The sequence below is a fragment of the Dasypus novemcinctus genome, chromosome 21, assembly GCF_030445035.2.
Source record: "Dasypus novemcinctus isolate mDasNov1 chromosome 21, mDasNov1.1.hap2, whole genome shotgun sequence".
Classification (NCBI taxonomy): domain Eukaryota; kingdom Metazoa; phylum Chordata; class Mammalia; order Cingulata; family Dasypodidae; genus Dasypus; species Dasypus novemcinctus.
Window position 1 is genome coordinate 33,443,119 of NC_080693.1, and position 60,948 is coordinate 33,504,066.

Sequence of the window (60,948 nt, forward strand, 5' to 3'; positions counted from 1 at the left end):
AGACAACTAGGGCGGGGGCAGGGGAAAATGAGTCAATAAATAAATAAATAAATCTTTTAAAAAAAGGGGGGGGGCGATGTTAGGCTGGTCACTATTAAAGGCCCACATTAGATAAGAAACAGCCAATTAGAATGGATAGGACTGTTACAGACAGCAATGAGAAGTGAAGGTTAACTTAAAAAAATTTTTTTGTTGTTTTTGAAGATCACAGATCACAAAAAATGTTACATTAAAGTATATAAGAGGTTCCCATATACGCCACACCCCAACCCCCCCCCCACTCCTCCGACATCAAAAACTTCCGTCATCACTGTGGCACATTCATTGCATTTGGTGAATACATTTTGGAGCACTGTTGCACTGCATGGATTATAGTTTACATTGTAGTTTATACTCTCACCTAGTACTTTCAGTGGGTTATGGCAGGATATATAATGGCCAGCACCTGTTCCTGCAACATCATTTAGGACAACTCCACGTCCCCAAAATGCCCCCACATCACATCTTTTCTTCATTCTCCCTGCCCTCAGCAACTACCGTGGCCACTTTCTCCACATCAATGCTACAGTTTCTTCCATTACTAACCACAATATTTCTATAGTAGAATACCAGTAAGTCCACTCTAATTCATTTTTATTCCTTCATCCTGTGGACCCTGGGATGGTGATGTCCATTCCACCTCTATATCGAGAGGCGGCTTAGATCCCACATGGCTGATGGATGGCTAACACTCTTAAGAGCAAAAGGGAAATATAAAAACATGCACAATAACCAAGTTCACAAGTGGAAATGTGTTTGATGGGAGAGTAATAAAAGACAGGGATGTACATATGTGACTCTCCAGTCTCCAGATTAAAGCTACATACTCACAACTGGGGTAGGTTGAGGGAAGGGACCCAAAATAATGTTTATAAACATTTAAGAAAATTATCAAATTGACAAATGAGGATGCCATTCACATTTCTTCTATAAAGGATTATTTGTTAGTTTAACAATAAAATTTATCTTAAAGAAAACTTTAGGAGAGCAAAGAGGATATAGTGAAATAATCTCGGGGATTCCCAACTACTTTCCAGCATCCAATCTTCTTAGCTTTTGAGTATCTTTAGAAGGTTAATAATAGGAAAAAGCTCTGCAGACTGAGCAGCTCTGCTGAGGTAGGAAATCTTAGCCAAGCCAAACTGAGCTGAAGTCATCAGGTTAAAATGTATTCTTGTCTGTTCTCACTCAGTTCCACAAGTCTTATCTTCTGAAGGAAGAAGATACGTCTTTTGCCTTAGAAAAACAAGAGAAAAATATCCTGATAGCAGACAGCTCCCTGGCATCCGTAAGATTCTCCAGTCACCTTTTTATTTACTTGTAGGCATGTACAACTTCAGAGAAGGGCTTAATGGGGCACAGCTTCAGATCCTTTTCCAAGGAAAGGTGGTGGAAGCCCATCAAAGCCATTCTACTTTGAAGGGAAAAGCACTAGCGCCTTAGTTTGGGTGCCACCAAATGAGGATCTGTGGTGATTTGCTCTGTTAGGCTTGGCCTCTGCACTCTCTAGGAAAAACTCTAAGGTTCTAAACTACAGGGTTCAAGGAGATGGGCAGGGAGAATGGTGTAAAAAGGCAGTCCAAATTTAAGCAACTTCAAAAAAACATTTTCTATGACATCAATGCTTTAGACCTTGTGAAGAAATAATTAACAAGCGAGACCTTTGTGTTAAGTCCTTTGGCTAGCAGTTAGTATATCCTTGAGAATAATCAATGTGTAAGGCTTTAAATAGATTCTAAATAAATCACCTTTAAAATAAGGCAATACCAGTTTTATTTTATAGTTTCTCACCTAATCTTGCAGCAGAAGTTAAATGTTGTTGTGGAATTAGCACAAGATTTGGCATCAAAGAGCCCTCGAGGTTCAAATCCTTGCTTTACCATTTACTCTGATTTTGAGCAAATTACTTATCTCTCTGGGCTTGTTTCATTACCTGTAAATAGGGAGGCTACCTAAGTTGTGTTGAATTTCATGTATGTCCATTAGGCGATTAGGTAGCCAAAAAAAGGTCAGGATCATCAAGGAAGAGGTGGCACTTTAGAAGCCATGCAAGTGGATGTGAGAGAAAAGCTGGGGTAGCCGAGAAAGGGGGGACAGTGTGGTCAGATAAAAGGATGAAGAAGGGAAAGGGAACAACTGCTAATTGGTATAGGTTTTCTTTGGGGATGATGAAAATATTCTGAAATTAGACTGTGGTGATGGTTGCACTATCTATGGGATTAAAAAGAGGATGAGAAACTGTTGTTCTTGCTAAATTCTACAATTTTAGATTCCCATCAATCCTCCTGAAGCTTCCAGTTGATAAGAAGTTCTCTTTCACTTCTCAGACTAAAATATTAGTGGAATATTTATATGATGATTTTTAAATAACAGGTGACAGCTTTTCGGCACTTGTACTGTATTGATTCACTCTGGGTTTTAGGACATCATGAGAAATACTTACCAACATCAAAGATTTCATCATAATCACTATTCCCAAGTTGCCTCAATGATTACTGTCCCAATATTATAACATAAACGACCATGGGCACAATCATTTAGATTTCTAATTTATTATTAAATTACTTAACAAAGCTGCTTCTTACAGTCAGAAAATGTACATTAGATGAGAACAAAAATTAAGTACAAATACAATAAAATTGGTTCCAAGAAGCTATTTTAAAAGCAAAAAATTAGAAAGTGCATTTGGAAAAGAATAGATTTTTAAAAATCTATATTGGCATTTTTCATGAGGAAACATCCTCCATCATGGTAAAGTGATTGGAATAGATTTTCCTCCCTAAGAGTTAAATGGATAGAAATGGATGCAAATACTTTGAAACTAAAGTGAGATTTTAAGTATAAAGAAAATGAAAAAGATCCCTCAGAACATGGCTCAGTTTTGCTTCCACTTCCTGCCCTTAATTTTCACATCCTTAAATTTCACTTGTTCCTTCCTCATTTTCTTTTCCCCTATAAAACCTAAGGTATGCAGGTCTATAAAGGAATAATACTAGTTTATCAAGATCATGATGAAAAGCTCTGCACCTTTTTGGAGACCAGGCTAAACAACCACTAACCCAAAAGGAGACTGGAATACAATCATTGTAATTTTCTGAGTAGTTGTACCCATTTGTTCTTTAGTGCGTGTGCCACAAAATTTAGTATAACACCAGGCATGACCATTTATCCCCATCATCTTAATATTTCAAATTAGAAAACTCAATCAGTTCCTAAAAATCTTATTTGGCTGATGATCAAACATTAGTTATTAGAAACCAAATAGGTTAGTCCAGTTCTTTAAAGCCATTTTCATCAGGTTGAAATTAACAATGAAAGAGAAAGTTAACGGTGGGAATGGAAATCCAATTTGCCTCAATTTCCTAGAGGCTAAAAGTCATCGATTTGCATCAAAAGCCTCAATAAGTATATTTTTCTATTCAGATCAGAAGTACTCAGCATCCAATAGGAAAGACTAAAGCAAATATATTATCTGGTTCCAGGTACAAAATGTGCCCTCATGATGCCTGCTCTATCACTTGTCTCCATTCTCAGGGTTTTACTCCTGTGCCCAATGTGAGTACTGGGCAGTATAGAAAAAGGCATTCTCCATAAAAGTGAATTTTGATACAAAGGGGAGAGGAACAGTGGGAGTACTTGAGCATCATTAATAATAGTAATAAAAAAAGAATGTGGAGATTGCCAGGAAGGATGAACTAAATAAAGCACCTGGACAGGTGGGCTTGAATTTGAGTAACAGATTTACCAAACATCTTTACTAAGGCAAGGTCATCAGTATGTGCAAGACAAAATCTCAGAAATATACCTTTTGGAATTTTCTGTCCTTTTGTTCCAATGGTTTTTCATATTAGTTGGTGAAATGAAAAATTCTGAGTGGTTACTAAAACGATCCACAAAGAAAATCACCGTATAAAACAATCACCAAGGGAGAATAACTTTAAGAGGCAACATTTGGTTGGTACCAGGAACAGAAAATTCTTTCTGATCTCCTGGCTCTGACTATATAAATAAGTAATTTACTGTTGGCCCCTGAGCCTAGCAACTGGTCTATAAGGAGGACATAAAAAAAGGGGTGAAAACCAAGACAGTTAAAAAAAAGAATGCATGAAACTCAGAGAGTTCAAATCAGCTATCATGAGATCCAAATTGAGCCCCTTCCTGTAAATGGCACACCTCTAGAGTTTCTTATGCAAACCAGAAACCCACAAGAAGTAAGGAAGAGCAATGTCCACCTACATTTGTCCCTGGGACACCTCATAATGGGCTACAGCACTGGGAGGTTTGTCAGAACTACCTGACACCCACATCTATACCAAGCCTTTTCAACTTCCTTGGAAGAACTGGTTTCTTTATTTTCATAAAGAAAATAACAAAATTCTATTACTTCATATAAACATAACTCTAATGGAAAGGCTCATCAGCCATCAAAACTATTTGCTTAGTTGCAGCAAGTTAGATCAGCTTGTGTTCTTGTTTTACTCTCAATCAGCTTTAATGAATGCACCAAATAATCAGACCAGTAAAAAAGACTGGTAGTATAATTAAATAAATAACTTTATTTATGATAAGTCAGATTTTATAAATGCTAACTATATAGCAAACCAAAGTCCTATAAATTCTAGCTGAGGCACAACCACCGATAAAGGCCCTTTGAAAAAATCAAAGATGACAAAGTGTCAGGGGTGAGAAGTATTTTGTTATCCCAACAGAGAATTTAGTAAAATGAATATACTTCCCTGATTCTTTACGGTTCACAATGAGAAAACTCAGCTTTCTTTTAAGGGCATCCCCAATCAACTAGTTGATTAATCAACCCATATTTAGAAAAATAAACCTCATAATTAAAAAAAATATATATCAAATGCCCTTCATACCCAGAATGTAAAACATTGACATGAAAAACCTTAGCAGTCTCTGTATTCGCATTGGGTGATAGCTACCCATCAGCCTTATATCAAGTTCATCTGAACAACAGGCTCTACACACCGTGATGTAGTTAAGAACTATATACTAATATCCTTTTACTCCCTGTGGCAGTTGGAAACCTAAACTCTAAATACCATAGTAAATTCCAATGGTGAAGAGTAGCCTTCTTTCTTGGTAAGACGTGTAGATGCTGGAAGTCTTTAAATTATTTGTGGTAGTTCAGTTAGACAAGTTAATGAATTCAGAGAAACTAAATTTTGTCACTGTCCAGGGATGGTAAAACAAGACAGGTGCAGATGGAAACAGATTCTGTCACATGCACATTCCATAGTGAAACCATTCTCTGAATGTTTGGAAAAGCTTAACAGGTTTTGAATGAACAGATTTTCATAGAACACAGAATGCCTAGTACACCAGGCAGTAGTTCTCAAGCTTTTGCTTATAAATCGTGGAGCATTTACAAATGGGATTATCTGGATGGTGGCCAGTTGAATAGGTATCTTTAAAAACTGAGCAGTCTCCTCATTCATTATTGGTGTTAATCCCAACTTGATGAGGAATAGTTTGGGGGCGCTGACAAACATTGACTATTAGTTTCTTTTGACATGGTAGAACTGATATTTTGTTTTCTTACAATAGCATATCCAATGGAAGAAATAAAAAATCAAAACAATGACTGCCTTGTTAAAAAAAATATCCATTATTCTTGATGTTTCTACAGCGATATAATTAACCCCAGTGTGCTCACAATAAAAAGAAAACGTTAAAAAAAAAAGTTTTTTTGCAGTGTTTGTCCTTAGTTTATAGACTACCTCAGCAAGGCTGAGTTTGACCTGTCAGCATCTCAAAGAATCTGTGAAAAATGGAATTTTCTTTGAATACCAAAAGAGTTGGGGACACAAAGTAGAAATCTACAGCACAGATGATCAAGAACTGACTTGTGATTTCTTGTCTCGAGTGGAAAATAAAAGGATAAGAGCTGATCTGGTGGCTGAAAGAAAAACAGCCTTTGGATACAGAGAAACCTGGTTTTCTAAAGAGTCCAGCTGTAAGACCTTAGTTTTCATCAGGCTTCAACACTATCTCTGAAGCACAGAACCTCTGTGTCTGATTGGTTTACTTACCTTCTAGGGAGACAAAAGCAACTGAAAACTTTTTTTTTTAAGCCAAAAACAGGGAGAAATGTGTTAGAAAAAACAGCACAGAAAAACTGTGGCTTCAGCTCAACTTGAACATGTCACAGAATCCATCACTACAAGTCTTAAATTAATCTTGCTGGTCAGGCTAATTATCATGACAATCATCTTCTGCCTTCCTCTTTTCCTTATTCCAGATCAGGGCATGAAAGCAGTGGTTGTCAAGAGTCCCTGGAAATATTCCATCAATGGAAAGCATACAGTAGCAATAGGATGGTACAGATACCAATAACACTACCCAGGATGAGTGAGTCTCGCCGCTTCCTAAGGTTGATCCGCTGTATCAGGCTGTTCACGGCAGGAAAACGATCTTTGGAAAATCTTTATTAAGGTCATATGTGGAAGAAGTCTCTTTAGGGAGAAGTCACAGAAATCACAAAAATAGAGATCAGTGGAATCCAAAAACAGTAAGTGATAAGAAGAAATAAAGGAGAAAAAAACATACTATGTGAGGCTGGAGCAAACACACATGCCAAAAATGGGCTTGCCCTATTGCTCAAGATTCTAAATTCAAGTCTTCCAGTCTTGTGTGTGGAATACAAACAAGAACAAATAATAAAAACATATTAATAGAGAGGGAGAAGAAAATAATTATGATGACAGCTAACATGTACTGAATATGACTGCTGGACTTCAGGCCACGATGGGAGCCAGTGCAGCCAGGAACAGAGTGACCCTGTGGGATTGGAAGACACAGACATGGCCAACCACTACCTTTGCCACCCTGGTCTATCTTTCCCCTTTTCCTTTTTCTAGTCCCCTTTCTACCCTCTTTTAAGAGACGGGAGTTTTGCCTGAAGGGTATTAAATAAATACCTGATCCTCAGCTTCACAGAGTGATAATCCCCCTTGGATTCAGGCAAATTATGGGTACCAACTCTAGGGTCTGTATAATTGCCACTGGTGAATTATTTAAAATTTTTGTTTTATTTCACAGCAGTAGACAGGCAGGAAAATGGGTTGAATGCTCTAGTTTCCTATTTGGGGGAAAATAAAAAAGGATATCAAATTCTTAATTTTAGAAGTTTTATAGCTGTCACAATTGCATTTAACTTATTTCATAGTATCTTCATACTTATACTTGTTTGTATGCTGTAGATCAGAGCACATGCTTGTGCTTCCTATATTATTTTGTATTTCTGGGATAAAACACCTGCAGGTGCATCTTCTTTGTTAATAACTATAATGGTAATAATGACAAAACCCATCTAGGTACTAGAAGAGATGGAATAATTCCCATTTCCTTTGGACCTTTGCTGCTGCTTCTTGTAATGAAATGACACTCACCAAGGACTATATATATTTGTGTACTTATATCTTCTATATATGGTATTAGGACTATGTCTTCTTCTAATACTGAATTATCCGATATCTAAAATAGAGCCTAACATATATATCATAGGCATTAATGTGTTTTTAAAATAAATTAGTGAAAAAAAAAAAACAAAACAGAACAATTTGCAGAAGCAGTTTTAAAAATGTAGAGGAACAGGAAGGAAATACTGGGTAAAAATTTTACAATGTAAAAATCTCCTACAGAGCAAATCATCATTTCTTGCTGAGTAAAAGAAGGATAAACAAATTCCCCTGGTGGGATATAGATTTTTGGTACTAGGAAACCCTGTCTATAACATCTCATTTGTCCAATTTACTTTTAGGGAACCACTTCTTCCCACCCCCCACCCCCCTTCTACAATAATTTAGTTCCATCCATTTAATAGGGTGAGGCTAACCTCAGGTATACATACAAACTCAGTACTGGCCAGTAAGAATATACCCTCTTCTTGGTCACAGTGACTGGGTAAGGAACGGCCATTGACTCAAGCTGGGACAACCATAATCCTCTTTGGTACTTCTGCCACAGCTGTTATTAAAGACACCCTTTTCCCATGAAGATTTCTGAGCTGGCAGCTCAGCCATCTCTATCACCATGAGGAGGAAGCCCACCTAACAACGTGGACAACTCAGAGGAAAGCAGAGATAAGAGATGGGGTAGGCAAGAGAAAGGAAAGGCAGAGTCTTGATAAAAATCTGAGGCCCTGAATCAAGCCACAACTCAAGCCAGATTCTACCTTTGGATTTTACAGTTTATAAACAAATTGATTTCCTCCTTTTTCCCCTTTGTCAGTCTGAATTAGTTTTCTGACACTGCCTCTTAGGGAGCCTAACTCAAGCCTATATTGCTTGATTTTTTTTGAGCACACTCTTGAACAACTGAAATTTTCAAGTGGCTGATTTTTACCAGGTACTATGCTAAGTTCTGCAACCTGCTTTACCCTAAGAGGATTTATGATCTGGTAGGGGGAGTGGAGGGCAAAAAGAGGGGTGGTGACAAATTCTAAAAGAAAATTGGGAAAGGCTTCAGTCAGTGTTTTAAATATTATTTAAACATCTCTATTTCAAAGTTTCAGCTAAATATAAACTCTTTCATAATTACCAAGTAGTTTTTGCTCTTGCTGGTAATCAAGTTCATAGTTTAAGAAACACAGCATGACTTCATGGAAAAAGCAATGAGGACTTAAAATTTGAACCCCCAATTTACTATTTATTAGCTATGGCCCGAGGCCAAGCTACTTCTCTGAGCTCATTTCCTCACTGGGTTTCCTGGAAGTACTTTACTCTAATTTAAATGGGGAAACAGAGGAATTAAAAAGGTAGAGGTCACAGTAAACAAGTAAAGAATATATCCTACAATTCAGCTTGTACATACTGAGTCATAATGAAAATATTCTAATAGCAGTTACAACTCATCTACTTTTATGGCCGTCTCCTTTCTTCCCCTTCCAGCCATCTGTCACTGACTTACTCTCTCAAATGGAAAAATAAAAAAGCAGTACTTATGAAGTTTAAGTAAAATGAATGTATACTGTGGAGTTCTGACATGGATTCAAGAGGTTTTCATATGTAAAGTAATTATGTGAATAATTTAAAGTTCTTATTTATAATTGGTTCTAAATCTACTATTCTGTAACATAGTATTAAACCTCTGGTTTACAATATTTTAGAAAAGGTACTAAATAGCACAAACTTACTCAAACAAAGTAGGAATACAGGGTATATTCCTATTACATACTTTTACTGATGGCCTCCACTGCTACTGATGACTGTGAACTGCCAAAAAAAAAGTGCACAATAAACACACTACTATCCTTCCCGCCCTGAAAACAAAGTAGTTCAAACTTTCGAAAAGGATACTGGCCAAAGTGTTCATTTTGCTCTGAATTGATTTTAACATTCCTCTCTGTGAAGTCATATTTTCTTTTGTTGCCATAGCAATGCTGCAAGGGGGAAAGAGAAGAGAATTAAACTGGCATTTAAGATTATACTACATGGATCCATCATACCCTTAAAAGTAGATTCAATGTGGGATAATCTAAGTTGAGCAACATCATCTTGAAAAGCACTGGGCAGGAAAATGTTAAAAAGAAGAAAAAAAAAGAACAGATTATTTATTTCCCAAGTCACTTTCTCATTTTTCTATTTATCCTTTCTCTACTGGTCCTCAATAACCACTCCATCCCCACTGCTATCCTCTGAAATCCTTTTGTGCAAGGCAGTACACTGCTACCCATGAATGTTTTATCAAAATAACCCATGAAATAATACACTAACAGACAAATTACAGATAATAAAAGCTTCTTAAAATGTTTTTACAAGAGGCCAGCTACTAAATAACCTTAATCAGGAAAAACTGTTGAGAGGGAAATAGGGAATTTTAAAAAAGTGTAAAATATCTCAAAATATTCGTAAATAAACTCCATACAACCACCCTCAATTTAATAAGAGACTATGTTCCAAAATTCCATTTGAGAACAAATTAGGCAGGTTTTGGGACACATACCCAACATTAGGCTGAATTTCCTAGCCAGTTGATGAAGGTCACAGATTAAACATCACCTACTGAAGGGAAGAAGTCACTCTTTGTAGAGTATAATCTCTCCCATGTTGACTACTCTGATGTTCTGTTTATTTATTTATTTATTATCCCCCACCCACCCACCCCGGTTGTCTGCTCTGTGTCCATTCGCTGTGTTCTGTGACCATTTATATCCTTATCAGCAGCACTGGGAACCTGTGTTTCTTTTTGTTACGTCATCTTGCTGCGTCAGCTCTCCGTGTTTGTGGCACCATTCCTGGGCAGCCTGCATTTTCATTTGCGCTGGGCGGCTCTCCTTACAGGGTGCATTCCCTGCGTGTGGGGCTCTCCTACGCGGGGGATGCCCCTGAGTGGCACAGCACTCCTTGCGCGCATCAGCACTGCACATGGGCCGGCTCCATACGGGTCCAGCAGGCCCAGGGTTTGAACTGCGGACCTCCCATGCGGTAGGCGGACACCCTACCCATTGGGCCAAGTCCGTTTCCTGATGTTCTGTTTAAGCATCTGAGTTACTTCCTTCTTGCTCTCCCTTCAGGACTATTAACTCTCTGTAGACTTATCTCCCTGGATATTAAAGTCCTAGTTAGAGGACAGGTCAGCATCCTGATACAGAACACGCAGGGGAGAGCTTCAGATATTGATATTATAAAAGGCAACAGGAAATAAAATACCGTTGAGCAATTGTGACAACGTCAGAAACATTTTAAAAACAATGCTGGGGAGGGTCCCCCTGAGGTCCCAAGTTCTCTTGAGATCTCCTGGCAAGAAAGCCAGGTGGGGGGCTTCATTCTCAAGCAAGGACAACCAGGGAACTGAAGGCAAGGAAGACTAGGTTTTTCTTCAAGCCTGGGTTTCATTGCCTCCTGAGGAGCCCAGACAGTAGAAGACTGTGCATGTACAGGGTTTATAATGATGGACCGATCCTGCTACCAGTCTTTGCAGCTGGGAAAGGCCTGCTATTCACAGCTAGGGAGACCTATGAGCAGCTGGTATGATGCCCAGCCCCTAAGAGGAGAAACTGCCAGGCCATTCACCACCGTCTGGTATGCCACTGCTTAAGAGTCTCTAATAGCCTGATCTATCTGGGGGCTGCATGAACACATTTTTGGACAGGCAAGGCTCAGAGAATAGACCAACATGTATTCTACTGGAGGGAAACGCTAGTGGGAGTACTCTAAGCAAATGCCAAATGACGCAAAAGTGAAATTTCAAGATTTGTGAGGGCTAAGAAGAAAAGAAAGTATGTAAGGAGATATACAGAAGGATATTTATTGAAGTATTGTTTCAAAAAGTAATACAGAGAGAACCAGCAAGATGGTGGTGGAGTAAGGAGCTCCTAGAGTCAGCTTCTGCTACAGGGCAGTTAGCAAACACCCAGAGCTCTCTGGAGCTAGCTGAAGCACCTGTTTGGGGGCTCCAGGAGACCAGAAGAACATCCTGCAACTTCCTTGAAGGAGTGGAAGGAGAAGAGTGCCCATCTGCAGAGAAGACTCGTAAGTAGAGCGCTCCAAGCCACAGAGGCCAGTGCCCATCCTCCACTGGAGGTACAAGCTGTCTTGGGAGCTGTTTTGCAGCTGGAATCGAAAGCTCCACTTTCCCAAAATGGGGAGGGAAGAGACAGTTGGGCACCAATTTCAGCTACTGATAAGAAAATTCAGTGGGCTACAGTATAATCCTGGGAACAGCTAAAGTTTGAACCTGACCAAGTCAGAAAGAGGCTGGAAGCCGCCATCTTAACTCAGTGCCTGGCACGAGGGGAAGTGGGGCGGACTGAAAATCCCACCGGTGGTGGGGACCGGCTTCTTTCCATCCAGATCAGATTGCCGCTCTAGCCTAGGCCCCAGTGCCACCTGTGTCAGTCTCTCCAGGAAATTAACGTCCAACCCACGAAGGCCAGTGACAATCCCACTCTGGCGACATGAGCTGCCCCAGGAGCTATTCTGTGGCTGAAATTGGAAGCTCCATTTCCCAGAAACGGGAGGAGGAGGCAGTTGGCTGCTGATTTCGGCTACTGATTGGTAGACTTGGCTGGCTAAGATATAATCTTGGGAACAGCAGGGGTGTGAATCAGCCCAAGTCAGAAAGAGGCCAGTAGCTGCCATTCTGACTCTGCCCCCAGCCTGAGGGGAAGCTGGGCTGACTGAAACTCTCAGTGTCTGCAGGAACCAGTTTCTTTCATGTAGATCAGCCTGCAGCCTGCCTAGGCTTCGGCCCTGCCTCTGGTGGGGAGGAACCTGAGGAGCCCTGCACCAGCCTATACTGGTAACTGCACATAACTCTGGCTGGAATGGACTGAAAATCAGAAGTCTACCAGGCCAACTGCGGTCACCTTGGACCCACACTGTGTAGATGGCTGCCCACACCTGCAGCTCCATTCCTGCCCCAGGTAGGGGAGAAAGGGATGTGAAGCTTCATCAGTCTCTCTGGGCAACTACAGTCTAGGCCTGCACTTCGATTATTCCACACAGCTGTGACTCTGTCCCTATCCCTGGCAAAGGAGAAAGTTGGAAGAAGCTTCACTGGTCCCTGGTGCAATGAGGGCAGCTTGAGCCCCCACAGCTTACAGCACCAACTACATGCTTGGCTCCTACTGCACAACCAGCAAGGGAGAATGGATAGGAAGCCCTAAACTAAAGAGAAACACTGCACCCAGAATAAATACTCTAGGAAGTCAGATGTGAAGACACCAACAAAAAATTACAATCCACATCAAGAAACCGGAAGCTCTGGCCCAGTTAAAGGAACAAGATAAGTCTCCAGATGACATAAAGGAGTTGAGACAACTAATTATAGATGTTCAAACAAATCTTAATAAATTCAATGAGATGGCTAAAGAGATTAAGGATATTAAGAAGACATTGAATGAGCACAAAGAAGAATTTGAAAGCATACATAGAAAAACAGCAGATCTTATGGGAATGAAAGGGGCAATCAATGAAATTTTAAAAACACTGGAATCATATAATAGCAGATTTGAGGAGGAAGAAGAAAGGATTGGTGAACTTGAAGAAATGGCCTCTGAAAGCAAACATACAAAAGAACAGATGAAGAAAAGAATGGAAAAAATTGAACAAGGTCTCAGGGAACTAAATAACAGCAAAAGGCATGCAAACATACATGTCATGGGTGTCCCAGCAGGAGAAGAGAAAGGAAAAGGGACAGAAAGAATATCTGAAGAAATAATGGTAGAAAATTTCCCAACCCTATTGAAGGACATAGATATCCATGTCCAAGAAGCACAATGTACTCCCATCTGAAAAAATCCAAATAGACTAACTCCAAGACACATACTTGTCAGAATATCAAAGGCCGAAAGACAAAGAGAGAATTCTGAGAGTAGCAAGAGAAGAGCAATGCAATAATCTTATCCAATAAGTTTAAGTGCTGATTTCTCACCAGAAACCATGGAGGCAATAAGACAGTGGTCTGATATATTTAAGATACTACAAAGAGAAAAACTTCAGCTAAGAATCTTATATCCAACAAGACTGTCTTTCAAAAATGAGGGCAAAATTAGAATATTCACAGATAAACAGAAACTGAATTTCTAAGCAAGAGACCAGATTTTCAGGAAATACTAAAGGGTGTGTTAGAGCTTGAAAAGACAGGAGAGAGGGGCCTGGAAGAGAGTCTAGAAATGAAGATTATATTAATAAAAGTAACTAAAAGTGTCAAAAGAGTGATGAAAATAAAATATGACATATAAAACGCAAATAGGAATAAACTTAACCAATGATGTAAAGCACTTGTATTCAGAAAACTGCAACTCAATGCTAAAACAAATCAAAAAAGCCCTAAATAACTGGAAGAACATTCCATGCTCATGGACTGGAAGACTAAATATCATCAAGATGTCAATTCTACTCAAATTGATATACAGATTTAATGCAATAACAATAAAAATTCCACCAATATTAAAGAAAAAATTGAAAACACAATCATTAAATTTATTTGGAAGAGTAAGGGGACCTGAATAGCCAGAAACATCATAAAAATGTTTTTTTTTTTTTTTTTTGGGAGTGAACCCTCATCTCCAGACTTTAAATCATAATACCTACCTATAGTGGTAAAAACAGCATGGTACTAGCCTAAAGACAGACACAGTAGACCAATGGAACCAAATTTATGGTTCAGAAACAGACTCTCACAGGTATGGTCAAGTGATTTTTGACTAGGCTGTCAAAGTCACACAGTTCGAACAGAACAATTCATTCAACAAAAAGGTGCTGTAAGAATTGGACATCCATAGCTGAAAGAAGGAAAGAGGACCCCTATCTCACACCTTATCCAAAAATTAACTCAAAATGAATAAAAAAACTAAAAATAAAAGAACCATAAAACTTCTAGAAGAAATTATAGGAAAATATCTTCAAGACCTGGTGGCACGTGATGGATTCTTAAAGGGGATAAGAGAAGGACTGAGTGGACTACTAATGTTTCATGTATATAGAAGTTTTAATTAGCTTTACTGTAAAGGTACAGAAGTGTACAGAGTGGATGGTAACACACAGTGAGTAACAGCTAGTTTATAAATGGGGATGTGACTGAAAATGGTAGTCTAGTTATATAAATGCCAATTGACAGAATGCTAGAGAATAATCTAGGAAGTGGATAGCACAGTAAACCAAGAGGTGGATGAGAATTGTGGTTAATGGGTACAGATGCAAGAATGTCCTTTGTTAGCTACAACATATGTATAACACTTCTGCAGGGTGTTGGGAATGTGGAGAAGCATGGGAAAAATACAGCTGGAGTGACCTATGCACTGTGGCCAGTAGTAATAATATAATATTCTTGCATCAATGCGAAAGATGTACTGTGTTAATACTGAGGCAGTATGGAAAATGTGAACCAAATGTACACTATGGACATGGTAACAATCAGACGATAGTATTTTATCTGCAGCAAATGACACACCACATTGTGGTGTGTTGATGGAGGGGTGTTGTTTGGGAATTCTGCACATGTGCGTGATTCTTCTATCATAAAAAATATATTTAAAAAATAATAATAGGGTGGGTTGGAGAAAAAGCACACCAAATATAAGATAAGGACTATGATTAGTAGTTAAGATTTTGACAATATTTTTTCATAATTTGTAACAAACGTCTCATGACAATGCAAGGTGTTGGTGGAGGGTTGATGTATGGGACCCCTGTATGATGTTATGCATGTTTGCTTTGTAAATTCACAACTTTTACTATACACTTAATTGTTTATGTATGCTCATATATAAATGATATAAAGATAATAATAATAGGATTGGTTAGGGTAAAAATACTTTGTTTAGTAGTAATATTTTAACAATGCTCTTTAATTATTAGTTAAAAAGGTTTAAAAACAATGCAAGTTATTGGTGGTAGGGTGAGATGTTACATATGTTTGTTTGATGTTATATATGTTTGCTTTGTAAGTTCACAACTATTATACTCTTATTGTTTATGTATGTTTATGTATGAGTGATATATTTCAATAAATTAAAAAAAAAAGTAATACAAAACAAAACCTCAAAACTGTAAACAACACTGGAGTAGTATAGTAGAGTATGGTATAAGCATACTATGAAATAATTTTTGCTTATTAAAAAGAATGTTAGTGTTATTTCTAGTAACCTGGAGGGATGTCTATAATATATTAAATAACTAAGCCACAGAATGTGTAGAGTATGAGTTCTTTTTATTTTAAGAAACAAATGAAGTGTCTTTGTATGTATATGAACAGTGAGAAAGTTATTAGAAAGATGCATGACTATCAGTTAATACAAGTTACTTCAGGGGGTAGGAATGGAGGAACAATCAGGAGATTAATCTTTCTTTTACACATTTTAAAATTATTTCAAATGTTACAATATGAACACTGTACTTTTATATAATAAAAATATCTAATAAAGAAAGTTGAGGAAAAAAAGGAATTCACCTGATTAAGAATTGTTAATTTTCAGCACCAAAGCTACTATTGTGATTCACCTGAGTATACCACTAATGAGTAAGGACTTAGGAAATCTTTTCCCTGATCCTGAAAAAGCTAAAGAATTGAAGGAATCTGGTATTTCTGAAGGCAGAACTGTGGAGCAGGGTTGAAAACAAGGAGATTAGTGGAAATGTGTATGAGGAGTTGCCAGCTTGCTAAATCACCTTCCCAACCTGTTCAGCCCAGTGGCTGCACCAAACCCAGCAGAAGATCTAGCCCAGAGGAAGAGACCTAGAGATACTGACAGTTTGAAATCCCCAGTGAAACAACCAGGTCCCTGAATTATCACCCACTGAGGCCTACCACTCAAAAGTCCCAACACCCATGCAATCAGAAAGAGCTTCTAAACACTGGGTTTTGAAGTCTCACCCTTAAATAGGAGTAGAGTCAAGAATCACCAGACACTAGAGGACAGCCTCTAATATAGAAGGCAGAGAACCAAATCAACCAACCAGCAAACAGAAAAGTAAATCTGAGGAAACAGAGGCAATGCAGGAAGCTCAAGAAACTATAAAATCAAAATGTACTAAATGTCTTTAGAGAGCTAAAATAAGATACCACATCCATGAAATAGAAGATACTACATTTATGAAACATGTACATCCATCCCTTAGGAAAAGAGCTCAAATAAACTAAAAAAAAGACAAGTAGACTTAAAAATGAATAGAATAATTGGAAGGACAAATTGAAGAAACTTTCCAGAAAGTAGAATAAAAATATAAATGGGAACAGAAAAGATAAGAAAGGACCAATTCAAAAGGTCCAATATTAGATCTTTATAAAAATGTGAGAGAGAGAAGAAAATTATAAATAACACAAGAAGACATCCCAGAACTGAAGACAAGTTTCCAGAATTTACGGATTTTAAGATCCCACCCATTTTCTGGGGCCATGGACTGAAAAAATTGCACACACACTAAGTTCATCATGGTGAAATTATAAAAACAAACAAATACAGGGGTAAAAGGGATGACCCAGAAAGTTTCCAGATAGAAAAAGGATACCATACACATCATACTTAAAAAGCAATACTGGAAATAATGCCTTCAGAAATTTCAAAATTATTTCAACCTACAATTCTGTATCTAGCTAAATAATAGTAATAATAATTATAATAGTAATAATCAAGAATATGGGTAGAATAAAGATTTTTCAGACATGGATAGTACAAAAATTTTACTTACTGTTTTTTTTCTCAGGAAGTTACTAAAGGATGTGGTCCAACATAATGAGGTAATAGATCAAGAAAACTGAAGGCCCTGAATCCAGATATAGGTGATCCAATAAAGATTATTTTAGAATAATGGTGTTGTGAAGCACACTATGGGGCTTAGATGTGAACAATATTTATATAGTCATAATACTGTAGATAAAGAAATAACTAAACTGGTAGGAAGGGGAGGGAAATGTACGTTATCTATAGAGGAAAATCAATAATTTCTAAAATGGAGAAATAAAAAAATGGCAGTCTATAGCATGCTACTTACACATGTGGAGGTAAATCCTAGAAGAGCTAAAAGAGTTGGAAATGTTATAGCACTTATCATTATCTGGTATTTTAAATTTGTTTTTCTAACTTTGCCACTCATTCATTCATTCAACAAATATTTATTGGGAGCCCAATATGTACCAGATACCAATCGAGACATTGAGGTTAAAGCAGTAAACAAAAAACAAAACTCCTGCCTTCATAGAACTTACATGTTAGTGAGCAGAAATAGGCCATAAACAAATTTAAAAAGTAAAATATAAAGTACAGCAGATGTTGGTAATACTGTGAAGAAAAACAAAACAGATAATGAAGGTAGAGCGTGCTGGAATGGTAGGGGGCTGAACTTTTCAAAGATGGTCAGGCAAGGTCTTCCTGAGAAAGTGACATCTGAAAAAAGGCCTGAAAAAATGATAGTGATTTGAAACAGAAACGGGAATGTAGGTGGGAGAAGTAGAAAGATTCTGGATGTATTGTGTAGATAGAGTCAAGAAGGTTTGCTGGTAGATTGGATATGCATACAAAAAAAGATCAAGTCAAGGAGGACACCAAGATTTTTAGACAGAGCAACTGGTGTATAAGCTCCATGTTCACTGATACATCCCCAGTTCCTGGCATGTGGTAGGATCTCAATAAATATTAGTTGAATAAATGAATGCGTCCCTCTGGTAAATGGAAAAAGAGTGGGGGAGGGGGCATGAAAGTACTCATTTTTGTTATTAAGAGCATAATATATTGATAAAATAAGGTAAAGAAAAAGTAATCTTTACTCAGGAAATCCAAAATTACAGAACAATGTCAACTTTACAATACAATGAATTTTAGATTAAAAAAAAAAGCACAAAAAGAAGAGTCAAACAACTTCCTCTGCGTCATTAGATCTTATTTTTCAGTTTAGATGTATCTCTATGATGGAATATGATACATTCAAAACGTGGTTGAGGGGAGTGGGTGTAGCTCAGTGGTTGAGTGCCGGCTTCCCACATATGAGGTCCTGGGTTCAGTTCCTAGACCCAGTACCTCCAAAAAAATATATAATAATAATAAAATAAAATAATAAAATGTGGTTGGTTTTAAAATTAAATTACTTTACAAGGTATCTTTAAATAGGTGGTATAGTCTTATATAAAACAACAGAAACCAAACCTAGACAGAGAAATCTTGAAAATCTTTGAATCATATATGCCTCTGTGATTTGAACTGGGACTATCGCCCTTTCCTATGTACTTCAAACTCACAAGTGGATAGAGAAGATTAAAAAATAATTTCTAAAAAGCACTCTGTATTCCTTGGAGAAAGGACTTTATCATCATACATTATGTTGTTATCTTATTGAATATGCATGATTTCCAGTACCACATAAAGTATATCTAGACATACTTTCCTACCTCATTCCATCATATGGAGTCAAACAATTAAATCTAGGCTGCTGTTATTTCAAAGGTCAAATACTGAGGCAAAACACAAGCTCCAAATAATATATAATACTTTTAAAATGGTAAATCATTGATGTGCTTAATGGAACTTCAACTTTCTTACCTATTCTAAAAACTAAACTCAGTGATTTCTTGTTTCAACAATAGATAATACTAGTTACACATTTAAAGTTTAAGGTAAAGTTATGAATATTAAAAATATCAGTTCTTTCCAATAAATTGATGTCAAAGTCTATATTCAGTTATATAAATATTTTTAAAATGTAGCTCTAAAAGGAAAAGGTAATATTTTACATTTGAAATATGTAAAAATAATTATTTCATTAAATATTATATTATTAATAAGTAAACAAAACTAGCTTTATATTTAATGGAATTTCACTTGCAATACCTATCATATTTTGAAACAAAGGGAAATACTGAAATAAAAGACTTTTAATTACAGGTGTTTTGCTTTTAACTAGCAAAATAAAAGGAGCAGTGATTCAATGGTTTTCAAATTTTCCTATCCTTTTAAGTACCCATATTTTCACATCCATATTACCAGCCCTTAAATAGTCCAGGTCTTAACTGAAAAGGCAGCCTGAACGTAGAAGATCAGTAAGAAAGGAGAGGGAAATAAAAGGAAAAAAGAAGGGAAAAGGGTCATAGAGAAACTGGGAAGGAGTCTCAAGGGAGATATTTCAATGAACAGTTAGGCAATTCTGTGAAAATTTATTCACTTGGAGAATCCAGTTTGTGCAATTTAAACAAAATGCCAAGACATGATTAGCTGCATATTGTTATAAAGGATTATAATATATTATTACTAAATAAATGATAGGAACATATTATACCCATTGAATAAAATGAGAATCCACAAATCCATAAATACTGAAATATTTAGGGGTAAAGGTGCATCATGTCTGCAACTTTCAAGTAGTTCAGAAAAAACTGTGAAAAGGCATATGTGGTAAAATATTAAAATCTGAGGAATATGGGTAAAGATTTGAGAATTCTTTTGCAACTTTTCTGAAGTCTGAAAGATGTAAAATTTAAAAAGAAATAAAGTAAAAAGATTAGCATTAATAATTCAGCTACCTTTTACAGATTACTATTAGCACAGTTAATAGGCACTTTAGTCACATTATCTTTCATCTTTACAACAATCTTGCAGGGTAGGTATTATCATCAGTACCATGTTTTTAAACAGATAAGAAAATGAAGGGTCCAAGAAGTTAAATTACCGAAGAACAGAGATTTAATGAATAGCGCAAGCAGGTTTCAAACCAAAGCACACTCAAAAGCTCATAATCTTTTCTACAAGCACTTTAGAGAGAACTCTGATCCTAAAATTTAGGTAGACTTGGATTCAAGGATTTAAATTCTCAATACCATGTGACTGAGCAAATTATTTATTTAATTACTTTTCTTTGGAGATAGGAATAATGGTTGGAACCTATCTCATGCCTTACTTCAGAACAATACCAAAGCTGATGGAAAGAACACAAATGTTTTTTGTTCTCTAAACTGCCTCTATATACTTTGTTCTACCTTTCCTGAAAAACAACGCATTACATGTTGCTGAATTCTAAAGTGTGGAGAGCATACCTAGTTAACTGATGTTTTTTACTGCCATAAAAAAGGTGTTTAAAAATTCATCAAACGTAGAGAATAAGCAGTTCAAACTAACAGATAAATGTTCCTTACTTTAAGCAAGAAAATAAACTATTACATTATTACAGATAATACTAAGTATTACTGCAGCTTTTTCTATAGCTGCTCTAACAGAAACCAAGTCTAAATGGTAGAAATTTACCAAATCACATGTTTAAGATTGTTTTCCATTAAAAAGTAAAAATAAAAAGGTTGAGCCTGAAAATATTAAGTATGAATTAACAGGAAAAATTACCCTAGGTAAAACAGCCCAATTCTAGAAATACATATTTGTGTTTAGATATATTAACATATTTTGGGCTTCGAATATCTTTTACAAGAGAAGGATGAAATAAGAAAATATTACTATCTAGTGAATTCTCATCTGTAAGGAAGATGAATTGTTTTTAATCCTAGTTCATAGGGTTAAACTGAGGTGTTCATTAAATTTATGAAAGAAAACAATAAAGCAAAACAAAGTAAAACAAAATTATTCCTACCTTATTGTCTCTTCTATCAGACGATCTGAGCTACAAATAAAAAGAAAATTTGAATTCTGGAATTATTAGGTTCACATTTAGAAGTTGCGTTTAATTTTTCTACATTTTTAGATAGAAAAATATTTAACTTTTCAGGCATTTATGTACACAGGACACAAAGACTTTCAAAAGCATCTGGAGAAAATTCTGGACTCAAATTTAATTTATTCACATATATAATTTTTGTCCTATTTTTATTTTTTTAGCTTAAATCTTTTTTTTCCACAAAGATATTTGATGATTAAAGTCAGAAAAGTTTTAATGACAGCATAAAGAAATTAAACCTCTTCTTTAATCTAGATGGCTCAGAGTTGCCACCATTATCTATTCAAAACTTAAGAAACACAACTAACTTGTTGAGACAGGGCAGAAAAATACAGTTCTGAAGCCTATAAGTAGTAATTATTTACACCTTAGAGTTCCTTCCTACAGTTAAATCAATTCTTTGCTTACCACACTTCAGAATTCAAGAATCTAAACAAAGACACCAAGTGCACCTTTGATCTGCAAAATCTTCCTCTTTATGTATCACATATTGGAAACAAACAAATAAACACCACTGAGGGGAATTTATAGGTAACTAAATTTGGTAAAGGTGCAGCTTTTCAGCAGAAAGTAGGAAAACAAACTCCCAGGCATTTGTAACTATTTGGCACAACGCAAGGTACACAGCAAGTACTCAAATAAATACTTAAGTATTTATTTTCTAACTAATTCTTTCCAAAAGAATTTCTAAATTCATTCTCTAAACAAAAAATTGAGGTTTCACTATATAAAGTAGTGGACCAGGGTATCTAAGTAATTGTATGAATTAGGCAACAAAGATGAACTTTAAAAATGTCTTAAATTTTTAAAATGTCTTAAATATTTTATATAAATCCTGAAATTAAGACTTTCAAAAACTTGCAAAGATAGTAGAGGGGTTAAGGGCCAAGCTATGTGGCCTATACGATATTAAGCGAGTTACTCGGTGCCTCAGTTTCCTCAGCTATAAAATGGCAATAGTAATAATACCTACTTGTTAGAGGATTAAAGCGTTTATCTATAGTGACTTGAACATACTTGGCACGCAGTAAGCACTAAGTTATGTTGCTAGTTTTTCAATAATTACAGACTGATTCAAAATCTGAGCATAAGGTTAATTAAGAATGCATTTATTCTGTTAACAAATATGTATGGACGTGACCCTGGAGGGTACTAGGTTAGGCAGGGGTTACAAAGATAAGGCACTAACCTCAATAGATCTCTTGCAATGGGGACAGATAACACACATGCCAACAGGTGCCTTAGTAAACCAGTTCCAAGATCACAAAAACTAGTGGTTACCTATACTTGGATTAATACTTCCTTGTTCAGCACAATGGTTTGGACGACTGTCCTCATCAGGGCCTCTTAGTTCATTAGAAAGCATAAAAATAAGATATTTAAAATCCCAGGTAATATAATAGGAATATAAATTTTCCTAATGTCAAACTCAACAAACTAGTTATGTGTTAATAGCCTTAAAGAAGATAAAATAACCAATTAAATAAACTACTAAATTGAATGCAAAAGAGTAGATAATTCATTAATATGCTAACTTTGTTACTATAATGACCAAAATTAAAAACTTTTGCTCTGTGAAAGACTCTGTAAAGGGAATGAAAAGACAAGCTAAGGACTGGGAGAAAATATTTGTAAACCACATATCTGAAATAGGACTAGTCTTTGGAATATAGGAAGAATTCTCAAAACTCAAAAGTTAAAAAAAAATCTGATTTGAAAATAGGCAAAAGACATGAAGAGATATTTCATCAAAGAGGATATATAGATGGCAAATAAGCTCAAGTAAAGATATTCAATATCATTAGCTATTAGGGAAATGTAAATTAAAACCACAATGAGATATCACTACACACATAATCAGAATGACTAAAATAAAAAAAAAAAAGTGACAATACCACATTCTAGTAAGGATGTGGAGAAAATGGATCATTCATACACTGATGGTAGAAATGAAAAATGGTATAGCCACCCTGTAAAACAGTTGGCAACTTCTTAAAACACTAAAGATGTGACTACCACATGACCTAGCAATTACATTTATCCTAGAGAAATGAAAACTTAAGTTGACACAAAACCTGTACACTAATTTTTACAGCAACTTTATTCATCATAGCCCAAAACTGAGAACAACTTTGATGTCCTTTAACGGGTAAATGGGTCCAACAAACTGTGGTACATCCATACCATGGAATACTACCCAGGAATAACCTGGATGGCTCTCCAGAAAATTATGCTGATTGAAAAAAGTCAAATCCAAAAGGTTACATACTGTACAATTCCATGTACATAATAGTTTTGAAATGACAAAATTACAGAAATGGAAAATAGATTAGTGGTTACCAGGGATTAATGAGAGTTGGTGGAGGGTTAAAGGGTGGTAGGTATGGTTATAAAAGGGCAACAAGAGGGATCCCTGTGGTGATGGAAATGCTCTCTATCTTGATTATATCAATGTCAATACCCTGGTTGTGATATACTGTAGTTTCACAAGATGCTACCATTGGGGGAGCCATGGGACCTCTTTCTTAAAACTGCATGTGACTCTATACCTAAAGTTTACCAACTAGAATAGCTAATAAGCTAACCTAGCTACTAGACTTTAGTTAGAAAGTAAATTCAATATATTTTGTATTCAAAGACAATGTTCCTGAAGAAGTGAAGTTGAATTGGCCACTAAGAAACAATTTTCTATTTCATTATATATAAAGAAAATTCCTTGATGTTGTTTGTGACAAACATAACTCTGTTTTATATAACATGCACTTTCCTTAAAAGATATGCCCTCCTAAATGACATTTGACCAATTTAAATCATATTTTAATGTAATAAAAACGTTTTTTATTTACAATAATTAAATTCAAAGCAAACACTCAAGCCTCCATTTGCTTTTTTTTTTTTTTATAAAATCAGATTTTCATAGACTAGAAGTTAAGAAAACCTCTAAGAAAGTAACTTTTCAAATTTTTTCTCAAATTGCCCAAAGTCTCTGAGTCTCTACTAATTTGACTAACTCCTCCAATGAATAAACATCATTCATTTTCAAAAGCATCCTGGGTAGAGTATGTTACAGCTCAGCAACAGAGTGGCTTCATAAAGATGGCATAATCTAGTAAAAATTGAATTTAAAATTGCTTTCCTTTGGGGTATAAAATATATAATCAAGTGAAATTATCCTCCTTAAACAAGTACTTCAAAACAGCCAAGAGGCATTCCACTAAGTCATCTAGACCTGTAATTAAGCAACAAGTTTCTGTTTCTCTCAAGACCTTAAACAAGCTGAAAACAATGAGCTAAATTTCATTACCTATTATTGTGCTGAAGAATAACTAATTCTACTTTTAAATAATTTACTCTTAAAAAATAATTCATTTCCCCCTACACACTGCAAATGGCAAAAATTTTAAGAGTGAAATTGTGACTTGATGTATATATTTTAAAACAATTTGACCTAACACAATGTGAGAACTTAACAAAATCACTTAGACAACAACTAATTTTCTTTTAGAAAAATAGGTGAATAAGTAATAAACAAGTAAGAAAGTAAATAATAAACAAAATTAAAAAATCAGTCCCCTTGTAAACTGTAATTATTGATGAGGTTCTTACCAACCCACCAGAAGAACATTTAGTGCAAGCATTGTGGTGATGCACAGTTGTCTTTCACTTACAGTTAACCATAGAGGCTCCTAAGGTATATGTCTTATTTATCTCTATATAAATACCTCTCAGGAAGGTTAACTAAATAGAATTAACATGCAGTAGGATACATATGTTGTTTGAGTGCTAATATATTTGTATCTTGCAGATAAACATTTGGAAAATACAGAAAAACCCAAGATGAAAATAAAAATCATGTGTAACCTCTCCTCCATTAACATTATGACATATTTCCTTCTGGTCTGGGTAAACCAAGGAATACTTTACTTGCTTTTCTCATGGCTTATTTTATTTACTTCCCCACGCCCCTGCTTGTGCTGTGTCCATTAGCTGCGTGTTCTTCTGTGTCTGCTTGTCTTCTCTTCTCATTCTCTTTAGGAAGTACTGGGAACTGATCCTGTGACCTTCTGATGTGGGACAGAGGCAGTCAATCACTTGAGCCACCTCAGCACCCTGGTTTGTTGTGTCTCTCACTGTCTCTCCTCTGTCTCTTTTTCTTTTGTGTCACCCTGTGCTAGCTCTCTTCGTGGGCCAGCTCACTGTGCAGGCCAGCTTGCTTTCACCAGGAGGCCCTGAGAATCAAACCCAGGAACCATATGGTAGATGGGAAACCAACCATTTGAGTCACATCTGCTTCCCAAAGCCACATCTGCTTCCCTCTCATGGCTTATTCAGCACAGAAATTCTGTTTTATAATCACATGGCGTTACCTGGGGATAGACTCAGATTTCTGCCCAGTACAAGGAGAGGGAAAAAAAAATAGAAAAATAACAGCTAAATTAGCAGTGAGATCTTAGAAAATCACATTCTTCTCATACATCCTCAGATTCCTTATCTATAAAATGAAGATGATGAAAATTACCTACTTAGTCAAGAAATTGGTTTAAGACCATTTAAAAAAAGTCTCCAAGGAAGCAGAGAGTGTCTGCAACTACAAGCAAGACAGTTCCATCCATTTGCCCCATGGGATCTAAGCTCCCTCTCAATCAGAGGCAGCTGGGTATCACCATCCCCAAATCCTCAAGATTGAGGAATGAAAAAACATAAGCGGGGGAAATGCAACTATGGACTAAAGTAGACTCATTACTCTAGCAATAGAAGAACTTACATCATTGATATAAAGGCAGTGGGCACAGAGGTTCTGAGGGGAGAGAGAGGAAGAACAGGTATAACATGGAGGCATTTTTTGGACAATGGAATTGTTCTGCATGATACTGCAATGATGGATACAGGCCACTGTACATTTTGTCAGAACCTATAAAATTGTGCAGGGCAAAGTATAAACTATAATGTAAACTACACTCCATGGTTAGCAGCAATGCTTCAATGTGTATTCATCAATTATAACAAATGTACCACACTAATGAAAGATGTTTATGTGGGAAAGTGTGGGAGGGGGAGAGGGTAGAGTATATGAGAAACACCTATTTTTTTTTTTAAGTAACATTTATAAACTCTAAACGTTTTTTAAGTTTCTTTAAAACTTAAAAAAAATTTTTTTTAAAGTCTCTTAAGTTCTCTTTCAATTCTCCCCACTCAGATGGCTCCCTTGTCTGTTTGCTGATTGTTTTTGCTTGTTGTTTGTACTTGTTGTCTGCTAGTTGTTTTCTTTGCTTGCTGTCTGTTTTTCTTTAGGAGACACTGGAATCTGAACCCGGAACCTCCCACCTAGAAGGCAGGCACTCAACTGCTTGTACCACATCCACTCCCATCTTTTTCAATTTTAAGGCCTAAAAATATGGCTTTTCTTAAAATTTAGATTAAATTATAAAATCAAATAACCAGCAACTAATGATTTAAGAAATTGAGTTGAGATTTTCTTGGGTAAGAGGCTCATAATTCAAGAGTACACTAGGGGGAAGAGGATTTGGCTCAACTGATAGAGGGTTTAAACCCAGGGCCTCTTGACCTGTGTGGTGAGCTAGCCCATGAGCAGTGCTGATGTGCGCAAGGAGTGCTGTGCCATGCAGGGGTGTCCCTCATGTAGGGGAGCCCCACGTGCAAGGAGTGAGCCCTGTAAAGAGAGCCGCCCTGCACAAAAAAAGCACAGCCTGCCCAGGAGTGGCACGACACACACAGAGAGCTGATGCAGCAAGATGACGCAACAAAAAGAGACACAGATTCCCGGTACCACTGACAAGAATGCAAGGGGACACAGAAGAACATACAGTGAATGGACAGAGAGCAGACAACGGGAGGGGAAGGAAGGGAAGAGAAGTAAATAAAATATAAATCTTAAAAAAAGAAAAGAGTACACGAGGGAGGTTTAGGGCTCTGCAAGATTCTATTAAATTGACAAATCTTTAGCTAGGCTGACAAAGAAAAAAAGAGAAACAAATAAGCAAAATCAGAAATAAAAAGGGGGACATTACTACCAATCCTGCCGAAATAAAAAAGGACTATAAGAGGATACTATGAATAAGTGTACACCAATAAAGAGAAAATGTAGATGAAATGGACAACTTCTTAGAAACGTACAAACTACTTACACTGACTCAAGAAGAAATAGAAGATCTCAACAAATCAATTACTAGTAAGGAGATTGAATCAGTAACCAAAAATCTCCCAACAAAGAAAAGCCCAGACCGTATGGCTTTACCAGGGAATTCTACAAACATTCTTTAACTCCAAATTAGCTCAAACTCTTCCAAAAAATTGAAGAGGAGGAAACATTTCCTAACTCAATCACAAGGCCAACATCACCTCATACCAAACTAGATAAAGATATAAGAAAACTACAGACAAATTTCCCTTATGAATATAGATGCAAAAATCCTCAATTAAATACTAGCAAACTGAATCCAACAGCATATTAAAAGAATTATACAACACGATCAAGTAGAATTTATCCCAGGTATGTAAGGGTGGTTCAACATAAGAAAAGCTATTGATGCAATACATCACATCAAGAGAATGAAGGGGGAAAAAAACCACATGATCATCTCAATTGATGCAGAAAAGGCATTTGACAAAAGCCAGCATTCCCTTCTTGATAAAAACACTAATAACACTAAGAATAGAAGAAAAATTCCTCAATATGATAAAGGGCATATATGAAAAGTCCACAGCTATCATCTTGCTTAATGGTGAAAGACTGAAAGCTTTCTCTGTAAGCTCAGGAACAAGACAAGGATGCCCACTACTATTCAACAATGTACTGGAAGTTCTTGCCAAAGGAATTAGGCAAGAAAAAGAAATAAAAGGCATCCAAATGGAAAAAAAAGTAAAACTTTCCTTATTTGCTGATATGATCCTAGATACTAAAATCCTGAAAAATCCACAACAAAGCTCCTAGAGGTACTAAATGAACTCAGCAAAGTGGTGGGATACAAGATGAAATGCAAAAACAGTATGTTTCTATACACTAGTAATGAGTGATCTAATGAGTAAATCAAGAAAATAATTTCATTTAAAATAGCAACCAGAAGAATCAAATACCTAGGAATAAATCTAACCAGGGATATAAAGGACTTGTACACAGAAAACACTGCTAAAAGAAATCAAAGAAGAACTAAATAATTGGAAGGGCATTTGTGTTACTGAACTGGAAGACTAAATATTGTTAAGATATCATTATTACCCAAAGTAATTTATATATTCAATGCAATCCCAATCAAAATCCCAACAACCTTCCTTGTAAGAAATAGAAAAACCAATCATCAAGGGTAAGGGGCCCCAAATAGGTAAGCCAACTTGAAAAACAAGTATGAAGTTGGAGGACTCATAGTTTCCATTCTTAAAACTTATTACAAAGCCGCAGTAATCATAACAGCATGGTACTGGCACAAGGACAGACATAAAGACCAATGGAATAGAACTGAGAGCTCAGAAATCAACCCTCATATTTGTAGCCAACTGATTTTTTATAAGGGGTAAAGACCACTCAATTGGGAAAGAATAGTCTCTTCATCAAATGGTTCTGGGAAAACTGGATCCCCAATTGCAAAAACAAAACAAAACAAAAATAAGGAGGACCCCTACGCACACCATATACAAAAATTAACTAAAATGGATAAAAGACCTAAATATAAGAGCTAGAAACATCAAACACCTAGAAGAAATCATAGGGAAGCATCTTCAGGACTTTGTGTTAGGCAATGATTTCTTAGATTTTATACCCAAAGTACAACCAACAAAAGAAAAAATAAATGGAATCTCATCAAAATTAAAAACTTTCATGCCTCAAAGATTTTATCATGAAAGTAAAACAGTAACCTACACAATAGGAGAAAAATTTCAACTTAACAAAATGACAAACAACCCAATCAATAAATGGGCAAAATACTTGAATAGATAGATACCTCTCCAATGATGATAAACAAATAGTGAAAAAGCAAATGAAAAGATGCTCATCATCATTAGCCACCAAGAAAATGCAAATCAAAAACAAGAGAAATCATTTCACACCCATTAGAATGGCTGCTATTTTTTAAATGGAAAATAAATATTGGAGAGGATGTGATGAAATAGGAACATTCATTGCTGGTGGCAATGTAAAGAGGTGCAGGCACTGTGGAAGACAGTTTGTTGGTTCCTCAGAAAGCTAAGTATAGAAGTACCATAGGCTCTGGCAACTCTTTACTTGGTATATACTCAAAAGAACTGAAAGCAAGGACTTGAACAGACATTTGTACACCAATATTCATAGCATCATTACTCACAATTGCCAAAGGATGGAAACAATGCACGTGTCCATCCACCAATGAGTGGGTAAATAAAATGTGGTTAAACATCCAATGGAATATTATTCAGCCATAAAAAGGAATGAAGTCCTGATACATGCAACAATATGATAAACCTTGAAGATATCATGCTGTGTGAAATAAGCCAGACACAGAAGGACAAATATGTATGATCTCACTGATTTGAAGCCATTAGAACAAGCAAACTCAGAGAGTCAGAATCTAGAGTATAGGTTACCAGAGGACAGGGTGAGAATTAGGAATGGGAATTTAAGGCTTAAAACATACAGGAGTCCTATTTGGAATGATGGAAATGTTTTGGAAATGGATGGTGGTGATGACAGTACATTGTGAATGCAATCAACAGCATTGAAATATATACCTGAATGTCATTAAAAGGGGAATGACCGATTGTATATAGGGTGACAATTTTTTAAAAAATCCATGGAACTGCATTACACAGTGAACCCCTGCCCCCCCCAAAAGAAGAGATAATGTAAACAAAAGCATCCTGTATACTGTATAATACAAGCCTACAGGTGTACAGTTGACCTAAATCATGGCACTTTAATGTCTCATAGCCTTTCTCTCTCTGGAATCCCTCTTCCTGATTCTCAATATAGTAAACTAAACTACTTACATATCAAAGTTCAGTTGAAAAGTCACCTTCTGTGTAGGAGAGAAAATTTTTACTTTGGTAGAGCATCTCCAAATGAAGTTTTACTGTTTAACAAAGCCACATACCAACTGAAGATAGATTTGATTTCACTATTAAACCAACAAACTCTAAGAAAAATGAATTCTGTATAAAGTCTCTTAACTAGGTCATTCTGCTTTGTAAAACTGGACATTATCACATGAAAATTAAAATAAGCAAAGTATTATTCAGGATGGTATTGTAAACTGATAATACTAATTTCAACATGGCAGAAGACAATCATACCACCTGAAACAAATGGGGCTTTCATACAGTAAGTTTAGAATGCCCCATGAAAGGAAAGATATAAAGTGAAATAATCAAATCCTACTTTAAAAAGTACCAGTTCTCATAAACTAGAAATTCAGATCTCTACTATACAAACAACTCCTGATGTAGGTGAGAGATATATCTTAAGATCTTTGCATATTCCCAAGCTTATGGCTACTACTTTTACATATAGTTTTTCCCACAAACTTTCTATTTTTCTGCTTAAGAGTCACTGCTTTCTTGGGATCACTTCACTATCTTTAGCTTTATAATCCTGTTTTCTCTGTGGAGTCTCATTTCACAAAGAAACAGAGTATACGCGCATGTGTATATAAATCATTTCATGGTAGCTACTGAGTAAATAACAAGCAGCAAATAAAAAGTCAGAAGTGAGGGTGAAGTGTAAATGGTTTAGGCTTACTCATTAGCCAAGTGACTCCCTCCTCAACAGCAACTCTATAGTACCTAACATTCAAGATTATATCTCAACAAAACAGTACACATAACCCTTCACACTTCATAATCAAGAAAACTAATGTCAAATCCTTGAATGCCAAGAGTCTACTATGTTACCACATTCACAGATATTAAAATCTGACCATTATTTAATTAGAATCATATAATATTTATTAACCAATCTATATACAACTACACAGGAAACTGGATAAAACAGTTCCTCAGTAAAGGTCACTGAATTATGGTGATCTATGTCTCCTATTTAACAAACATAGTCATGATCTTTTAATACAATTAGAATTTAATTATACTAAGACTACTCTGAAATTAAAGATATTTTTCAAATTTCATTTAGAAATGTAAACTGACAACATATGTAAGGATTGGTGGTCTCTTTCTCCTTTAATATTTGCTTTTCTTATGTTTACACCCTCATTATGTTCTGCGTTATTCAGAAATGCCTCACAGTTTACAAAGTCCTTTGCATGGATTATCTTAGAACCCCTGTGAAATAGATACCATAGGAATTATCATCATGGAGGGGCAGCACAGTATTCAAAAAGAATACAATCAGAGGACCTGGGTTTGACTTCCAGCTTTATTAGTTGTCTGACCTCATGTAGCATAATCAAAATCATGAAACAAACAAAAGTAAAACCATTTTCTAAGTTTAAAAAATGTCTACATAAAATATTTTGGAAACCACAACTCAGGATCCAAATGAGAAGGCTGGTAAATTTAAAAATGCAAAATATCCAAAGACTAAATATAGTCTAAAAAAATGTCATAAGAAAAACTGTCAGCAGATGAAATATAAACATCGAAACAATTTACTCCTTTATGGACTTATTTACACCAAAGTATACAAATACAATACAAATGCAGTAAATATCTGCCTTCTCAGGTAAGAACTTAACTATATGTGCTAAACAGTCAATGAAATTGAAACAAAAGAACAATTCTCAGCTAAAAACTGTAACTGATCCTGTTTATTTAAAGTGTACCTTGGGAAGTGGATGTGGCTCAAGTGACTGGGCTCCCATCTACCATACAGGAGGTCCAGGGTTCAATTCCCAGGGCCTCCTGGTGAAGGTAAGCTGGCCCATGCGGAAAGTTGGCCTTAATGGAGAGCTGGCCCACACAGAGTGCTGGCCAGTGCAGAGAGCTGGTGCAGCAAAAAGATACAACAAAAAGAGACACACAGGAGAGACAATAAGAAACACAGAAGGGAAGCGGTTGTGGTTCAACTGACAGAGCATCCGCCTACCATATGGAGGGTCCAGGGTTCGATACCCAGGACCTCCTGACCTGTGTGGTGAGCTGGATCACACACAGTGCTGCCACGCACAAGGAGTGCAGTGCCATGCAGTGGTGTCCCCCGCGTAGGGGTGTCCCATGCACAAGGAGTGCGCCCTGCAAGGAGAGCCGCCCTGCGTGAAAAAAAGCACAGCCTGCCCAGAAGTGGCGCTGCACACCCAGAAAGCTGACTCAACAAAAAAAGTGACACAGTTTCCCAGTGCCGTGTGACAAGAACGCAAATGGACACCAAAGAATACACAGTGAATGGGCAGAGAGAGCAGAAAACGGGAGGGAAGGGGAGAGAAATAAATTACATAAATCTTAAAAAAAAAAAAAAAAAAAAAAAAAAAGAGATGCAGCAGACCTGGTTGCTGAGGTGGCGCAAGAGGTTGAGTGCCTCTCCAGAAGGTCCCAGGATCGGTTCCCAGAACCACATAAAGAGAAGACAAGTAGACACAGAAGAACACACAGCAAATACACACAGAAAGCAGACAGTGAGCACAAAATAATGGGGGTGGGAGGAGAGAAATAAATCAAAATAAATAAATCTAAAAAAAAAAAGTGTACCTTGCTTTATACAATAGCACTGTTGAAAATTTACATGATATAAATTTAGATTCATAGAGTGTTTTTAATCTTCTAAAATGCCTTACTCATAAGCCACTTATGGTTAAAGTCATGTTATACAAGGGGGGGGACAACGATTACACTATTTTAAAGATGAAAAAATAAGACGGAGAGAGATCAAATCACTTGTTCTAAAGAGAGAGACTACATCTGGTCTTTTGATTGTCAATAACACTATGCCATGATGGCTTCCAAATGAAAATAATTTTTTATGGTTCTATGCTTTATTATTATGTATTAATAATATTTGTTTTTAAAAAGTCAGTTCTTATGTAATGACATGAATACCTGGCATGCAACTATAAAAGGCATATTCTCACATCTATTCCAGGAGTTGGTAAAACAGAATTCTTTAAAAACCAGACTAGTGTTTATACCTAGTACATTATTACACTGTCTGTTGTATTTTAAAGAAGCAAGTCATAGGACAGGTAGTGTAATGTGGAACAAATACAGAAACGGGTTTAGTAAGAGCTCCACTACCATACAGTTATGAGACCTTGGCCTACGTCCTCTCCAAATCTTGTTTCCTCATCTGTAAATATGAGAGATGCTTGCCAAAGATTTTTTATTATATATAAAATAAGGAACTTTTATTTTTTAAAGGGGATACTGGAGATTGAACCTAGGACCTTGTACATGGGAAGCAGGCACTCAACCACTGAACTACACTTGCTTCCCAGGAACTTGATTTTTTTTTTTACAGTAATTTCATAGAGAACTCATTCTGCAAAGCAAAAATAATAACAACAATAATCTGTCCACATTAATAATATCTCCTCTGTCATCAAAAAAAGATTTCATGTATATAATATCTGGACCAATACCTTGGACACAGTATGTACTCAGTAAATATTTGGGGAACGAGTAAATAAATGAAACAAGTTTTCTACATTGGGGCACACATGTATATGAAGCCAAGCAACAAAATTTATGCCTTTTGTTTACAAATAAATATTAAGTATCTATGATATAATAAGAACTGGGATACAGACCATGTTAAACTTCATCAAAATCTATAAAACCATATGGTCCAAAATGTAAACCATAATGTAAATCACTGACCATGGTTAGTAGCAATGTCTCAATATCTGTACATCAACCGTAAAAAATGTACCATCCACATGTAATATGTTATTAATAGGGGAAAGGGTAAAAGGGGGAGGATGTCTGGTATATGGGAATCACCTATATTCTACACGTGATTCTTCTGTAACCTAAAGCTTTTTTGAAGACAAAATGAAAAAAAAATATGACAATGGGGGAATAAATGGAAGAAATTGTCACTGTACATACGAGACAGCAGATTTTATAGTGATGAAGGACATAATGTCAAAATTTTTAAAAAATTTTATCTATTTTTATTTTTTATTATTAAAATTTTTGTATTTTACTTGTTATTTTAAAAACTATCATTATTATACCATTTTCCTATTATTTGTATCTGATATTTTGTTGGCTTCAATTTTGAAGACGTTCTGGATCACATAAGGGTTACAACTGTGGCAGGGGAGTATCACTGGTGTGGGTATCAGAGATGAGGAACGCATGGGAGGAGGTTCACCTGGGGCATACCTATAAGGCATATGAATGTGTTCAAGTGTTCATGGAGCATTGTCAAAGTGGGTGGAGAGTCACATAATAACCAAAAGAATACTGAACTCCGATCCTGAGGAGCTCTGCCACAATCTCTAATGGGACAGGAAGAATTCCCTGAGTACAGGGGCAGTGATTAGTGAAGGAGGATGGACCACTGATGGGCCCTTAATAGTGATGACTATACTTAAGAACCTTTACTTTTGAAATTGAAACTTAGCCTAGTATTATAGTGTGCCTAAGAGTTACTTCCTGGGAGCCTCCTTGTTGCTCAAATGTGGTCTCTTTCTAAGCCAAACCCAGCATATAAATACATTACCTTCCCCTCCAGTGTGGGACATGACTCCCAGGGATGAGCCTCCCTGGCACCAAGGGACTACTACCAAGCACCAACTAGCAATGCAAACTGGAAAAAGACCTGGACCAAAAGGGGGAAAGGGTAAAGACAAATGAGTTTACATGGCTAAGAGACTTCAAAATGAGTTGGGAGGTCATTCCAGAGGTTATGCTTATGCACATCTCAGCAGGATCTCATTGACTGCCAAAGTAAAATAGAGGGGATCCTGAGGGCTAGGGACATCCAGACACTTTAGGCAGGGCAGACAGCTCAGGAGTTTGGCACCCTGCCAGTGTGCCCTACTTTGGAATTTATGCTCCCCAGTGTGACAGAGTTGGATTCAGTTGTGATTTCCCTACACATGGCTCTTTTGCCCCTTCTATTTTAATATATAGTTAGTAATAGAGTTGATAGGTGTTAGTCCAAGAGAGACTTAAATCTTTGGACTTTCCATATATCAATTGGGCCCTGAATCTCAAGAATTGTAACAGCTACTGTCCAGTTCATTGGACTCACCCAGGACAACTAACAAGGAGATGATGATGGATAACAATCATCTCAAGGAACAGAGAGAGTCTGCAACCACAAGCAATACAGTCCCACCCATCTGCCCATAGACTCTAAGCTCCCTCTCAATTAGAGGAAAAGTGGGCATCGCCATCCTAGAATCTTCAGGATTGGGGAATGAATGATGGACTAGAGTAGACTCACTGGTATTCTACTATAGACTTATTGTGATTCTAGCAATGGAAGAACTTTTATCATTGATGTGGAGGCAGTCACCACTGGAGGTTCTGAGGGGAGGGAGATGGAAAAATAGGTATAACTTTGGGGCATTTTTGGGACTTGGGAACTGTCCTGGATGACAGTGCAATGACAAATACAGGTCATAATACATTTTGCAATAACTTACAAAAATGGGTGGGAAAGAGTGTAAACTACAATGTAAACAATAATCTACACTTACTGGCAATGCTCCAAAATGTGTTTATCAATTGTAACAAATGTACCACATTAATGAAAGATGTTGTTAATGTAGGAAAATGTGGCAGGGTTAGGGAGAGGGGCATATGGGAATCCCCTATATTTTTTATGTAACATTTATCTAAGTATCTTTAAAAAATTAAAATTAAAATTAAAAAAATATAAAAAAAAAAACAACACAAAAACTGGGGACCCAACACAGCCAAACACTAGACTAACAAGTTTCCTATCCTCATGAAGTTTACATTCAAGAAGTGTCAGATAATTTTAAAAACTGAACAAAAGGAACAAACTATTACTGAATTATTACTGATTGTCATAAATGTTATGAGGAAAATAAAGAAAGGTACTTTCATAGAGAATAACAGGGGAAGGCTTATTTCAGACAAGACAGTTAAAAAAGTCCTCTTTGTGGAGCTAAAAATTGAGCTGAAAGATATCAATGAGTGAGCTTTATGAAACGCTAAGAGAAGAGTATTCTAAGCAGATAAAACAAAGCATAAAGAGGCTGAGAAGGGAAAAGTCTTGGTACTTTTGAGAAAGAAACTGAAGGAGGCCAAAATGACTAGTGCTTAACAAGCAAGGGGACACAGTGCTATGGATGAAGAGATAGAAAGAATAAGATGAAGCTGGGGATTTAGTTAGTAGGTAGATCATGTAGGTCCATAAAAAGTTCTTGATTCACTGGCAAGGAGAGGGAGGGAGGATGGAGTGGAATATTAAAGTAAAAGTCTACTTCAAAAAATAACATTAGAGAAAAGGACTTTGCTTAACTGTACTATTTCTATGCCTGTGGCTTAGAAGAGATTGTAGTAAACCCAAATTGAAGTGGCTAGGCAGCTAATAACTTCCCTGGAATCCTGTATATGCCACAGTCTCTTCTTCTGATAAAAAGATTTTCCCAGTTTCCCAGAAATAAGGATGGATTTGTGGTTCAGGCTGGGCAAATCAGTTACCTATGCCCTGGTCCAGGAATGAGTCTAAGTAGAACCATACATAGTCCTATATCTGAAGAAGAAATAAAATTTCTAATTAAAATACCTTGCTACAAAGAAAACTTCAAGCTGACATGGATTCACTGGTAAATTCTATCAAACATTTAAGGAAGAAATAAGCCTATACAAATTCTTTCACGAAACAGAGAAGGGATACTTCCCAACTCATCTAGTGGGGCTGGTGTATACCTTTATGATCAAAACTAGTCAAAGACATCACAAGAAAAGAAAACTATAGATATTACTTGTAAACATAAATGCAAAAATAACAAGACATGCTGATTATTACCTATAGTATATAGTATTTGTGAGTTTATACTGATATAAACAAACAATTCAATAAAATAAATAAATGGAGAAGGGACAGCTCTTCCTGAATAAAAACTCCAATTAATGTATTTAAAGTATTGAAGAAAATAGAAAATCACCATAGCCAAATACCACACTAATTACTGTGGGAGGCAAGACTCACTAGCGGATGCTAAAATTAGTGGAAAACGTTTGAGAAGAAATAGGGTATTTACAAATCTCAAAGTATTTTCCTTTATATTTCTTCATTACAATTGGAAATACAGTAACTTTACAGTGGAGAATTGTGGCAGAGATCACCTTAATGAAGTAATCTAGATTTAATAGCAGCAATAATAACACATGACATACAATCTAATATAATGTTGCAAGAAGAGCAGAATATCACTTGTGTGGCATTTTTTTCAAAAGTGCATCAGGTCATGCATAACATTTCAGAATACTGGTCAGTTATGTTTGTAGAATATCCCTCAACTTGGGTTTGTCTGATGTTTTCTTATGATAGATTAAATTAGACAATTTCATCACAGATTGGAGGAGACTAAGGAGGCATGACAACTAAATGTAATGTGGGAAGTGGACTTGGCCCAATGGATAGGGAGTCCGCCTACCACATGGGAGGTCCGCGGTTCAAACCCCGGGCCTCCTTGACCGTGTGGAGCTGGCCCATGCACTGTGCTGATGCGCGCAAGGAGTACCCTGCCATGCAGGGGTGTCCCCCGTGTAGGGGAGCCCTACACGCAAGGAGTGTGCCCCATAAGGAGAGCTGCCCAGTGCGAAAGAAAGTGCAGCCTACCCAAGAATGGCGCATGCACACGCGGAGAGCTGACATAACAAGATGAGGCAACAAAAAGAAAGAAAGATTCCCGGTGCCGCTGATAAGGATAGAAGCGGTCACAGAAAAACATACAGTGAATGGACACAGAGAGCAGACAACTGGGGGTGGGGAGGGAACGGGAGAGAAATAAATAAAAAAATAAATCTTAAAAAAAAAAAAGAACCTTGATCCTTAACTTATTCAGTACACAAAAATTAACTTAATGTAAAGGCTAAAACCATAAAACTGCTAGAAGAATACAGAAGAAAATATTTGTGACCTTAGCATAAGCAAATTTTTCTGATAGGCTGAAAACACATGAACCATAAAATTTAAAAATTATAAATTGGACTACAGCAAAATAAAAAACCTCTGCTCTTTGAAAGGCACCATTATAAAAATGAAAAGGTAAGCTGAGGGCTCAGAGAAAATACCTGCAAAACCTCTATCAAACAAAGGAAATGTATCCAGAGTATAGAAAGACCTCTTAGAAGTCAATTGTAAGAAGACAAAAAGCCCAATAAAACAATTAATTGAAAAGATACTTCATGAAAGAAGGTATACAAATGGTTAATAGGCATTTGAAAAGATGCTCAACATCATTAATCATCAGGGAAATGCAAATTAAAATCAATGAGATAACATTACACATGGACAAGAATGGCTAAAATAGAAAGACTGACAATGTAAGTGTTGGCAAGGTTTTAAAGCAATTGATCTTTCTCATACAGTATTGAGGGGAATGCAAAAATAACCACTTTGGATAAGAATCTGACCGTTTCTTATAACAGGACACACATTTACCATACAAGTCAACATTACAATTTCTAGGTATTTATTTACTCAAGAGAAATAAAAACTGAAGAGAAAAAAACAATATTTGCAGCTGCTTTATTTGTCATAGCCCAAAAGTGAAAATAACCAAATGCCCATCAATATGTGACTGGGTAAAAAAAAATTGTGGCATATCACAGAATGGAAATTATTAAACTATAAAAAAGAACAAATTACTAATACAAAAATAACATGGCTGAATCTGAGAAACATTATGCTAAGTGAAAGAAGTATATACTATAAGTAATCATATATATGAAATTCTTGAAGAGGTAAAACTAACCTATAGTGACAGAAAAAAGTTAAGCAGTTGCCTGGTGCTGGAGGACAGGGATTGATCACAAAGGGCATAAAAAACTTTTTGGGGTAGTAAAAATGTTCTATATCGTGACTGGGGTTACATGAGTATATACATTTATAAAAACTTACTGAACTGTAAATTTAAAATGGGTACATTTTAATTATAATTGTATCTCAGTAAATACATATTATGGGGAAGAAAGGTTACTTCAGAATAACTCCACATGACCTTTCAGTTTCACCCCTCCATGGTTAACTAACTTCTCAATTCCAAAATGCAAAGAGGAAAGACTGTCTTTCACACAGAGATAGCATCCCCTGCCCAAGTTCAAATGGTTGGATATGGGGGAAATATCTTGCTTTCAGGGCCATGAGTAAGGCCTTAATCTGGGAGGATTTGGAAGTAGGCAATAAATGAATGAAATTTCTATTATCTCCATATTGATAATTTATTAGTGATGCAGATTTTTTTTTAAGTGAAAGGCATGCTCATAACATTTTAGTTTTACTTTTTCCCCCAATTTTTTCTTATCTTTAATTGGTGAACTTCACCTTGTCCTTCAAGACCCAAATCAAATGTTTGATTCCTATAAAGTCTTTTCAGAAGTTTTAGCAGAGTTAATCACTCCCTTTTATGTGATTTTATTGTGGTTTGCACAAGCCTCTCGGTATGTTAAAGCATTTATTACTTTGCACTACAATTATCTCTTAACATCTCTGTCTTCCCACCCAGCTGAACTTATTTAATTCAGGGCAGAGTGCCACTATGCTTTAGTCTCTTCTCTATATCCAATACCAAGTACAATGCTTTCCATGTTGCACGTGCTCATCAAAAGCATGTTAAAACTGATACAAAAAAATTACATGTGCATTCTGGTAAATGTAAAGAAATAGTTGGAATGCAATTAGAAATTTGAGAACCACTGCTTTTTTTTTTTTAATGGAGGTTTTGAATAAACAAACCATTCATAATACCAATGTACAGTACAATGTACAATGTACAGTAAATATACTGAATACAGGGTTGGCTGACACTCACCTATTCCTACATGCTATTTCAGCATGGAAGGGGCCATTGGGCTACAGTCTCTGTGACTCAGCTAGAGGTACATGATTCTCTGGCAACTGGCCTACTTTTCTATTCTAATGCCACTATGGGCAAGAATGGCTTAATGTAATTTGAGAATTGGTCTACTACCTGTCAGACACTGTACCAGGTAAACACTTTACACACATCATCTTTAATCTTTGCAACATTTTGCAAAGTAAGGATTATTTTCCCTACTTAAATGAGAATAGAGTGTCAGAAGGTTTAAGGTCCTTCCCTCAAAATACATAGTCCAAACAAGGATCTGAATCCGGGTCTGTCTGGCTTCAAAGCTTATACTCTATTATACTACATTACCAATTCAAGAAATAAATCCACTTAAGGTAGGAAAAATAAAAGCAGCAAATTAAGCAAAGAAAAACTGATGTTTTAAATAACCATAAGAACCAAGGAGTTTCTATTTATATGTTCTTATCAGATGAGATAAAATAAAACAACATTTTATTAACCAACAAATCCAAATGGTATTTTAAATATCCTAACTACTTTAAAACACTTTTTGATATGTCAAGGATTTTTAAGCTGATGTGTTTAAGATACCTAGTCTGCAATCCCAGTAGTAATTGTCACATGCCCACAAATCAAGAGTTAACAATCCTAGCCTTCAAGTATGGGCAAATTTCCTCAGCTTAACTCCTTACTGGCTCTATATAATTTCAGAATTCCTGCCTTTCTTGAACTCTGTCATTAATTTTATTGTTCTTGGCAATAAACATCAATTGCTTTCCCTGTAAATTTGTGAATGAAAAATTTTGATTTCTCTTTACTAGGTCTCAGCTAGTACCCTTGGAAAGAAGGAACTATTATGATGTGCCAAGGACAAATAACTGGGCTAAAATGATGGCAAATAAGTTTCATCTCGGGGACTAACTCTAATTTCTGCCTGGTACACTGTGTTTACGGAGACTGCTTCTAGAGACACTCAGGAAGGAAACAGAAAGAAAAGTAAAAAAAAAAAAAAGGTAAGTGAAGAACCAGTAAATTACAGTGTGACAGTAACCTAGGGTTTCAAGGAAGTAGAGCAGTCAAACAAAATGAAGAATGAAAAATGTCTATTAGATTTGGCATTGAGATCACTGATGTCACTAAAGACAACATGCTCAGTAGCATTGTGAAGGAATAAATTAACAGGCTAAGGAAGAAACAAGTACTGAACTAGAGATAGCAAGTATATTACAGTTAGACAGAACCAGCATACATGATGACTGAAGAGTAAAATCCTTGATACAACTGATGGGGATAGAGACAAGAGCCAGAAAGATGTACTGTTTTTCCCAGAAGAAACACTCCATCCTCTAAAAACTATAGTAAGGGAGTAAAGAAGGGTACCCCATAGGAAAATTCGTAAAGAGTTAAAAATCTCAATGAAGTAGGAGGTAAGGACCTCTATTCTGAGTGAGAGGAAGGACAGAGAGTCAAGAAGGGGAATAAAAAGACTGGTAAAGATCTTAAGGAGAATGAAAGAGAACTAAACAGATTCAAGTAAGCAAAAGGTATCAGGCAATGCTGAATACTAAGATAAGTCAAAAAAGAAAGCTTATCCATCACACAGGAAAAAAAAATTACTGTCTTTCATAAGATAAATTTACAAGCTAACAAAATTTATTTTTAGACAAAAAGAGTTAAGGGAAGCTGGTAAAAACAAGTCATTACAAATCTAGTTTTTGTTTTTTGTTTTTTTTTTTAAGCCTGGCATTCATTCATAAAATTGCTTTATTCTTTTTCAAGGTAAAAATATGTACTTTTGAAACAAGTTATTTTACGAAGTATCAAATAAAAACTTTAAACATCCTTCTAGCCATAAAAAGTCTGACCCTGCTGTGTAAAATCAAAGTATTAAAATGAGACCTATTTACCTAAGTTGCAGGTATTAAAAACTTTTATTCATGAAAGATCAAAACAAAAAGTACCCAAGGAGCAAATCTGGTTTACTACTTAAAAATGGGCTTGATGAAATACATAATCTCTATGTGTTGATCTTACTTTCAGGTAACATAACTATTGCTTCTTTATGCTTCTTTTGTTTGGCTGTTTAGTCTAATTTTTCTGTATTGAAAATGTACTAATGTAAAAAATAAATAAAACTACTGCCTGAGAATTTTTATAACTCTTCTTGACAATAATTTTTAAAGAACATAATACCAGTGTTCCTGAGGGCACTGGGTAATGCTTACATATACTGCTAAAGGGACTATAAACTAGAACTTCTTTAAAGGGAAATTCGGGGGAACTGAGAGGGCTGACAACTGCAGGTAGGAGAATCACATCCATCAACCATGTTGGGATCTAAGCCCCCTCTCAATTTAGAGGTGGAGTGGTCATCACCATCCCAGGGTCCACAGGATGGAAGGATAAAATATGGATTAGAGTGGACTTACTAATATTCTACTATAGAACTGCTGTGACTAGCAATGGAAGAAACTGTAGCATTGATGTGGAGAAAGTGGCCACGGTAATTGCTGAGGGTACGAAGAGGGAAGAAGAGATGTGATAAGGGGCATTTTCGGGACTTAAGAGTTGTCCTAAACGATATTGCAGGGACAGATGCTGGGCATTACATATACTGCCATAACCCATTGAATATACTGGGGGAGAGTATAAACTACAATGTAAACTATAATCCATGTGGTGCAGCAGTGCTCCAAAATGTATTCACCAAATGCAATGAATGTGCCACAATGATGAAAGAGGTTGTTGATGTATGAGGAGTGGGGTAGGGTGGGGTGTGGGGTATATGGGAACCTCTTATATTTTTTAATGTAACATTTTTTCTGTTCTATGTATCTTTTAAGAAAAGGCAATTAAATAAAATAAAATTTTTAAAGAAAAAATTATATAAACACACACACACACAAAAGGGAAATATGGCATTATTGTATCAAAAGTTTTAAAAATTGCAAGTGGATGTGGCTCAAGCAGTTGAGCACCTGTGTCCCACATGAGAGGCCCTGGGTTCAGTTCCTGGTGCCTCCTAAAAACAAAACAACAACAAAGCAAACAAGTGCAAAAACCAACTAAGGGGAGCTGATGTGGCTCAGTGGCTTCCTACATACAAGACCCCAGGTTCAAGCTCCAGCCCCAGTACCACAAACAAACAAACCCAACAAAAAAAGGAATATATTTTTTAATCCTGAGAATTTCAATTCTAGTAATTTCTCATAAGGAGGTAATTATGAATATATGCAAAGACTTCACTATTACGTGTAATAGTAAAAACTAGAAATAATCCAAAAGGTTAACATTGGGGAAATAGTTGAATTATGGTTCTTCTATATTATGGAATATATACACTATTAAAAGTTATGTTTTAGAAAACTATCAAATAACATGGGAAAAGGCTCCCAATCTAGACCAATGAAAAATGGCTACAAAACTTGTACTGAATGATTTAAATTTTCATTTCTGAATTATCCATAGCTTTTAAAATGAGGACAATAAAAAGCACTTAATAGCTTTTGTATTTTAAAAAGTTACTCTAACAAAATAATCTTGCCAATTCTTCCTTGAAGCACCTTGTAAATGAACAGAGACAACACTGAAAAAACAGAGAAGTTTTTCAATTTATTTTGTAACCATATTAGCTCATTATTAGCTCATTATTCTAAATCATTTTATTACCTAACAAGAATTCGTAATTTACCCACAAAGACTGATTTTTCATAGATGTACTTGGAAGCTCTGTGGTTGAGGGACGAAACGGGGTCCCTGTTTGGGACGAGCGGGGTCCCTGTTATGGGATGAGTGGGGTCCCGTTGTGGGACGAGAGGGGTCCCTGGCGTGGGGAAGAAAGCCTCGTACGGCCGCTGAGGCTTCCCTCAGGGGCTCCGAAGGCGTGGAGGGCGCACGACCCAGGAAGGAGTCGCGGAGACAGGCTGATGGCACAAGTCTGGTTTATTGCGGAAGGGGACACAGCTTTATAGGGTTAGGGACTGCGTGGAGGGATTTGATAGGTGCGGGCAGGTACTGCTTCTTGATAGGTGATTGTAAGCGGTTGCTAGGCAGAGGGCTGGCTGAGAGGTTTGGAATAGGGGAGGGGAAAGGGGGAGTGAGAGCTGGCCGGATGTTGGGCTAGGCGGGAGATAGAAAGGGGGAGGGCAGCGCCGGCCAGCCGCTAGCAGCAAAGGCCTAGTCAGGCGTGGTCACCTTATCTAGGCCCAGTGGGCAGAGGCGGTATCACCTCTTGCCGCACTGTTTGCTACTGTGGCAAGCCGGGCGCCCTTCCTCCCACATGTGGTCTAATTTTGAGACCAAAGACTAAGTCCTAGTTCTTAGCCTCAAAAAGTTCCTCTAATTCATCAGAAGCTCCCATGTTCCATTCAATTTCATCTCGCCTCAGTTTCTCTCTGCATTGAATTAGTACATACAAACTTTTTCACAAGAATGCTGAAAGGTATAGACAAACTTTGTGCCTTGATAAAATAAGAATAGACAGATATCTTTTGATTTCTAATTCCCTAACATGTTTATAACTCTAAACAAATTATTTAGGCTAGACTTGAATTGTTTCCTTTTTTCCTATAAAGTGAAACTTAAACTCCTAAAGAGTTTACTCTAAATATTTAAAATAAATGCAAAACTTTTTTTCAAAATTTCATGTAAAAGTTTATAAAAATATGTTCTAAAGAATAAAGCATATTAATAAACATACTCTGACAAACTCTTCATCATTAAATCTTCTAAAAGTAATAAAACTGTTACATTTCTAACTGTTTAATATTTTTTGAGGCAGGGTATCCCTTAAATTACTCTGCAACTTAAGAATGTATTAGTTTTGGATGCAATGCAAATTCTTTTCATGGCAGACTTTATCAAATACAAAAAGATCTACCACAGCTATGAACTAAATTAAACATACTCTCTAAGAGACTGCCCCCTTGTGCCAATCAATAATATTCAACAGATTAAGAACGAACACTACAAAATATTTCCAATGGAAGAATAAAAAGATCTTGGATCCCTGTTGAGTGCCTGCAACTACAAGCAAGAGAACTGCATCATCAACCATGTGGAATCTAAGCCCCCTCCTGATATAGAGGTGGCGTGGACATAACCATCCCAAGGTCCACAGGATGGAGGAAGAGAGTATGGACAAGAGCGGACTTACTGATATTGCACCATGGAACTATTGTGATTAGTAATGGAAGGAATTGTAGCATTGATGTGGAGAAAGTAGCCACAGTAGCTGCTGAGGGTAGGGAGAGAAAGAAGAGATATGATGTGGGGGCATTTTCAGGACTTTGAGTTGTCCTGGATAGTACTGCAGGGACAGATGCTGGACACTGTATGTCCTGCCATGGCCCACTGGGTGGACTGGGAGAGAGTGTAAACTACAATGTAAACCATTATCCATATGGTACAGTAGTGCTCCCAATGTATTCACCAAATGCAATGAATGTCCCACAGTGATGAAAGAGGTTGCTGATGTGGGAGGAGTGGGGTAAGGGAGGTGGGGGGTATATGGGGACTGCTTAATTTTAATGTAACATTTTAAAAAAATAGAGGGGAAAAAAAAAGATCTTGGGGTCTTTTTGTGTTCTGATTTCAACAACTTTTATTAAAGTGATGATCTTCAAAGAAAAATGAATAGCTATATAAAGTTCATATGGAAACAATTAATTTATGACATTCAATGGCAAATATCAACGTAATTCCCTAAGCACTGATTAGCAAGGACACTTACTAATCAAGCATTCAGAGGCAGAGTTTATAATGATAAGGAATCCTCTGGTCCTTAAGCTCCACAACAAAATATAGAGAAAATATTAAAGAAATCAGTACATTCTAGAGAAAAATAGATGAAGCAGGCATAGAGTATGGTAAGTTGTTTTAAAATGTATGTATAGTTCATCCAAATTTTTAAGCATTTTGTTCTGAATTCTGGAAAAATAAGAGATTTCCTTCAGATTTATGTATGGCTTATTGACATTTATTAAGTTTCTTGACATATATAAACAGTAACAGGCTATTCAAACATAGGATATTATTAGTATTATTACTTTTATGACTACTTATAACCTATAATAGTGAAAAACAGTACTACAGCAATAGACTTGCCAAAGGAAAATAATAAATTAAGGCAATAAAAACATTTTAAAGGTAACAAAAGATGTGAATACAGATTTTGGATACTCAATAGCATACCATCTTGAAGACCTAATTATGGTCAGAACACTTGCAATTCCATTTCTATGGAATTAGAAGAATTAAATGTATCAAACTGCTAAAATACATACTCTAATCAATGTCATATAAATGCTTGTAAAATAAGTAAATGAATTCATAAATATGGCAAACTACATATTACACATGCATTAAAAAATACCTACTTTCGAAGGTGGTCGTGTTCTTTCAAAAACAGTTCAGTTCTTCTATTGTTTACTCCAGAACCACTTTTATACGATCTAGGACAAAATAGAGAAAATTTAAGACATTTTTTGCAGATACTACAAAAAGAGATTAAGTGGCTGAACCTAGTGATATTCAAAGTGGACAAATCAAGCCTCTTCATAGTTTGAATGAACAATTAAAATATTTAAATGCTTTTTCTTTCCCTCTAAAAATTATGTCTATTCTAAATGGTAAATATGAATGCCTCTCCAGGTTAGGCCTAAGAGTCTCTTACGTTTCTTACCAAAATAACCTAACATTTTTAAACAAAAAAAAATCTTTTTCTTTGTTTATTGATTCCTACATCATTATTTTCTCCATGGGGAAGTAAAACTTTGAACTGCATAGTATACAGCACATGGAGTGGGGAAACTACTGAAGCAGAATATTTTCCTTCACAATAGTACATGTTGTCCATCAAGTCAAGCCTAAGGAGCACTGACATGAAGCTAAAGATTTGCCAATTTTGGTATATCTAATGATTTCCACCTTTAATGCACTTGGAAGTACATTAAAAATTGTGAAAAAATGTTTTTTTTTAATCACTACTATCAACATTTTCCTTTTTCTGTTTTCCATTTAATAATAAAGTATGAAGAACAAAATTTAAAATTAAAGCAACTGTGCATTTACTCCTGTAAGACAAAAGCAGGTCATGTTGCTAAAACTGAACTACTGGCTGAAAGGTAGTGCTACTGTGCAAAGCACAGAGGGAGAGAAAACACCAAGAAAAGCAGTGTGATATAATGAAGAACACAACGGATTTGGAAGACTGAAGACTTGGATTTAAATCCACACTTCATTTATTAGTCTGATAACTTTAAACAAACCTCTCATATTTAGTTTTGTAAAACGGGACTAATTTCTATTCATACCAAAAAATTATTATGAAGCCAAAAAAGATAATATAGGGAAAAGTACTGTGACAATTAGAAGAAACTATAAAAATTTAAGATATACCTCATCACATTAATCATATTCTGCATTACTAATTATACTATTATACTAATTTGAATATGTGCCTAACTCCCCTTTCGTATCTACATTATAAACAACTAGAGGGCCAAATTAGTCTTTTTTATTATTTTTATTTTTGTATTTTAACAAATCAACTTTATTGATACATATTAATAAAGCATACAATTTACCCAAAGTGTACAAACAATGGTATTTGGTATAATCACATAGTTGTGCATTCATCACCTCAATCATCATTACAGTATTTTCATCAAAGCGGTCATTTTATTTCTACTTTCATATTGTGACTGACATAATATCTTACTCATAGTCAGTACTCAGTAGTTTAATGAATTGATAAACATGTCTTTTTTTTAAAAAAATTATCATATCTCTCAGAAGTCAATGATTATAGTGGGCTATATTCAGTAAATCCCACAAAGTGTGGGAGGGCTAAGTGCCTATACATTAAGGAATATCTCCTACAATGATTCTCAATGCATTCCTGAAAATGTATATGATAACTGACTGTACAGAAATTAAATAAAATTTTACATGTATGAGAGGGCTTCCACTTCCAGAGAACTAAAAGTATTACAAAAATTCCTAATTATGGCACAAATATTCTGGGTTTTGTTTTTTGTTTTACCACTGTATATTATAAAAAGTATATATGATTAAACATTTAAAAAATAGATAAAACATTAAAGACAAACCATAAAAATTAATTTTCCAAAATAATTTCTGAAGGTAGAAACACAATTTTGATGGCTGCTTGATCTTGGGTTAGTATTTTATACAAATATTTTTAATGCAATCAGTGTTAACTTATTTGTTACAAAACTATCTTACTGTTTACAACAAAATGAAATATCTCTGGGAAATGCTTCTCAGAGTACATAACATATATATCAGTTTATGATTTGATAATGCACATCACTGTTTATGAGACATAAGTATCATAAACTTATCACAAATAAGCCAATGATAGCCACAATTAGATTGCCAAAATGTGGCATATCTTCAGTTTCCATTAGATGCTTATGGGACTTAAGTTCATCAGTCATATTCAGTTGGGAAAGTTTTTCAAAAATGTATATGAGATGGTAGAATATGTCACTAAAGTGAGGTGAAGGGATGGTAGAAAAGAAAAATTCTTTAAAATTACAGATTGAGGGAAACGGACTTGGCCCAGTGGTTAGGGCGTCCGTCTACCACATGGGAGGTCCGCGGTTCAAACCCCGGGCCTCCTTGACCCGTGTGGAGCTGGCCCATGCGCAGTGCTGATGCGGGCAAAGAGTGCTGCGCCCCGCAGGGGTGTCCCCCACGTAGGGGAGCCCCATGCGCAAGGAGGGCGCCCTGTAAGGAGAGCCGCCCAGCGTGAAAGAAAGTGCAGCCTGCCCAGGAATGGCGCCGCCCACACTTCCCGTGCTGCTGACGACAACAGAAGCGGATAAAGAAACAAGACGCAGCAAACAGACACAGAGAACAGACAACTGGGAGAGGAGGGGGAATTAAATAAATAAATAAATCTTAAAAAAAAAAAAATTACAGATTGAGATCAGTATTACAAAATTAGGAGTTCTTAAATAGCTCAATTACGGGTAAGAATTTGTATTCTATCTGGAAAACTTCTAAATTTCAGGGAATTAAAGGCTACATTGATAAATTCAAAGAGTAGCTTGTTGTGTAATATTAAATTACCTAGAGAGCTTGCTGGGGCAAATAAATTGTAAAAAAAATTTGTTCAAATTACTGAAGGATAAAGTTGGTATTATCCTGGTTAAAAGTTTATCTTGGTAAAATGGAATTATTCTATTAAAAGATAACAGATTAATAAAAAAATAAAATTGAAAAAAGGGAGCAGATGTAGCTCAAGTGGTTGAGTGCCCACTTCCCACATACAAGGTCCCAGGTTCAATCTCCAGTACCTTCTAAAAACAAACAAGAAACAAATGGAAAAATCAGCTCGGAAAAGCCAATGTAGCTCAATAGTTGAGCACCAGCTTCCTATATATGAGGTCCTGGGTTTAATCCCTAGCACCTAAAAAAAAGATACCTGATTACATAATGGTTGAGGCAGGAAGGATAGGTGGTAATCAGGAAAGAAAATATGGGGAGCTTCAGTTGTACATAATGTTACAATTCTATTTTTTGAGGAGGTACCAGGGATTGAACCCTGGTCCATGTACATGCAAAGAAGGCGCTCAACCACTGTGCTACACCTGCTCCCCAGAGCTATAATTCTTAAGGTGGGTAGTAGAGATCAGAGATGAAGAATTGAAGACAGCATCTGAGCTGGACTTTGAATTAACACAGGAAAGTCAAGGTTGGAAGAAGTTGATGATAAAACTAGGGCAAACAGTAAGAAGAACAGCAAGTTGATTTGGACTATATTATAGCAGTAATGTATACAGAACAGTGAAATGGGAATTAGGAACTGAAATCTAAATCATGTTTCTGCTACTCAATGTGCCATTAAAAATCAACATACTCTAAATCTAAATCTGAATAATATTCTATAAAATAATATAAAAGATAACTTACTCAATATCCTTTCGTACTGATCCCATGAGATTCTCCCTTTCCCGTATTGCCGTAAAGTTTGCTTTGGTTTTATGGAATTCATGTGTATAATCCTGAAATAAATCAACATCTAGTCTCACCATAAGCTAATAACATATTTCCATCTTACTGAACCAATTATTTACTCTCATCATATTGTACATTTTTGTCAAGAAAACTTCTATTTAAGAAATCAAACTGCCAAAAGACAAAAATAACTATAATTATTTCTGAAGAGGGATCGACTTCTTTCAAATGAAATTCAGTGACAGGGTAACAATCCCACTATCCTTCATATCTTCTAATACCTTGTCTTAGGAGGTAAGAGAATAAAGAAAAAAACAATTCTAAAGTAAAATAATCATAAATAGCCTGGGATAAAACTTGAGAGGCTCCTTCTACTCACTAGTGTACCCAATGGGGCTTATTTTCAAATCTGACCCTTTTGGAGTTCCCACAGAAATTTAATTCCTAAACTAATCAAAGAAAAACAGAACCAAGAAAATTGTAAAGAACAGAATTGTCTTTAAACATATCATTTATTTTTGTACTACTATATATTTTTTAAGATATTAAGGAATATTCATTACTTTTTTTCAATTCAGAAAAGTATATAAAGACGACAAAAACCACAATCCCATTCCCAGAATGTACCTGCAGTCAACAAGCTTTTGCTTAAAAAGAGAACAACACATGAACATAGTAAGAATATTCAAAGAGCACCAAAAGGAATAAAGGTAAAAAGCATCCTGTTCCATAGCTCATAAATATCATCCCTTTCTTGTGTTTTCTTTCAGGAAATATGCTTTGCATATGCAAGCTTGTCTATAATTTCCTTCATTTATGCCAAAGAAAGAATAATACACATTCTGCTGTATACCTTGCTTTTTGTAGTTTATAAAATATCAGGCAATCTTTCCATATCAGCAAAAAGAATCTAGAAAGACTGCCCCAATTTGTTTCTCCCAATAGTATATGAGTGGCCATTTTTCTATATTCTTGCTAATAAAGGGTTATAAATGTTTCCATTTTTGTTCATTTGACAGGTGAAAAATCATCTTATTTTGATTTGTATACTTTCAATTGGGATTGTGGCTGGCCATCTTTTTGTAGTTTTTGGCCATTCACTTACATTTTTCTATAAACAACATGTTCATATTCCTTGCCTATTTGTATATTAGGTTGCCTTTTAAAATTTCTTTTATCATTTCTCTGTATATTAAGCAAATTAGTCAGTTGTTAATAGTTCCCAGTATTGGGTCTTGCTTAGAAGATCTTTCCCACGCAAAAGTTATAAATTCACCCATGCTTTCTTTTGAACTATGGTTTCTTTTTCTACATATAATCTTTGATCCATTTGGAATTTATTTTGATGTGAGGATTTTTGAGGTAGAGGTTTTTTATTTTCTTCAAACAAAAAGCCAATTGTTCCAACACTACTTATTTTATGATCCCTCAATTCCCCACTGATTTAACTGCCACCCCTATCATCAACTACAATTTCCATTCATATTTGGGTCTACATCTGAATTCTGCTGTGTTCTATTGGTCTACATTTTGTCTAGAATCAAATTGTTTTGATCATTCTAGCTTCTCAGCAGCTTTTAATATCTGGTAGAGTTAAGTACCCTTCCTAATCATTTTCAGAGGTTTTTTTTTTGTTATTTTTGTATGTCTATGAGTCCAAATGAACTCTGAGGTCATTTTGCCAACTTTAAAAAATAAAACAAACGAACAAACAACAACTCTTTGTATTTCCTTTAGGATGGCATTTGAACTACAGATTGATTTAGGGAGAAATCTTCCCATCACAGAGAAGAAAATTCTTTCCTTTACTTAAATCTTCTTTTATTTCCTTCAGTAGAGTTTTACACATTTAGTCCTATATATTTCTTAATGAATTTATACCTTAAGATGTTAGTTTCTCCCATTATATTTTCTTTTTTGTTGTTTTGTTTGTATGTAGGTAATTGTTTATATGCAGGAAAACTACTTGCTTTTATTTAATAATTTTGTAACCCACCATCTTACTGAATTTAATTGTTTCTACAAGTTTTTCAGTTAATTTTCTTGGGTGTTTAAACATATAATCTGATCACTGGCAAATAATATAAATTTTGCCTCTTCCTTTCCAATATTCATATTTCTTTTTTTAATTGTCTAATGGCACCATCAAGAACTTCCAAATAATGTTAGATATCCACAGTGATCATAGGCATCCTTCTCTTGAAAATGCTTTCAGTTTTTTACCATTAAGCATGATGCTAGCTTTTAATCTGATATAGACATTTTTGCATTAGGTTAATAAGATATATTCCAGTTCTACAAGAGGTTTTAAAATTAGAAATGGATACTGAAAATTTTCAATATTAAAAATATCTGGCCTCCTATTTGTACTACTACATTTTAACAGCTCCCACCACCACGACCAATATACATTTTAAGAGTTTTAGTTTTTTTGGTACACTCAGTATTTCTTCAAACAGTATACTAAATACAGTAAATGACACCCCTTCCATCTTATCTTTAAAGCCTGAACAAAGTACACTCCACATTATTGCCTATGCCCACCTGCTGGCTATTTCACTCTTACAGCTAACTAGGTAGGTATTCCAGATTAGGAATATATTTACCTAGTGATGAATATTATTCACTTCCACCAGGCAAAAGCAAGAGCTATGACACATATTCTAAATTTTATAATACCAAGGGGGGGGGAAACGGACTTGGCCCAGTGGTTAGGGTGTCCGTCTACCACATGGGAGGTCCGTGGTTCAAACCCCGGGCCTCCTTGACCCGTGTGGAGCTGGCCCATGCACAGTGCTGATGCGCGCAAGGAGTGCCGTGCCATGCAGCGGTGTCCCCCCGCGTAGGGGAGCCCCACGCGCAAGGAGTGCACCCGTAAGGAGAGCTGCCCAGCGCGAAAGAAAGTGCAGCCTGCCCAGGAATGGTGCTGCCCACACTTCCCGTGCCGCTGACGACAACAGAAGCGGACAAAGAAACAAGATGCAGCAAACAGACACAGAGAACAGACAACCAGGGGAGGGGAGGGAATTAAATAAATTAATCTTAAAAAAAAAAAAAAAAATCAAGGGGGGAGAAAAAGTAAAACAAAACAAGACAAACACCTATAGCCAGGTATTTATCTTTATGAAAGAATTTTTCCTTTCGTTCTCTTAAACACATATACACAGATCCTATTCAGGGATATTTAAAATTCTTGTGATAATGTAAAAATCTCAAGACCAATATATTACCTGCAATATGTCTCTATGTCGTTGCAGTGTATGCATCAGTGCTGCATTCAAGGAGGGGACACCTGCACTGTTGGTATATTCTGCCATTTTATCATTTACTCCTGTAAGCTAAAACAATATCAAACAAAGAAAATGAAAAAAAATTTTTTTAAGAAAGCACTATAAATGGCTGAAAGCATATCATTTGCCTGCATGCTCTTTCTCCCAGAAGCAAAAAAACACAAGAAAACAGCAGGCAAGGGTTTAGCATTTCCTCCAAGTAATCCATAAAGACTAAAATAACATGCAAATTCAATTTATCAAAATTCACATGGTTTGGGGGGGCAGTCACCTTAATAAATGGATGTGTTCAATACACATGTCTGCATTAACATAATCTAGCACCATACCTAACAAGTACACAGTTATTAGCAAAATAGCCATTTAACAAAAAGCACTTACCCTTGCCAAAAGCTGTTCAATCTCAATTGCCATTGTTTCAAACATTCTGTCTTGGCTTGATCCATTTAAAAGAGGTGTTGTATCAGAACTAAAGAGAAGTTCAATTAAAGGGAATCCGTTACTTAAGTTTATTCCTTTAAAGCATACTTAAAATAATAAGGTAATTATTCTTGAAAAGATTAAGTAAAATGCCTGAGTCTCTTTCTTAAGTTATAATTTTTATAGAACTTTTTCTATGAAGATAACACATGTCCTATAATATTAAATTCAGTATGAAATACAATTGAATATAAGTTTTCCCAAGCTGTAACACACCTGATCTCAATAACTTAAAGAAATTCCAAATAATTGTTTACTGTTTCCCAAATGATAGAAAGTAATTTAAGCTATGGCAGTGCCCAATTAAATGTTGAATTAAAAAAAAAATTATGTGAAATAAAACTATAAAACTATGAAGTATGGCACATAGGAAGAGCCACAGGATGTGTTATGTTATGGAGTATGTGAAAAATGATTTTTTAAAAAGTTTTACCCCAAAGCAACTATGGCTCCTTACTCTTAAAATTAAGTTCTTTCTTCTTTCCTTGACTTTTACCAAGAATAACTAAAACGGATGCTTAAATGATCCAAAGATTAGATAATTAGATACTGAATAATCAGGAACTGGCTTCAGACTAATAGAATTAGCTATACTCAGCAGGAAAGTTTTTATATCTATACACAAATACTCTAAATATACACATATACTATACAATTGTCTGTTTTTTTTTTGCAAAAATGTGTTGCCCTGTCTTTGTTTTTTTAATCTATCTATCTATCTATCTATCTATCTATCTATCTATCTATCTATCTATCTATCTATCTATCTATCTATCTCCCTTTCCCCCCCTTGCCCCAGTTGTCTATTCTCTGTGTCTATTTGCTGTGTGTTCTTTTTTGTCCGCTTCTGTTGTTGTCAGTAGCACGGGAATCTGTATTTCTTTTTGTTGCGTCATCTTGTTGTGTTAGCTCTCCGTGTGTGCGGCGCCATTCCTGGGCAGGTTGCACTTTCTTTCGCGCTGGGCGGCTCTCCTTACGGGTGCACTCCTTATGCGTGGGGCTACCCTACGCGGGGGACACCCTTGCATGGCACAGCCCTCCTTGCGCGCATCAGCACTGCGCATGGGTCAGCTCCACACGGGTCAAGGAGGCCCGGGGTTTGAACCGCAGACCTCCCATGTGGTAGACTGACGCCCTAACCACTGGGCCAAGTCCGCTTCCCAGCCCTGTCTTTTAAGATCTGAATAGTTTAGTATTAGTTTGCAAATAATAGTTTTACAAGTGAAACTTATGTTTGACAGATTCAGATTCTAAAGCTATATATCCTGAAAGATTCTTTGCCTCTTCTGAAAAACCACTAAGCTTTGTTAGGTCCCCAAATGGTATTTATTATCACATGAGCCGCTCAAACGCAGATCTGTGTTATGTTGGACACAGCTAAATGACCAGGCAATGACTACGGTCTACAATCTTACTGAAGACTTTGTCCTGCCCTCTGATAGTACTTGGGTGTGACAGATGAGAACACGTTAAATCATCAGTTCAGGATCAAAAAGTACCTTAGCTACTACTATTTCCTTTCCCCACATACAATTCTATAACAATAATAAGCAGTGAATTAGCCAAAAAAAGATGAGGATTTTAATTTTTAGATCTTTAACTTGGTCTGAATTCTTCTTCTTGAAACATTTCAGTTTTTTTATCCTAATATGTATCAAATATTTTGTTTTTTATTACATGTCGAAGGTAACTCAAGGTACTTTGGTTACCTCCCACAGTCTGCCCAGTCAAAAATGCCAGGCAGATACACGAAAAAGAACAAACAATAGGGCAACAGAATGTAAGCTCCTCAAAGAGGGAAACTGCTTCTCTCTTATTCACAGCTATGTACCCAGCACCTAGACTACTGCCTGGCACATGGTAAATACTCATTAAATACTTGTTGAATGAATAAGTGAATTAATAAATGAGGTAGCAATCTCTACTATTGGCTAGTTTTATGTTCACCAGACAACCACAGGACAGTATATGGTGTCAGGGAAATGGCAAAAACTCACTTTCCAACAGTACTAGGATTCACTTAAAAGTAGTTCATTTTATAGGTATGTGATGATTCATAGCCCTTGAAGTTTTTACTTTCACAGAAAGTAAAAAAATGATTCCTGGAAGGAAAAATCTGGCCTTTACTCAGCGTGTTCATTATGACATGCTTCCAACCTGGGCAACAAACAAAACACTTTAGAATATACATTGGATCTGGATCCTCATGGCCTTAGGTCTTTTATTTTAAAAGATTAATAAACAAACTAATTCTAAAAAGTAAGTTTAATTTGTTGTAGAATGTCTTAGGGAATGTTTTCAAGATAGTTTTTCTTTTAAAGGAGGCAAGTATTAAGTTCTTAAAGTAAAGAAAACATAGAAAAAACATCATACAATATTATCTCTTAACAAATAAGTTTTTAAATTGTATACTCCTTGGCATAGCCAAATGGGAGACTTAAATGCAAGAAAAAGTTATTTCTAATTATAAAATAAGTATACTGAAAGAAAAATATATTCTTCATTCTCTATACTTGCTGTAATGACAAGTCCAACACAAAGAACTGTAATCAGATCTACATAACACACCAATTAACTTACTTTGAAGCCCTAGGAGCCAATATGTTGGCCCTGCTATCTTAACAACCAATGTGCTCTGACTGAAAAGGAGTAACATGTTGGTTATAGTGCCAAAATGGGCCTCTAGTGGGAATGTGCATAATATAGAGGGATTTAGGGTGTGGGCTCTGAAGATAGAAAGACCTAAGTTCAATTTCAAGCCCAGTTTTCATTATTATTAGCTGAAAAAATAACTCCCCTACCACCAAGCCTGGAAAGTGTACCTAAAACAAAGAGTAGATAAAACCTAACAACTCTGCTACCAACAATCCTAGTCCTAGGTATAAAAAATATTCTGTGTAAAATGTTCCAAAAGCAGCATTTATGTTAACCTCTTAAAACCATACCTGGCATATGATGAACACTCTGTGTCAGCTATTAATAATATATATATTATTTATTAGGAAAACATTAGAAACAATGTCAATCCACAGAATAAATAAATTGTGATAGTCATACAATGTAACACTATATGTGGCAAATGAATACACCAGAGGTAGATGTATTCATAGCTGAATTTCAAAAATACATTGAGCAAAAAAGCAAGTTGCAAAAGAGCTATACAGGGAAGCGGAGTTGGCCCAATGGATAGGGCGTCCGCCTACCATATGTGAGGTATGCGGTTCAAACCCCAGGCCTCCTTGACCCACGTGAAGCTGGCTGATACGCGCAAGGAGTGCCCTGTCACACAGGGTTGTCCCCCGCGTAGGGGAGCCCCACGCGCAAGGAGTGTGCCCCATAAGGAGAGCTGCCCAGTGCGAAAGGAAGTGCAGCCTGCCAAGAATGGCACTGCACACACAGAGAGCTGACACAGCAAGATGACACAACGAAAAGAAACAGATTCCTGGTGCCGCTGATAAGGATAGAAGCGGTCACAGAAGAACACACAGCGAATGGACACAGAGAACAGACAACTGGGGGTGGGGGGAAGGGGAGAGAAATAAATAAAAAATAAATCTTTAAATTGCAAATTATATGGTTCTTACAGAGAGGGAAGAAGGGGAATGCCACCAGGAAGTGGTATCCAGGGGTTTTAATTGAATCAGTAATGATTATTTCTTTAAATGGGGTATAGGTACATAGGGGTATATTATTCTTCATATATTTCTGAGTGTCCTAAATATTTCCTAATATTTTTTCTAATTTAGTGATTGGTCTAAAATGAACATAAGATTCAAAGATAAGAATATATTTTGCATATGTTCAAAATAGCACTATACTGATTTCTCAGAAAAAGAACCAAAATTAAAATGATTTTAATCATTTTAAATGGATAATTAATGGTGAGGATATACATTACCTTAGATTCGTTCTGAAATACCAGAATAGCAGTATGCATTCTTTGCATTTGGGTAGTTCCTCAGATCAGATCCATTTAGCAATTAGAAAATATACTAAACATAGATCAGATCCATTTAGCAATTAGAAAATATACTAAACATAATGTGAACAAATCTGCCCATACTTCCTTACACTGGCTGAACAAGAAACTTATTTCTGATACAAACTCACTCTTTTTTTTTTTTAAAGATTTCCCTCCCCCTCCCCCTCCCCTCCCCCTCCCCCTCACCAAAAGATCAAGTTACAGAGGTTAAATATTTTAGTTTATTTTTTAACGTTTTGAAAAAACATAGTTTAAGGCATAAGAGACAGAATACGGTAGTACCTATACCTGTCGCGTCTTCCATCTCGGGCACTGCTGTGACTGTAACTTGTACATAGTTTACTGAAGGAAACTAGTTTCAGGTCAAGTTCATTTTCCAGCTGTCGAGCCTGTTTCCTGAGATCTTTAACAAAATTATAAAAGCAATTAATTAGATACACAATGCCCATCAACAGACAAATAAACCACAAAACCATTCTACAGAAAACAAACTATGAAAATTATCATAAATTGCTCTACTTCCCTCCTTAAAGAGAAGGGATAAAAGGAGAAAACCAAGGACTCACCAAGGAAAACAAATTAGTCACTTATTTAAATTTCTGATCTACATGATAGGGCAGGGAGGGGAGTAGCAGTGGGAGAGGTAAAATTTCAGCTTTATTCCAAAGACAGCTGGACAACAAGATGCTGTTTTAACATACCTGCAACTCAGAAGAAAACAAAAAGAGAGTACAAATCACAAAGGAAATGAATGTGATTTATGGTTTGACTAACATTGTATCAGTTTACTAGCTAACTTTATGTAGAAAAAAGTCATCAGTTTTTGACAGGGATTTTGCTCTTTTTTTGTTTCAAAGCTTTATTAAGCTAATGGGATTCTTTTCTTAATAGTAGAATGATTTATTGATTGAACATAAAGAAAATACAAATTACCACAAAGATAAAAATATTGCTTTTCAATACACTTACCAAAAGAAATCTGGAGACTAAAACTAACAATAGACAATAGACATTATACTAATAATAAGGTCAAATATTAATATTATAATAATAGAAGCATGAGTTTTAAAGAAAGGAAGCAAAGAAGCAAGCAGAGAAACTGTTATATTAGTTTGTCATCAAAGTGGTTGAGTGAGAGAAGTCAGTCAGGAAACCCAAACCTATGTGATTACTCTCATTCACGGTGAAATGTAGGTTAAAATAAAAAGGGCTGAAATACAGGAAGGAATGGTGTAAGGATCTCATCTTTCAGGAATATGGAATACAAAACATTATTTTAATAAATTTATCATCAGCAACAAGAAATAGGAAGCAGAATAACAAAGTGGAGTGAATTTCTCAGAGAGCAAATCCCAGGTCAATCCTCAGCTCAGCCACTTACTTATGGGGTTCTGATACTTAAATTAATCTATGTGTCTCAGTTTTTTGTTTTTTAAACCAGTACCTTCAGGGTTTTTCTATGCATTTGTAATCATGGGATTAAGCACCTGGCATAGAGTAAGTTGTCAATAAGGAGCTTCTGTAATTATTACAACATGGTGCTTTGAAAAAAAACCACAGCCTGATGACCAGTATTAAAGATACCAGTAGCCACTTATACATAATTTAAAAATACTTTCTATCTAGTACACATTTCAAAAGGGCAGTGTTAAACTAATTATAACCATGTTTCTCCATAACATTAGCAGTTGTTTTCTTTAATAGAAAGCATCATACTTTGCAAATATGTCAGGCAAGTATGGGTGAACTTAGACTTAAATTTCTTAGGCAAAGCGGCTGACAGTTATTTAACAGTACTGCTTTTTGTGGTTCCCACAGTTTTCAGAGGCAGCAATGGGAAAAAGGTCGAAACGGGAAAGGGATTCAGATAGCAGTTTCTATGTTGTTGTAATGCAGAGAAAATTGAAAGAGAAAGGTGAGATTTCTTTAATTTTGGGTCCAGGAATGAGTTTTACATTAGTCTACTTTATCGGACCATATTGTCAGGAATTAAACATTTGTTAAATCACAAAATACGTTGGGGCGGTGTGGGGATACAATAAATGTAATAATTACAATTCACACTGGTACCTTCAACTTTTTATTTTTAACAAATCCGATCCTAGACCCAAGGGGTAAGGTAAAGCTTTATTTTCTCTGCCTTTAAACTCGAGTCGACACCCAATCCTCGAAGTCCCTGCCTGAAGCTGCCAAGAGGACCCAGTAGGAGACATTCCGAGCATAGAAATTCCGATAGACCGGACTGAGAAGTTGAAGTTCCCCTTCCTAACTCCTTCCTCTTTTTCTACTCAGTTTTCCAACAGTGACCTCAATTCCAAGGCACTGATTCCTCCAGTCTTCCGGGCTCTGGACCTTCAAGCTCAACACTCGATTCCTCTCACAGGTCGGACCCAAGCCCTTTCGTCCGAGTTCCGGCGCCCTTTCCACCCACTTCCCCTTCGTCCCCTTCCCCACCCCTCTTCGTCCCCGCTCTGCCCAATCTCTGCCCCAGGTACCGCTCACCTGCCGGGTCAGGGGCCGCTGCCTCTCAGGCCAGCCCCCCCGGCCCAGGCCGTTCGGTCTCCTCACCCCACGCCCCGGCTCCCAGCAGGCAAGCCCCGCCCCTCAACCCAACCGCTCCAGAGGCCTAGTTCTCTCTCTGCGGCCTCCCGCCGGATCCGTCCTCACTCGGTCTCTCTGTCCCTCGGCAGCACCCACCCGGAGGCCAAGCCCTCACCTTCCCAGTAGTTGCTGGTTCCTGCCGCCATCTTTGTTGTCTAACGTCAGTCGGGACAGGAGAGTAGACGCGCTGGGAGGCAGAGAGTCCTCCGCGTTTTCCTCTCACTGGGCCCCAGGGCCGATGGGATACGTGAACCTCCACCTACACAGCCACCTAGCGGTAAATTCATATTTTACAGCTTTGAGTAGCGAAGCTAAAACTTTCAGTTCTAACCGCTGACACTCCCTGGACGTGTTTTTCTGGCTCACATCCACTCTCTGCGCCCTAAACCTTCATCGCCGCCCTCAACCGGCTTATCTCCTTTCTCAGCAGATTTGTTACTTGACTGAAAAGAGAGTAAACCTCAGACGCAACTCCTTCATCTTCCTTCCCCTTCTCCCAAAATGTTTATCTTCAGCCAACCTCTTCTCCCTTTCTCAGA

General features: G+C 36.3%; 1 protein-coding gene across 3 annotated transcripts; it reads right to left on the reverse strand.

Moving 5' to 3' along the window:
- Positions 1-2,575: 2,575 nt before the first annotated feature.
- GOSR1 (golgi SNAP receptor complex member 1) lies at positions 2,576-60,647 on the reverse strand. 3 transcript variants are annotated; one of them, XM_004483806.5, is made up of 9 exons: positions 60,525-60,647; positions 58,097-58,211; positions 53,728-53,815; positions 53,287-53,394; positions 50,012-50,103; positions 46,447-46,521; positions 21,069-21,098; positions 9,357-9,439; positions 2,576-6,471 (listed from the first exon to the last, which is right to left on the reverse strand). In XM_004483806.5, the coding sequence occupies exons 1-9, from the start codon at positions 60,553-60,555 to the stop codon at positions 6,347-6,349; spliced, it is 747 nt and encodes a 248-aa protein (XP_004483863.1). In that variant the 5' UTR covers positions 60,556-60,647; the 3' UTR covers positions 2,576-6,346. The 3 variants fall into 3 exon arrangements, with proteins under 3 accessions (XP_004483863.1, XP_004483862.1, XP_071066552.1); XM_004483805.5 differs by having other exon boundaries at positions 58,091-58,211; XM_071210451.1 differs by lacking the exons at positions 2,576-6,471; positions 9,357-9,439; positions 21,069-21,098 and adding an exon at positions 43,230-45,997 and having other exon boundaries at positions 58,091-58,211.
- Between the last annotated feature and the right edge of the window lie 301 nt (positions 60,648-60,948).

Bases quoted from the DNA above. Each gene is read 5' to 3' on its own strand.
- GOSR1 (XM_004483805.5), bottom strand. From the start codon at position 60,555: ATGGCGGCAGGAACCAGCAACTACTGGGAAG. The intron at 53,816-58,090 runs GTACTACCGTAT...ACTTCTCTTTAG, and splicing joins GGAAGACGCGACAGGTATAG to TTCTGATACAACACCTCTTT. The intron at 53,395-53,727 runs GTAAGTGCTTTT...ATATTGTTTTAG, and splicing joins TTGAACAGCTTTTGGCAAGG to CTTACAGGAGTAAATGATAA.